The 72,089-nt window shown below is 47.2% G+C and overlaps 1 protein-coding gene and 1 long non-coding RNA gene across 3 annotated transcripts; both read right to left on the bottom strand.

Moving 5' to 3' along the window:
* Positions 1–18,246: 18,246 nt before the first annotated feature.
* Positions 18,247–23,916, bottom strand: LOC121101302. The gene is made up of 2 exons (XR_005833293.1): positions 23,558–23,916; positions 18,247–19,384 (listed from the first exon to the last, which is right to left on the bottom strand). It is a non-coding gene; the product is annotated as an uncharacterized LOC121101302 (long non-coding RNA).
* A 1,307-nt stretch (positions 23,917–25,223) lies between these two features.
* On the bottom strand, positions 25,224–61,301 carry CUNH10orf143 (chromosome unknown C10orf143 homolog). 2 transcript variants are annotated; one of them, XM_040624328.1, is made up of 4 exons: positions 60,958–61,277; positions 39,572–39,679; positions 39,402–39,464; positions 25,224–25,779 (listed from the first exon to the last, which is right to left on the bottom strand). In XM_040624328.1, exons 1-4 carry the CDS (start codon positions 61,057–61,059, stop codon positions 25,750–25,752), a joined length of 303 nt encoding a protein of 100 aa, XP_040480262.1. In that variant the 5' UTR covers positions 61,060–61,277; the 3' UTR covers positions 25,224–25,749. The 2 variants fall into 2 exon arrangements, with proteins under 2 accessions (XP_040480262.1, XP_040480263.1); XM_040624329.1 differs by lacking the exon at positions 25,224–25,779 and adding an exon at positions 25,875–26,724 and having other exon boundaries at positions 60,958–61,301.
* Between the last annotated feature and the right edge of the window lie 10,788 nt (positions 61,302–72,089).

Genomic DNA, 72,089 nt, shown 5'->3' with positions numbered 1-72,089 from the left:
CCCTATCCTAAGGTCAGCAGACTAGCAACCGCAATTCCATCTGTAATCTGAATCTCTCTTTTCACATAACCTAATGTATTCATGGGTTCCGGGACTTAGGACATAGACACCTTGCGATGGTGGGTTTATACATCGTTCTGTCTATCACAGGGGTTTTCCTAGATATCTTCCTGCTCTTGATACCATACTTGCTCTCACTCCACACTTGTCAGTGTACATCTTCTGCATTAATTCAGTTCCCCAAATTTAGTAAGACTTGTTATGTGGCCCAATGTGTGGTCATCCATCTTGCAGAATATGCCACGTATTCTGAAGTTGCAGGTATGGTGGAAATATCAATTAGGTCAAGGGATTGATTGATAATGTTTTCATATCACCTGTGTTTTAACTGAATTTTTCCCCTATTTCTATCAAGTGCTGAGAAATGGTTGTTAAAGTCTCTAAGATTATAGAATACCTACTGCTTATTAGGTACATATACATTTATAATTATTATGTTTTCCTGATGAATTGATCTTTTTATCACTATGAAATGTCCCTCTTTATCTCTTTTAATGCTCTCTGTCTGGAGGTCTATTTTGTCTAATATTAATGTAGCCATTCCAGTGTTCTTATGCTTACTGGTTGCATGATACACCTTTTTCCATGTATTTATGCTCAGCCCATCTGGGTTTTCATATTTAAAGTAACCATTTTAAAGTAATATATTTAAAATAGCTATGACAGCTGGGTCTTGCTATTTTTGATTTTTATTTTTAATTGTGGTAAAATACACATAACATAAACTTTACCATCTTAAATGTACCATTACCATCTTTAAGTGTAATTGACCATTTTTTAAGTGTATAATTCAGTAGTGCTAAATATATCCACGATGTCGTGCAACCAATCTCCAGAACATTTTCATCTTGCAAAAGTGAAATTCTACACTTACCACACAACTCCTATTTCTCCACCCCCAACACCACTTCCAACTCCTTGAAACTACCATTTTACTTTCACCTCTATGACTTGAACCATTCTAGGTACCTCACATAAGTGGAATCATCCAGTATTTGTCTTTTTGTGACTGGCTGGCTTAGTTCACTTGGCATAATATCTTTGAGGTTCATACATACTGTAGCCTGCTTCAGAATTTCCTTCCTTTTAAGGTTAATATTCCACTGAACGGACCTACCACATTTTCTTTTTCTGGTCATCCACGGGGGGACATCTGGGTTGCTGCCATGTTTTGGCTACTGTGAATCGTGCTTTAATGAACAGATGTATGTACAAATGTCTCTTCATGTCCGTGCTTTCTTTTTGCTTGCTTTTTCTTTTGGGTATGTTCTCAGAAATGGAATTGCTGGATCATAGGGTAATTTTATTTTTTAATTTTTGAGGAATTGCCATACTGGCTTACATACCAGCTATACTATTTTACATTCCCACTAATAGTGTAAAAAGGATTCCAATTTCTCCACACCTTTGCCAATGCATGTTATTTACCTTTTTTATTTTTTTATTGTAGCCTCCTAGTGAGTATAAGGTGTGGGTTTTGCTTCTCAAAATCCATTCTGACAATCTGTGCCTTGGAAGTGGCATACTCAGTTCACTAACATTTAATGTAATTTGTGATATGGCTGGATTTGGGTATGCTAATTTATTATTTGTTTTCTGTTCTTTCCCTCTGTTTCATGTTCCTCTGATCCTTATTTTCTGCCTTCTTCTGGATTATTTGAATATTGTTTAAAATTCCATTTTAATTAATCTACTGTGTTTTAGCTGTATCTCTTTACATTACACTATTAGTGGTTGCTTAGGGATTAAAATATCCATAATATACAACTTTAGTTTTTCAGTCTACTTAGAGTTGATACTGTTCCATCATATGTAAAATGTAGAAAACTTATAACTGTACAGGTCCATTTGCTCCCCAGTCCTTTTTGCTATAGTTGTCATGGGTATGATGTCCACATACATAATAAACTTCACAAGACAATGTTGTAATTTTTTGTTTTAAACAGTCTTATGTATTTTAAAGAAATTAAAAATTTTAAAGTCTTTTATGTTTACCCACATATTTTCTAGTTTTTTTTTTTTTTGCACACTACACATGTGCAGTTTATTGTATGTCTGTTAGGCTTCAATAAAGCTTCCAATGGCTCCCATTTTCTAGTTTTGATACTCTTCACCAATTCTTTAAAATATGAATTTCCTACTGTTATCACTTCTCTTCAAGTAACTTCTTTTAGCATTTCTCATGAATAGCAACACATTTTCTATGTGTTCTTAATCTGAAAATATTTTCATTTTTGAAGGATACTGTCCCTGATTATAGAATCCTAGGTGGACAGGTTTTTCTGTAAGCACTTTGGAGATGTTGTTCCACTGCCTTCTGGCCTCCATAGTTTTGGATGAGAAGTCTGCAGTGTTTCCAAATCTCCTTCTCCAGTACAATGTGTATAGTTTTTTTCTGACTACCTTAAAGGTTTTCTCTTTCTTTTGATTCTCAGCAGTTTGATTATGAGGCTTAGATGTGGTTTTATATATATTTATCCTGCTTAGGGTTCGCTGAGCTTTTGAAACTCAAATTTATGTGTTCACCAAATTTAGGACATTTCTTGGCCTATCTTGATACTTTTTCTGCTACATTCTGTTACTTCTCTTGGGACTCAAATTATGTATATATTAGACCTTCTGGTAGTTTTCCCAACACTCTGTTCATTATTTCCAATCTATTTTCTCTCTCTTCTTCAGATTAGACATTGATACTTTTTATATTCAAGTCTGCTGACTCTTTCACCTGTGATCTCCATTCTAGTAATAAGCCAATCCACTGAATTTTTAGTTTAAGCTACTGCATTTTTTCAGTTCTAGAATTTCTATTTGATTTTCTCATAATTTCTATTTCTTAGCTGAGATTTCTTCTTTCTTCTCTCACTGCCATCATATTTTATTTCATCGAATATAATTATAATAGCTTCTTTAAAATCCTTGTCTTCTAATCCCAACATCTTGGGATCATCTGGGATTATTCTCAGTTGACTGACTTTTCTCTTGAGGCTGGACACATTTTCAAGCAAGTTTAGATTGTATCCTGGAATGTCATGTATTGGGAATGTTATGTTGCAGAGCTTCTGGGCTGTTTTAATCCTCCGGAGAATATTGATTTTGTTTTGTTTTGTTTTGTTTATGTTTTAACCAAACTTAAACTGCAAACCGTGTCTCCTTCATATCAGGTCAAATTGTAGTTCAGATCTGCTTTTATTTTAATGGCTCTGAGTTGCCTAAAAGCATGTGTAGTTCAGCAGCTGACCAGAGACTTGGGTAGAGTTGTTTTTTATTCAGTTGTTTGTTTTGGTCCAGAGTTTGTAGTTTTTATTTACAAGGGGGCTAGGTCCATAGGAGTTTACTCGGCCATACCCTTATGCTTGTTTCTAACATACCAGTGTTTTGCCCACCTGTCACAAAGCTAGGAGGCCTCTGAACAAAGGCCAACTCTCTCTGGGCTGAGGGCAGAAGCAACAGTGAGCAAACCTTCTTCATTAGTTTGCTCAGGCTACCATAACAAAATACCATATACTACGTGCTTAAACAACAGAAATCTATTTTCTCATGGTTCTAGAAGATAGAAGTCCAAAATCAAGATGTCAGCACATTTGGTTTCTTCTGAGGCCTCTCTCCTTGGTATGTAGATGGCCATCGTTTTCCTGTGTCTCCACAGTTTTCCCTCTGTGCCTGTATCCTGATCTCCTTATTAGGACAACAGTCATATTGGCTTAGGGCCCACCCTATGACCTCATTTAACCTTAACTACCTTTAAAGGGTCTATCTCCAAATACAGTCACATTCAGAGGCACTGGAGGTCAGGACTCTAACATATGAATTTGAGAGGAAAACAATTAATCCTGTAACACTGCCCTGTAAAGGATGAGGATCATCCTCTCTTAAAAGGCTGTGATTAATTCGGCTGATAAACCCAATGGCACCCATGTCATTACAATATTCTGATGAGAAACCTGAGGCTCAGGAAGATACCATCATGGAGCTAGTGAGTAGCATGTCTGATACCAACCTCTTACTTCAGGCCCGTCTGACCAGGAACCCACTTTGGGTCTTGGGCTCTGGTCTTCCAGGATCAATAGGTCATGGGCACCACCCACAGACCCCGGGACCTCCTGTCACAGGACCATTAGCATCAGTAGGGGCAGTTCCCATACTGGATGGAGGGCACCAGATGGTTTTTGTGGGCCTAGTCTGTGGCTCAGCATCAGCTCCTGGCAGCCCCAAGAGCCTGTCCCTGAGGTAGGCAGTTTCCTCTCCAGGACCCCTGACACCCCGTCTAGCACTTCACCTGAGAGGTGGCCCCTTTCTCATCATCAGCCTCCCCATGGCTGTGTTGCTGTGAATATGCCACATTTCAATGGTCTTTGATTTGACAATCAAAGGGAGAAGCAGACATGGCTCCCTAGTTGGTGTAAATCACTACAGAATGTGTTCTGAGTTCCCAAAGTATGGCATGGCTGCACACAGGTACGCGGCTTACCTCAGTGCGTGCTTCCCTGTGTCGTCCTTCTCCGTGTGGACCAGGGCGGGGTTCCCAGAGCGGCGTGCCTAGCAGAGTCTACAGTCCTGTCCTAGAGCATCCAGCATCCCACACTTGCCTCTCCCCACGGGGGACCACCCCGAAATGAAAACTTCTGCAGAGATGTGTCCCATATGAAAGGGGCGGGCTCTTCTGAGGTGCAGCCAGAGGAATAAAGCAGCACCTGGAGTGAACAGAATAGAAATGTTCTGGAATACTTGGCCTCAATGTCATTTTAAAGTGCAGATGATACTGAAGAGCAGGGCATGGACCTGCCCTGGGGCCACCAGAAAGTCTGGGTGGCAACAGAAGGGGGCAGGGGTGGGGCAATGCCCTCTGTACCATGGGAGAGAATGGATAGCCAGAAAGGCTGCTGGCTGTTACAATTCTCCACAGCTCTGTGGTGGCTCAGTAGCATTTTACATGTCGAAGATTTTTAACCAAGCACCGCTACCGTCCCTCAGCTTCATTCATGCAATTATATTCACGCAGTAGATTCGCGTACTTTGCCTCAATTACACCACTTGGCAACCCATTAATCCCCTGGCAAAGTATTTGAGAGGCAAACAAATCCACAGAAGGGTGGCTGATGGTTCCGAGTTTTACCTGCTCCCCTCCTGCGAAGGTGTCAGAGTGCTCAAGCTCCCGGGGAGAAGCAGGGGGCTGAGGGGGCTCTGTCCTGGCTCAACGAGCTTGCCCTTGCCACTGTCCAGCTGCTGCCAGCTCATCCCCCACCCCAGGCAGATGCCCTATCACGGTGGGCAAACGCCAGAAAAAAGGGAACGATGGGCATGCAATGCGCCACCCAGTGTAGGGTCACAACAGGAAGATGTGCAATTACAGGGACAAAAATACCCTGAGGAAATCAACACGGGACTTATTAATATCAGATCCATAGGTGACAACTGTCAGACAATCGGTCAACAAGGCCTCGTGTCTGTGTGATCCCGGCTAACCCGTTACGATCTTTATGAAGTGTCCTTCTGGGGGGTCCGGATCTTCAGATATGAGGGGAAGCCCTGCCCTTTTATTAGGAGCTAAGCTCTTTATACTCTGACCATATTGCAGCAGGTTAGAAGTCTAAGCTTTATTGTCTTATGTTATTGAAAATCCAGATTCCGGCAGGCTTCTCCCTCAGGTCACGCTTTGTCTGCGAATACATTCTCATTTCTCCATGTACAGAGACCGTCTGGAGAGAGGCAGAAAAAGATTATGACTGTAATATACTTAAATCCAATTTATTTGCCTGGCCAGAAACTTCCACCCTCCACAATAGCTTCCTACCCAAGATGTTGTCTTTAATTCTTTGGTGACAGGGAGAAACATGCGGCCCTGGCTTCCAGCAGGTATGGGCAGAGTGGGAAGGCATGAGTCCCCAGATGTCCGGGCCAGCGGGTGGCGGGAGCGCCCCAGGTGCAGGGCCAGCAAAGACTCGGGTTTCTGGCTCAGAACTTCTCATTTGGTGATTGGGGATAAATCCTCAGTTGCGTGTGGTCACGGGAAGAGAAATGAATTCACCAGAGAATAACAGGTCTAGGAAAGATCCCGGACCCTTGACTTTTGCCACAGGTTCCCCACCTCAGTTCTGAGTAAGCCAGGAGCATCCATCTGCTGGCTGCCAGCTCCTGCCCAGGCTCCTGCCCCAGCAGGAGGGTCCTTACAGTCACAGTCAAGGTCTCCATTAGCCTGTGTTAACATTTCCTCCAGACTTTGCCTCTGGACACAGGCATGTAGCCTGGGAGGAAAATGATTTGGGGGGATTATTTTCTTAATTAGTATTTGTTCAATTTAAATGATGGGATGCAAAGACCAGTCAGGGCTATCGGGAGTATGGGCAGGGTCCACGGCCTGGAGGGTGCCCAGCCGCAGCCCCAGTCCCTCTGTGCCGCCCCGCCCTGGCCTCGGACTGCCCAGTTCAGGAGGTTGGCAGTAGGCTGCCCTCCTGACTGTCATCTGCAGGCCCTGCCCGCTGCCCACTCAGGGCTCCTCGGGACATGACCGCGGAGCATCAACCGAGTGCACTCTTCCGTGACAGGCCCTGACAGGGGCAGGAGGCGGGTGCAGCAACCCGGAAGGAGGCCATGGACCACGGGGTTCTGAGCTCGGAGACAGGGTCCCGGCTGGCAGGGAGGACCCAGGAGAAGCCTGGCAGAGGCTGGGCACAGCGAGCAATTGCTACCAGTTTGCCTGGAATGTCCCCATGTTAGCACTGAAGACCACATGTCTGGGGAGACCCTCGGTCACAGACAGATTGGGAGAGCCAGTCACCTAGCAGCCAGGAATGGAGACAGAAGCCCCACCCGGTGCTGCTCTGTCCTATCCAGCTGGCCCTTCAAGTCAGCTTACAGCCCGGCCCATTTTCTCATTTGTAAACCACAGATGATAAGGATGCCTCTTACCTCCAGGAAACCTCGTGGCTTCTCATGCACTCTTTTGTTTGGGTGCAGGCCCTTTGGATGACCATGAATTGCTGTCACCAGAGAGCTAATGGCATGATTCAGTGACAGACGTGGCAAAGTGCACAGCACCGAGGGAGCAGGGTTTGGGATGAGAAACTGGCCTGCTGGGGGTGCTCGCTCCGAAGCCAGCGGTGGGCTGTCAGGGTGCTCCAGGAAGGAACGCCCGTCCTCTGCCCGCTCCCTTCTCCCGGGATGATGATGAGAGTGGACGCATCCGTGGGGACGCCAGGAGCTGGGCTGGGAGCAGTTTGAGCCCGGGTGCCATCTCTTCATGGGAATGCTGGGAAATCTGGTTGCCAGCAGCACCAGCAAGCCTGGGGTCAGGAGCCCCAGACACCACTCCCTATTGGGCTAGAGATGCTCCCGTGCCAGCCAGCGGCTTGCCAAGCAGCCCACAGAGCTCCCATAGCTGCATCCTAACATCTGCTTGTCTGCTGTGCAAGGCACGTGTGAACATTTGGCTCTCTCCAAGGTGAAGGTCATGTCAAGGCTCCTTTGCCAAAGCAGCTGAGGCCGTGGGTCATTTGGTTCACGGACACTGAGTAGTGGGGTCAAATTCTTACAATTCTTATTCTTCCAATGAGAAGTAGAACAGCAATAAAGCCTGCTCTGCCCCCCCACCCCCGCATGACTATGAGGTCAGCACCTTACTCAAAGGAATAGAATGCAGAGGCCACCATGATGGAGGAGGAAGTCCCGTATTTGGGGTCACCAAGGGGTGGGAGGGTTTTGGGAACCTGTGCAGGTCCCCTTGCTCAGGGGATCACTCCTGGGCAGGAGGCAACATGCAAAGGGGTGTCGGGCCTTGGTGAGGACCGCACTGCCACCTCCAGACCTCTGAGGTGGGTGGGAGGTGCTACATGGTCCCAAATGGCATCACCTCCTTCCGACCCCTGAAGGGCAGTCTGCGACGTGGGTTTCACTTGGCAGGAGACCATGCTCCTACGTAAGGCCTGCATATCAGTGCTCTCGCCCCTGAGCACGCATGGCTCCAAGTGCCGAAACCTCTCAGGGCACCACAGTCTCCCACATACGGAGTCTGAGCTCAGAAGGTCCTTCCAGGAGGTCTGGGGAGCAAGGCTCAAAAGGCGCCTTTGGGCACAAATCTGTGCACAGATGCAATTCCCAGGACAGCCACAAATTAACCAAAGAGGAGGAGCATTTTACATATTAATAGATTTTGCCCAGTTGTCTTCCAAAATGATTGTAACACCGTTTACAGCTACCAAGAGTGACTGTGTGCCTTTCCCACATCTTCACCAGCACTAAGTATTATGCTTTTTAAAAATTCTTGCCAATTTGGTAGTAAACTATCTAGATTAGATTTGCATACTCTAATGTTAAGAGTTTTTGCCGCAGGAAAAATTCGAGAACAACCCAAGTGTCTATCAATAGTATGCTGGCTATGGGAATTGCCATCCGTCTTAAAATGATGGGCCAGATCTGACGCACACTCACTCTCACACACACACACACACACACACACACACACACACATGGCCAGGCAGAGTGCTGTGGGCATCCAGGTGGGGAGGGGGTGAAGACATGAGACAGCCCTGCCTGGGTTTCAGGGCTGGACCAGAGTTTGTGCTAAATCAGACACTGAGCAGTCACCAGGCTGATGGGAAGATCACGCTGCAAGTGTTGGCTACTCAGGACAGTCTGCACGGAACTACATTAACCGACCAAGGAAATACATTAGAAAACAAAAACTCTGCTACTTGGATTGAATCTACATTCTTAGAAGAGTTTATAAATGGATAAGTGCTTTCTTTAGCTCCTTTTTTCAGAAGCAACACTGCAATCCATTTCACTCTCCATTTCCTAGAACGGTCTTGGCCCTGTGTGTCTTGGGGCTGGTGTGTTTCAGGCTGAAGTCTTGGAGCCTCTTGGAGCTTCTCATTGGAGCTGCCCAAGCCGCCAAAACCAGCCCCTCCACACGGAGACTCCTTCAGCGCTGGCCCCTCCGCTCTCCCCTCGGCCGTGCTGCCCCCTCATCCCGAATGCCTGAAATCCACCATGTTCTGTATCTGTTCCTGCCTTCTCAGACCCATAACTACAAGGAGGCACTCTGTCTGCATCACTGCAACCAAAGGTAGAAAGTCTACATCCAGCTGGTGTGACAGGCAGGAAACCAGCCATGGAGGAAGGGGAAGAAGGTCTAGGAGGAAGGCGGGCAGACCTCATCACCTGGAAGAAAAGTGAGTGTGAATGGCTATCAGATGATACGAGGGAGGGAGTCACCCTTTTGTGAGATGTAGGGACAGTGAAAGTGAAGCCAAGATATGCTTACCTGCTAAGGATACATGCTGGAGTCTTTAGGATGACATAAAACAGTGCCTGGTTTGGGTTCATACACCCCAGGACAGAAGTCCTCCCAGAGAGAGAAGCAGCAAGACGGGCCGAGTCAGTACTTGAGGGAGCTGGACGACGCACGGGGAAGCCTGGACTCTGGCTCTACTTGTGAGCACGTTTGAATCTCCCACAACAGTTTTTGAAAGCACCTGCCAATAGTAAAAAATAAAAATAAATAAACAAGGGAGTTGGGGGGCCAATATACTTAAACCAAAATCAGTTATCATTATAAACATGTTGGTATTCCTAGAAAATCCAGGAGAATTAAATTTTTAAAATATAAAAACAAATAAGAAGGTGTACCAGCCGGCCAGATCAAACACATCTATAAAGATCTAAAATTCCTCCCAAATACCAGCCATGGAAAATATCCCTGGAAAACAGACTTTTAAAAAGATGTCATTTATAACAAGTGCTGGGTCCCATGTGCATGTGGAGAAAACTTCCCCGCCACTTTGCTTTCTGGGCCCCTGAGCAGCTAAGACACGGCATTCTCCCCATAGTGCTTATGATCTTCCAGAAGACCCCACACCTCCTTGCCTCTGAACTAGGGGATGCTCGGGCCCTGCCTCTGCATAAGCAGGGCATCGGTCTACCCACTGCTTAAACCAAAAGGAAGGACGGACGCCCCAGGGTGGTGCAGAGCTCGGTCTCCTGAAGGGAGGACCTGCTTGCAGCTTGTAGGTGGTGGGCCATTTTTTAGTTTACACATGATGGATTTGAAACCTTGAGCGTTGGGGCTCACAGGCACCCAGCCCAGCGGGCCCTCATGGTCCATAGTACCCAACGGCACATCAGTCACAGGAGGGGCGAGCTCCCTGGGCCTCCCGTGACCGGCACCTCTCGGCCTGCAGACTCCAGGCACCCAGCTCTTATCGACAGCTCTCTCCCCTCAGGAACTTGAGCTTAGCAGAGATGGTCATGCCTGCTGTGAGGACGGCTCCCACAGAGCCATGGCCAGGGCACGTGGGCCTGCGGAGGTGAACAAGACCCACCCCTGAGGAAAGTTTTGGATCCGACCCAGGGAGCTGCGTTTTCTGGACAGGAGGGACCAGCTTTGTCTTCAGGCCAGGCCTGGCCACTGGACCCTGAAGGTGCTTCCCAGCAGGGCAGGCTCTAGGGGAGGCATCCCGCCATGAACCGGGCACTCCTGGCTTCTTCCCTCCTGCCCAGGGGCTGCGCTATGGCCTGCTTTTCCCATGCTCATCAGGGGACTTCCACCCCACCTGTTAGCTGCCACAACTTTTGAACAGAAAGGGAAATCACCACGTGTCACACGTTGGCAGGCTGTCACCAGCAGGTAATCAGAAAGGTACGGGCCTCACCTAAGTGCACACTGTGCCTCGGACCCTGGATCAGCACTTCTGGGCCTGGCACCCTCACACGTCTGTTTGCCTAGAAACCACGGCACAGCGTCACTGGTCTGTGCTAAGACCTTTAGTCCAGAAACGCTGTTATTCTGTGGCATTTTCATTTGAAGCAGAGGCTGCAAAGAATGAGTGCAGACCAGAAATTGTCCTTAGGGGCCACGGCATGTCCAGTCACACCCCACGCTAATGCACATAAAGTCATGAATCAGAAGGTCACATCCCGTCACACCGGCACGGCACGTGTCCATCAGCCGCGGGGTCGGGGACGCGAATTCGAGGCAGCCACCCTCTACCTTGCAAAGGTGCTTTGCCATGTGACCAGGCCGACTGATAAAATAAGCAGCCTGATAAAATAAGTTACAGATCAGATTCTGAAAAGCACGTTTTCCTAGGAAATCTGTTGCACCGACTTCAGTGACATGACTCGAAATGGGCGTCGGCTGTTTGGGCAGGAGAAGCGGGGGAGATCCTTGGCTGATGTGGGTGGGATGAGGCGGCCTGGGGACGGGCAGGGGCAAGGGCCAGGGTGGGCACCCTGAGGTCCCGTCCTGGCTGGGCAGCCCCACCTGTCCCCCCCACCTGGCGCCTCCCCGACCAGGATCTGCTCCAGAAGCGCCCGCCCGCAGTCCACACATCCGAGGCAGGCATTTGGTGGTTCTCGCTGCAATTCATTTTAATTATGTGTGTCATAAAAAGACCACCTACGGATGAGACAATGCTGCTGTAAGAGTCTCAAGGTTACTGTAGGGAATACTTCATAACCGCAGTGTGTTTTCCCCAAGGAGTTCTACTACCATTTGGTTTAATTTTTAATTTTTACATTTTAATCAAAAATAGATCAAATGGTGGTGGTCTCTCCGGGGAAACATCCTTCAGACAGGAAGCCGGCCACGCTCCTTTTCAATATGTAAAGCTGCCATCTCTGTGTGAGCCACGGGGGGTGCCCGCTGCCAGCCGCCCCTGCCGGGGGCCGGGCGTGTTTCCGGGGGAGCCAGGCCGTGGGCAGCCCCCCTGCTCCAGCCCCTCTCGTGAGCTGGAAACAATGGCCCCGAGGTGCATTTCGTCGGTGCATCTCCGCACTGCGTGGGGCCTAGGATCTCCCTGAGGGCACTTCCATCTCCGGGGGGAGTCCCCTTACCTTTGCAGGGGCGGGAGGAGGTGGGCAATGTGTGCACGACTGCACCCCTTCGTGCTCTGCATTCTGAACAACAGGCACTACAGCTCTTTGATGGCAAGGAAAGGACCGCGCACCCCCATCCCGGTGCCTGCACAGAGGACGGCCAGCTGGCTTGTCGCCCCGTGACTGTGAAGTGGCCCAGACTCCGGCCGAGATCCAGGTGGGCTCCCAAAGCAGCCACTGTGTGCATTCGGCAGCTTCTCCAGCTGGGTGTTCTCATCTGGAAAGTGGGGACAAGACTGGGATGGGCCCGTGGTGTCATCGTGGGGATCAGGAGCCATCGGAGCGATGTGCCAGAGGAGTCCCGCCTGCACAGAAGAGCTCACTGCTGCTATTTTGCTAACGTCATTACGATTGCATATGGAATAAAGGCCGTCTGCTCTCGCTCATCCCCAGTGCCGACTCAGGATGTCTGAGGGTCAAGGCACGAAGGGCCTGGGTGTTTGGTGAGGAAGCAGCCAAGCCTGGGGGGGACCCGGGGCCTCCAGAAGTCCAGACCTTCCAGAGACTGCCTTAATGCCCCAGCAGTGCTCATAGCTCTGCAACCTGCAATCTTTCTCAGGGACCTTGATCGCTGCACAATGAGCCAGGCATCCAGGCACCCCCACTGCAAAGCTGGGGGAAGGGCAAAGGGAATGCAGGGGGATGGAGAGACAGAGACACCCACTTTCCCACTTTCTCTAACTCCTGTCCCTACATCAGCGGAGATCACCGACACCGTGGCCACGTCAGCCTGGCTCCTGGAGGCGTGCCTTCATACATTCATATCACAACACGATGGCCTTGGCCTCTGGCACCCCAAGGCAGGGATGTTCCCCACCCCCCGTCAATGTCATTTACATAAAGATCCACTGAAGTATTTTTTTCTGAGTTAGCTCCAGGGAAATAAGGCACTTTCTCCTAAAGAACAGGTGGGCTTCCTTCCTTCCGGCCATTGAGATATACATCAGACTGTCCTTGGTGCCTTAGGAGCCCAGGGGAGTTTGTTCTCAGGGCTGGAGGCTGGCTTTCTGGTCCCACTGCCTCCTCTTTAGTGCAATGCGTTTCGTCTCAACGCTGTAGGACAGTGGGGCTAGGTAAGGGCTGGAATGGCCGTGCGCCCTCCCTGGCCCCATCAGCCGGTGGCCGGCAGTGGCAGGAGGCCCAGGGGATGGGAGCTCCCTTTCCTCCACGCTGTGTTCTGTCTTTGCTGCTTGCTTCATTCCCATGTGCAGAGCGTACCCTCCAGGCCGGGCAGTGACTCCCTGAGCTTGGTGTGCAGGCAGGCAGGTCTAGATCTCCCCAGTCAGGGCCAGGGGACCGTGCCCGGGGATCTGCTTTCCCCCAGCTCCTGGAAGACACTCAGACACCTTGTAGTCACCGCAGGCAGGTCCGGGCAGGGAATCTGCAGAGGCCCCGGGGCTCACGCTGTGGTCAAAGACAGCTTCTTTTCATTTTTTCTTTTTTTAAAAAATTTATCCATTCATTTGAGAGAGAGAGAGAGAGCAAGCATGAGCAGGGGAGGGGCAGAGGGAGAGGGAGCATGGCAGGCAGACTCCCAGCGGAGCCCGAGGCAGGGCCCAATCCCACAACCCCAAGATCGTGACCTGAACTGAAACCCAGAGTCAGATGCTCCACCGGCTGAGCCGCCCAGGCCCCCACAGACAGTTGTTGACTTAGCAGCCAGCCTTGGTGGTTTGGGTGTTTTGCTACCAGGGTGACAAGTTTTTCTCAGGCCACATGCAGTACGTGCCACTTCAATTCTGGGAGAGAGAGCTTTCCCCCAGGGCTGAGTCTGGGTTTTTAGACTTTGAGGACTTTGCTCAGGACCAAAGCTGAGAAAGAGGCAAACACGGCAACACTGAGACAGGGACTAACGTGGTAAAATTACGGGGAGTTCAAATCTCATGGCAAGTGTTCTGTGCTTTCTCAGTCTGCACACGCGGCTCTCACCAGGAGAGGGTCATCAAGACAGAGGAGACACAGCTCAGGGTGGGGTTCAGAACCAGGCAGCAGGTGGTGGGCTCTGAGCTGGGAAAGACGGACCCCTGGAAGCTGTGGGAGCGGGCCCAGGAGCAGGAAGGGGACCCTCTGTGGCCCCCCGACCCCTCAGGACACTCACACACCTCACAGAGCACGGCTGGCCAAGCACATGCAGGCCTCATGGTGGCCGTAGCTCCTGAAGCCCTCAAAGATCATTAAAATCAGTTCAAACTGATGCTGTGGACTTGGCGCAAACCCGTCTGGGCGTCAGGGAGTTCTGCCCGGCTCCTGGCGCCGTCCCTGCGTCCCACTCAAGCCCAGCGCAAACCTCGCTCAGCTAGCCCAGTCGGTTTTACGATCCACTTCCTCATCTTCAAAATGGATGAGAGCACCTGCCTCAGGGCCATGGGGGGTTCACGGAGCTACCAGCACCCCCGCCCACTGCCGGGCGTCTGGGAGGAGGACCTGCATAGACGGGGTGGGGGCCATCCTAGGCGGATGGCTGAGTCAGTGTGTCTGGATACGGGGGCAATGGCACAGTGACCTTGTTCATCGTTGAAACCTTAAAGTCGCTTCACCCACAAAATAAAGGCAAACTATGGAAGAGAAAAATGCAATCCTATGAAAGCTTTATAACATGTCTTAAAGAAGCTCGAAAATCAACACATGACATTTTCTACCTCAAACAACATAGGGGACATCTGAATTAAGTTCAAATAAGCTACCAAAGAAACGTGAGTTAGCACTCAGATTCCATTTTAAACATTATTCCAAGAGACTGTTCAATAGAGAGCATGTGGCAAGCAAAACTGTGTGAACACAGGCGGGCGCTTCGGAGCCCCTCAGCCAGGGCGCAAGCAAGCCCTTTTCCAGCACGGACCTGCGCCCTGGCCTCAGCCAGGCACCCGGACCCCCTGTCTCCCGAGCAGAGCCCCTGCCCGGCTCAGGCGACTGTGATGCTCCATGCAAAGCATCTAGGACGTGCACGGACAGAGCCAGGCGCAGCTGTCGTTGCAGCCCTTGGGTCGAACTACGAAGCCAATGTGCTCCCTATTCAAAGTTAATTTTTGAAAGAACATCTTAGGAAATACAAAAAGGCAAAAGAAAAATACAGTGCATCACACACACGCATGTTCTCACCAGAATTAAGTGTTAACACTGGGTTATATTTGTATTAGATTTTTAAATTAGTTAATCATGCCAGCAACAGCTGAGGTTCCTTTAATCACGAGCGCTTGTCCCCTGCTGCCCACCCTCTCTTTGCCTGGCCACCAGCATCCTTCCCACCCCACAGAATTTGCTTGGTCCTGACCTCTGGCCAGTCTACTGGGAGGGAGCCCGAGGCAGGGGTGCCTGTGCCAGGGAGCATGGACAGGCCGCTCGGGAGAAACCTGTGGGAGTAGGGGCAGGACAGGAGAAGTGGGGTCAAGGCAGCTGCAGGAGACAGTAGGGCCTGATCCACGCAGAGCTCAGGTACCCACTCTGAGCACCTGAAGGTGAGGGGGCAGGGGTCTGTGGACACCCACAGGTCAGTCGTTGGTTCTGAGCCCCGGTGGGAAGCAGGAATACCAGCCACAGCCCCCCTGACATCCGGGCTTCTCCAGGACAGGCAGTACGAAGGAGACAACACCCTAGAGGAAGCGGCCAGGAGCCCGAGCCCCAGGCCTGGCCGCGGGTCTGCACTGTCTCATCAGGCCCATGTGGTCCCAGCTGCCACTGCCTATTCTCCTACCACGAGTATTGTTACAAGAATACAGGATTGAGGTAGGAGTTTAGACCAGGACACCTGAGGATCAGAGGAGCCCCAACAGCCTCATGGGTAAGTTAAGTATCAGTGGAGCATTTGAAAATTCCTGCACTAACTTTGAGGAAAGAATACATGTTCTAAGAGCATTTTCCAAGCACGTCTGTTAATGCCAGTCAGATACTGGTGGAGACCATTTGTGTAATAAACATTTGCCACCATATCCGAATACCACATCAGGGGGCAAATCGTATGATCTTACAATTTACAAGAATTGTGCCAAAATGTCATTTTTTTGTTAAGACCCACTGGTTCTCGGGCTGGTGCAGAGCAAGACAGCTTGTAAATACTCCTCGGCTGCTGTGGGACTTCCGGAGTCTGAGGGGGCCACAACTGCTATTCTTCGGGTTTTCGGGGACACTGAGTCAGATCTCCCAGGTCTAGCCTCTATGTCCAGGGAGATGTTTTCCAGAATGAGTCCCAGAACACACTGGGGACTCATGGGGGCTTTTGCCCTCAGGTCAGGACTTTGCTGTGGGACATGAGAATCAAGGGGACGCACGGCCAGCTCCGGGAATCTGCAGTCTGGACGGGACAGTTGCCAACGTGGGCGTCTCTGCAGCCTGCACTCTGGGACCACAGGTCTCGAGCGCATCTATCAATTACCCGGGATGCCGGTGAAACCGCGTTGTAAGTGGAACCATCCGGGGAGACAAAGGGTCTTTGTGAAAAGTCTCCCCCTGCTCTGTTGTCGGGGTGCTGCCCTAACCTCAGGGAGAAGTTGCTGGCCGCGGGGAGCAGGAGAAAACCCTCCAGCGGTGACCACGGAACAGAGGACCCTCCCGGGGGAGTGGCAGTATCTGGACCCCAAGGGAAAGACGGAGAGCCAGCACAACCCTCTCTCCGGAGTGCTGCTGTAGCGACAGGCCGGTTTTTTGTTTTTTGGGGTTTTTTAAATTTTATTGTGGTAAGAATAGTGAACGTGAGCTCTAGCGTCTCAGCCGCCCAGGTGTGCAATACGTACTGTCGGCGATAGGTACCGCGTTTGTAGCCGAGCTCTCCGGCGTCTTCGTCTTGCGTTGCTGGAGCTGTACCCACCCAGCAACAACTCCTCACGTCCAACCCCCGCTTTACCGTTTGCTTCCAGAGTCTATTGTTGACGCCTCCCCTAAGCGGAATCATGTGCCATTTGTCCTTCGATGACTGGCTCATTTCACTCAGCACAACATCTTCCAGGTTCTTCCCTGTGGTCGGAAATGCAGGATTTCCTTCTTTTTAAAGGCTGAATAATATCCCACTGTGCATATGGACCACATTTTCTCTACCCATGTTTCTGTTGATAGACATTAGGACTGTTCCCATGTCTTGGTCTTGTGAGTCATACTGCTACGAATGTGGGAGTGCGAGTATCACTTCGAGATCCCGATTTCAACTCTTTTGGGGGAACATCCAGAAGCAGAGCTGCCAGATCAGAGGGCAGTTCTGTTCTCAATGTTTTCAGAAACCTCTGCACCAATTCGCACCCCCCCAGCCGTACAAGAGGGCTCCAATGGCTCCACAGCCTCGCCAACGCTGTCTTTTGGTATTTTACGAACGGCCGTCCCAGCAGGTGTGAGGTGAGCGCTCATTGCGGTCTGGGTTTGCACTTCCCTGATGCTGGGTGAAGTGGAGCATCTTCTCACGTGTCCGCTGAAGGCGTCCCACTTCCCGACTACAAAATATATTACAAAGCCACAGTCACCAAAAAGTACGCCCCGGTGTACAGATAGACACGTAGACCCATGGGGCAGAATACAGAGCCAGAAACATGCACAGACATGGTCAAGAGGCCTTCACCAGGGGCGGGCGCCAAGAACACACAACGGGGAAGTCTCTTCAACAAACAGTGCTGGGGAAACTGGAAACCACGGTCAGAAGAACGAAACTGCAGCCCTATCTTACACCACCCACAAAGATCCACTCCACATGGACTGGAAACCCAAAGCTAAGGCCTGAAACTCCAACTTCCAGAGGAGAATACAGGGAAAGCGCTGTGACACTGACGCTGGCGATGACATCATGTGGCGTGGGCAGGACACCGAGCGCAGAGGCAGCAGGAGCAAACTCAACAGTGGCAGCACGTGCAACAGCTGCGACCCAGCGACGAAGCCTCCCGGCAAAGCACAGAGGCATCCTGCAGGACGGCAGGACAGACGCACACACCGCCTATCTGATGAGAGGCTAATTTCAAAGATAAATAAGGAAGTCCCGTACCTCATTCAACAGCACAAAGCTAAAAAGTCAATTTGCAAATGGGCAGAGGACTTGAACAGACACGTCTCCAAAGCAGACGCAGACGGCCGCGGGTTGTTTTTCATGATCGACAACTTTCAGGGACCGGAAAAGACATTTATGAGCCCTGAGGCGAGATTTCTTTTGCTCATTCAAATTAATTATTAAGAGGCTTGTCAAGAATGTTTTTAAAAATTAAGAGATTTAGATCATCACTCAGCTGGCTTTCCTGAAACGTGAGTAAGTGGGTCTCCCCAGAAGAATGACCGAGAAGATCACTTTAGTTGATATGTACTATTGGTGGTTGATGGTGTCATCTTTTCTTGTAATTTTACTTTTTCTTTTTAGAAAGGTCGTAACTAAATGTGACTTAACTTTGTATTTGTGTCATTATTTTCACATAAGTGAATTTAGACATCACTAGCCAAATCTTATCTATCCTGAATTTCAGCTAAAAAGTCACAGTACATTTGTAAATGTGCAATTAACCCCTACCGACCCGAGCAAGCCATTCCGAGTGCTGCTCCCCACGCCTCCAAAGCCCCCAGACTCTCAGCTCCACCGGGAGGCTGGAAGTGGGAGCACTGTCACCAGTGCGACAGGGAGGGCACCTGGGGAGCCGCGGTGCAGGGTTCAAAAGCGGCAGTTACCCCGCAGGGAGCATTTCCCACGGGCGTTCCACGTGAGATGGCTCGCGGCTGTGACCATGCCTCTGTAAGGAGATGGTAGCCCCTGGGTGGCTCAGGTGGTGAAGCATCTGCCTCCGACTCAGGTCATGATCCCGGGGTCTTGGGATCGAGCCCCGTCCCTCTGCCTGCCGCTCTCTCTGCTTGTGCTCTCGCTCTCTCTGACAAATAAATAAGATCTTAAAAAAAAAAAAAAAAAAGGAGATGCTAGGCCCAAACTACAGTGGAGGAAGAGGATGGTCAGACAGAAGCCTCCGCTGAGTCCGGGGGAGGTGGGAAGCACAAACACACTGCACTCCACCCCCATCGGTCGAGGGACCCAGTCACCTGCCACCTGCAGTTAGGGGACACGCACACGGCCACCACCTGAGCCACCCAGGCTGCTCAGAAACAGCTCAGTAAGTCCAACCCACCTGCCTTCCTGGATCCACTTGACATCAAGCTGTTTGTTCCCGGGGGCGGGGGCGGAGGCGGCTCTGGAAACGGAGGGACTTGGTTTTGGAACAGATGCTCACCAGCCCCGTCCCAGTGCTCAGCAAAAGGGCATTACCACTGAGGTCTTGAGACAGACAGTCACTTCTATTCGACATAAACTGTAGGGTCCAGGGGGGGATCTAAGAGGAAATGACATCAGGTGTCTGAGGAAGACTCCTAGTAGAAATGTACCGTGAGGCTCTGAGCTCCTGACTGGACCCTTCTTTGTCCTCCCGCATTTTGTCAGCTGGGCCGTCCTGCGTGTGATGGACAGAAAGGCCAACAGACCCACGCACGCCGCTGCTGCCTGTGACTTCCCCTGCAACACAATTAATGAAATGCAGTTACCCCGGTCGTCACTGGGTCACTGCCCAGAGCTCTGCCATCCAGCTGTCCCCCCCACCCCCACCCGTAACTCCAGCGGGAGGCCCAGGAGCGCCACCCACCCCTGTAGGACGGCTCAGTATGGCCAGGAGGAGTGGAGCCCGTCTAGACCCCTGTCAGGGCTGTGTGCCCCCACACGTGGGGATCGAAGACTCATCCCCAACTCTCTATGACCGTCTGCCCATTGAACTTGGTGGGGGAGCTTGTCTGAGTCCCCAGATTATCCTGGGGTTTCCAGTGGCCAGAGGAAGGAGGAGAAATGGAGAATGAGAGATTAGTGTCTGGACCACCCACAGCCCATGATCACGGGAGACGAGGGGAAGAAATGCCTCCATTTCTCACGGTGAAGGAAAAGACTGAGTAGTTGTAAGCCTTGATTGGATTTGGTTTTCTTGTGTGTGATAAAATACACATGACCTAAATTGTGCTGTTTTTAAGCCTCCCGGTCCTGGCATGAAGCATGTCCACACTGTTGTGCAACCCTAACTCCACCCGTCCCCAGAGCTGTTTTATCTTCTCCAACTGAAAGCCTGTCCCCGCGGAGCAACTCTGCGCCCGCCCCGTGGAGCCCTGCTAAGTTTGCACCAGGCAGACCTGCCATCCTGCCAGGCTGCAGAAGTACAAGATCATGTGTAATGGCTGGCCGGAAATCCTCACCAAATATGCATACGGATTTGTAAGGAACTGTTGGGCCAGAAGTTTCTAAAGGTGCTTTAAAATGCACACAGAAATCACGAGTACTAGACATGAGCGGAGGCCAGCAGCCCTGGGACGACGTCTGGAATGGTGTCTCCACTCGGCCTGCCCCTGCAGGGGAGGGGGCTTCACAACAGTATCAAGGTCAATGTCGGAGGCAGAGAGGGCCCTGCTTTAAGCCCTGTCACTGACATCCTGGGACCCAGGGCGCTGGGCTCCAAGACCCCGTGCACGGATATGCAGTCACAGTCACTACTGCCAGGCCCTGTTCAAAGCACCTCAAATGCTCCCACCGCTCACTGCTCACAGCGGGTTCTGAGGCGCTTTCCAGAAGAGGAAACTGAGGCACAGGGTCAGTGATGGGAGAAGCACAGGAGTCGCAGGCAGGCACCTACCCCTGCCCTGTGATCCACCAGACACCACTACAGGTAGTGGATTTGAGGGCTGCCTTGTCTGGCAAAGCATACTCTTCAAATTCCTCCAGAAAGTTGTAAATACTTTCCACATACAATCAGGGAGCTGTCTGCCCCTCCACAAAGGTCCCATTTTCTCACAGCCTCAATCAATGACTCAGGGATGCCCAGATTCTCAGAACGTGGTTGGCGGCATCCCCCAGGAGCTTATCGAAAGGCAGAATTCAGGGACCCTCCCAGACCCAGTGTCTGCACGTTAACAAGACCCTCCCACCCCTGGGACCCACGTGCAGTGTGAGGAGTGGGTTTGGAGGGGCAGGTGCTGGGGTCCAAGCCCGGTTTGGACAAGCCTCTGTCCTTATTAGCACAGTGAGGATAATTATTCCCTCAGAGGGTTTTTAGATTGTTAAAAACGATCATTCAGTACACTGACATATAATGTCACTAAGTATGGAGTAGTTTCCTTCTCATTGCACTTGGGGGGAAAATGCACTATTGAGTTTTAAACAGCAGTATTCCAGGAAATGATCTGGTAAAACAGTGATAATCAGAAAATGTAATGGAAAAAAGATACCTAGGGTTGAGCTTCAAGGGCAAGACCTGTACTAACAAAACAAAAACCAAACACAGAAAGGAAGCCCTTAGATACAGAAAAAGTGCTCATCATGGTAAAATACCTCAAGTCTCTGTGCGGCAAGTCTCAAGACTGGTAAAGCTATTCCTTTTCCTGCAATTAATCAGTAAATTCAGCAGAAACCCAATTGATGTCTTACGTGGCTTTTATTTTTGAAATCTGATAAAATGATTCTGAGGTTGATTTGGACGAATAACATGAGAGGAAAGCCAGGAGCATTCTGACAAATAACAGGGGACGATGGGAGTAGACCGTCCACATGAGGACGTGCACTGGGCCTAGACCCTGACTTTTCACTTTCCTGCATGTGTCACGTTTTAACAAAAAAGCCACATACATGCATGTGCCCCCCCCCCCACACAGTGCAACAGCCACCAGAGGAGAAAGATCAAAGAACAGAAGAGAAAGCACAGAAGCAATCCCATATATGGTAGACATGGAATTTCCAATCAGTGGAGAAAAATGTGATTAGAATAACTGGTTAATATCTGGGGAAGAAATCGAGCTAGATATATCACCCTTCGCCGCCCAAATTTTTATGAATGAAATAATCACGCAAAGTTGTAGATGCATAATTACATATCGATTCAAATGCTGTACAGAATTTGGGGGCAAGGAAGGCCTTTCTTGAGTGATTCTCAGGCAAGAAACCAGAGAAAAAAGAGGTGAACAGGACAGGCAATAAAAGTCGTAAAAAACAAAACCAAAACAATCATTGCAGAAATTTAACCAGAGACTACATATGTCATCATAGAAGGAATTACTGTAAATGTTGTTTGAGGATTAACACTCATATCATGGTTATGGCTTTTTAAATGTCTCTAGGGGGGCTGCACGGAAATGATTACAGGTGAACGGACATTATGCCTGGGACCTGCTTCTAGTGCTCTGACAGGTGGGCGGCCAGAGCTGGCCGTGGGCTCGGCACTGCTGGAGATGAATGACGGTTGAAGGAGTCCCTTGTACTGTTTCTTCTGCCAACTTTTGAGCGTGTTCATAATGTTCCAAGTTTAAAGAAAGAACAGAGTAGGCTCTACCTAGTGTTGGTGAAAGAGAAGGGATGTGGGCTCTTGGGACCAACTTTCTAGAGGGCAGAAAACCAGGATGTACCCTGTCCCACCAACCCAACTTATAGAAGGTTCTCTTGTGAAAATAACTGGGAAACTTCATAAAAATGTGTAAGAATGGTTATCTTGCAATTTTTGTAATAACAAGTAGATAAATGAACAGTAAACGCATGAAGGAATGAGAAGAACCCACACATACGTCCCAGAGGGTCTGTACAAAAGCGCTGGGGCACCTCTGTTCAAGGGGATGATGTGCAGTCATTTTAGGAGAGGACCCCATCCACATTCATGGACATGAAAACCCGTGCATGATGTGAACAGCAGAAGTACACATCTAAGGGCGGGTATGCTTATGGAGAAAGATTTACAGGGACACACATGCTACCATCAGTGGCGGGACGGGGAAGACGGGGTTCTGGGGACCTTCATATGTGTATTTCATTTTCATTGAAATATAGTTTTAAATTTTTTTTCTGTACTAAGTATGGATTTGAGGCATAATTTCAAATGTTTCAGAAAGAAATCTGTAAATAAACTGTATTTTAAAAGGAGGCAAAACATTTTGAATGATGTTAATATCTCTTCCTTAACCACTCACCATGCTTTTGGGTTTTCTGAAATGAGTCTTAGAATTTGTTGGTTTCGAAGCCACCATGAACTTACTTTGTGAAATGATAAGAGGGACGTCCTGATGTTTTTGTCCCTGCACCGTCAAACAATGGCGGACTGTGGGTTAAAGGACAAACTGAAGATTTATCTAATGGCACTACACAGACGCAAATGGTAGCTGGCTTCCTCAGGGGCAAGGGCAGGTCTCTCCCTCCTCTTTTGACAAGAAGACACAGATGGGGCGCCTGGGGGGCTCAGTCGGTTAAGCGTCTGCCTTCGGCTCAGGTCATGGTCCCAGGGTCCTGGAATCGAGCCCCACGTCCGGCTCCCTGCTCAGCAGGAAACGTGCTTCTCCCTCTCCCTCAGCCCCTCCCCCACTAGCGTGAGTCCTCTCTCTCTCTCAAATAAATAAAATCTTAAAAAAAAAGGAAACCACAGTGAAGCTCTTTAAAGGGTTGAGCGCATTCTGTGGGCCTCACAGGTGAAGTGTGCAGGCTCTGCCTGTTAGCCCACGCGCTCCAGTTCCCGTGCTGCCGACAGACTCACGGCCGGGAGCGGTGGGAGGGTGTGGCCGGCAGGGACAGTCCTCCAGGGAATCCCTGCACGACATGCGGGCCTCGAGCCTGCCGCGCTGGGCCTCCTGGCCTGGCCTTCACTTCCAAAGATGGAAAAGACATCCCCACACTTACCTACAGACTTTATAAACAACTTTTTCTGGCAAAACGGGCAGAAACGATGGGCCGCGCTCCAGGATGGAGTCCCCACCACCTCTCCAGGCGACGTTTCCCTGCAGCGAGCGGNNNGCGCCCCCCACTGCCACACCGCGGCGTCCACGCGGGCCCAGAACTGCCATCCGCGCCCGTGGCGTCTGCATCCCTGGCTCCGCGTCCACGTTCTTCTACAACGGACAAGCATCACTCGTAACAATCACAACACCGCCAATCCAACAAAAAGTCTCACCTGCACGTTGCTGTCCCTCACAGGCTCCAAGTGCAGGGCCTGAAGGAGGCGGACTGGGGGTAGAGTCGAGGGCAGGCCGAAGGCCAGGTGTCTGCGGCGGCCGGGCAGGGGTGGCCGGGCTGGGATGGGCCCCGTACTGGGGGCCCCACGACGGTCTAGCCTGCGACCCGGCCTGGGTGAACCAGACGCTGAGGCGACATGGAGGCCACTCTTGCAAGCACCCCGCCGACACGCTCCTTCACGGTGAGCGTTCCCTCCCCATCTGAGAACCGGAGGATTTCATGATAAAACTGCTGGGTCCTGCGTCACCCCCACCTTTGTCATTGTCACTGCTGCTCTAACCTTTCATGTCCTTTTGCTTTCCGGAGGAGTGCCTGCTTTGGGGTTTGAGGGGCTGCACAATGGGGCTCGGGGGCGGCCCCTGAGCGGTCACCAAGGCCGTCTGTGCACGCCTGTCTCATGCTCCCTGCAAGCTCTGTGGGGCGTCACCCCCTTTCAGAGGGGGCGGGGGGGACAAGGCTCTAAGACGCTCGTGACTGGCTGATGCAGCAGATGCCATGGGGGACGTGAGCCCGCACTCTGTCTGCCCGGCTCTACACGGGGTGCTTTCCAGCAGGCAGGAAGATGTATGGGGCTTATTCTCTGCAGAACAATCTTTCGATTCACTAAGTGGCCGGGGCAAAGTGTGCTACTTCCCTCACCACGATAACCCAGTCCGTGTGTGGCCACCTCCTCTCCCCGAGAGTCTAGGGAAAGGGATGAGCTCACACCCAGAAAGAAATATTGTGAACCGAAGAACTCCCGAATGCCCACTGTTTCTCTAGGAACGAAGACGCGTCTCCTTTCGAAGAGAGGAGCCCACGAAGGCTCTTTAACAGCACATATTCAAGGCCACGAATCTCAGCCTTGCCGCTCTGGGCCTTGGCTGTTCCAGGACGACTGCCGTCTCGTCTCAGGCAGTCCGTGACCTGACGCGGGGCTGGATGCCTGGTGACCTCCCAGGATGCCGGGGGCAGAAAAGTCTCCTCTCTCCTGCAACACAGCCGTGTGCCCTGCGATTCTGGGTAATCCCCATCCCAGCTGGTATTGTGCGGGCTGCTTCTTCTGCCCTTCTGTGCCACATGAAATCCCTCCACGACCACACACTGTGGCCGTGGCTGGACTGGCTCTTCAGACTGTCGGTGCTGAGGGGTGGCCACTGGCAGAGGACACGGCCCTCGGGATGACACAAGGACAACACAGGGAGCGCAGGGGCTCTGTCCTATAACTCAGAACCTGGGAGCAGTCCCAGGTGAGGACCTTGTCTGTCAAGTACTAGGACATCTCAGGAAGCCCTCAGACCCAGGGAAAACGACGCCAGTCTCCACAGTCAGACGATGCACGGGAAACCCAAGAGAAATGAGACATTTCCATTTTAATATAAAAGAGACCTTGTGCCTGATAACTTCATTTGGGGAATTACACAGAACAGATTGGATACCAGCATTTAGTAAAACTCAGTTTAAGATAATAGAGCATTTTAAATATAAAAATAAGTCTTTTAATTAAAAAAGAATACATAAGCAGCTCTGATCAGTCCACAAAACACCTGGAAATTAGGAAAGCAGGGCTACATCCGGATACGGTTCCAGAGGACGCACGTTCTCAAACCTCACAGGAAATCTGATATGGACCTTTTTTTTAAACTTTTAAATGATTCAAACGATTTCCTTGTCAAGAAAGATACATCTGAAAGGTGTGTGGGGGACAACAGTTTGAAGGCTCCTCTGAGGTGATGGGGTCCTCCTGGCTCTCACGTGGCAGGCGGTGGGATCTCCTGAACCAGGGGACATGGGGCTGCGATTTGAACAGGTGGGCGCCCAGGTCCATCCTGAGGGCGACCCTCGTTGGCACATGGACAGAACCTTCCAGCTGGCACCTCTTACTGGCTCTCGGTGTGGTTAAGATGCCCCTACAATGATACAAAAATACATCATGGGAATGGATTTACCGCGGCTGTCGCTTCACCCACACGCAGCACTGCATTTAAAATGACAGGGCCACCACTTGTAAAGAATGTTTTATTTCTGAGGTAAATACACATTTACAGACTATACATAACATATAATAAAAAAGATACTTAAAGCACTTCCTACAGTGCCTGTTACATAGAATGTTCTCAATAAACATTATTTTTCTTCTCCCCTACAGTGCTATGAGGGAAAAAAAAGAGTGAAAATATAATTTATATATTCATAAGACAGAATTTTTTTAAATGATGTTGTCTAAATATTGAATAGGGATCCAGCACAAAGGCGCTGTAGCGGCTCCTCTCAGGAGGACCAGGCTCTGGAAGTGACGCGGCTTCATAACAGTCCAGGGCCGCTGTCCACCTCACCTCACGCCTCCTCACCTTCACCCGCAGAAGGAGCTGGGAGGACCAGATGGCTAGGGGCAGACAGGTGGCCAGACGCTGAGCCACTGTGAAATGAGAGGTCTTGTCCAGCATCTAGGAACCTTTGTCCCACTTGGCCATGATCCCAGCAGAGAGCAGTGTGGATCCGTGGCCCAATGGCAGGAGCCGGCAGGGGAGCCCTGCTCTCCAAGACCACATCATGAGGCCAGCTGGCTCCCTGGGCTGGCACAGGCCAGGAAGGGTGGGTCGGGCCAGGCTGCAGAAGGGACAAAGTGGTCTGGTCCATGATGGTGTCCATTTCCTAGAAGGCGGTGCTGTCCGGAGCCATGGGGACCCAGCTTGAGAGACCTGAGACAGGCAAACAGCCAGAGAGGTGGCACCCAGGCCTGTGAGCACCCGTGTCACAAAGACGGATCATTCAGGTGGACTGGAATGCGGTGTTCTGGGGGGCGCTGATTCTACCTGAGGAGGGTCTGGAAGGCTTCACATTGGAGAGGTATCCTGAGTGGACCAAGAGGACATAACAGAATCTTACAAGGTAGGAGAGAGCCTCCCAGGCAATGAGAACAGCCAGTCAGAATGTTCCGGAACCAGAGAAGCCATCTGGGATGACGGAAGCCAGGGTCCATGGCACACACAGGCAGGGACAGGAGATCTATTTGGATGGTCAGGCTGCGCCCAGATTGTAAATACAGGTGCCGAATTTATTCAACGGGCCTGTGTTTCCCAAAACAGTCTTAGAAATGCATGTGTAACAGGCATCCCTTTACAAAAGGACATTTTGCAAACAATGGATTGAACAAAATTAAACGAGTGTCTTTACTGTGATTCTTGAGTTCTTTAATCAACTACTATGCATCAAATTTCCAAAAGGTGGGGTAAGAATATAGCACTTCCCAAATGTCTCTGTCGTGAGACCCTTGGCAGCAGGAGCCTGGGTGAGGGAGCACTGCTCCAAGCACGGGAAGTTGCAGAGATGAGGTTAGACAGAGCTTGGGAAGCTCCCTCTGAGGTGCTGGGGGAGAAGGAATGCAGTGGACAGGCTCAGGAGGCCAGACTACAGACAGGACGAGGCCTCGCTCAGAGGAGGGACAGTGAGACTGGCTGGTGGGGAGATTGGGCAATGCTCTTTAACTTTATCATCATCATCATCATCATCATCATCATCATCATCATCATCACTGTTTCTAACAGCACCACCACCATGTGGCTCAAAAACCAAGTTTTCTTTTTAAGAAGGTGTTCACTGAGAGGTCTCCATCTAGCCCCCACCCCCCGCCTCCCCGTGCAATGGGGTTATGTGAAGACATGTGGAGGCAGAATGGCCAGACTTGGAACAATAACACAGAGCCACATCAATATGAAAACCAAGATCCAGGATCTTAAGCACAAAAGAACCTGCAGAAAGTGCTCCTTAAAGCCTGTCACCCAGTATTCTGTCAGGTTCCCACACCGTCCTATTCACTCCTCTCGACACCTTCTATTTTGTCAATGTCCCTCTCACAGTGCAGAGCCACAGTGACACCCAAAGAGGAGCCTGTCTATCCCCGACCGACAGGTGGGGTGTGCAGTCCTTGGGCCCTGCAGTGCCCTGTGGCGCACGCCAGCCCCCAGAGGCGCGTGTGACGGTGGGGTCTGGGCACTGACCACGTCCTCGACTCGACAGCAGCCAAGAGATTAGTTATGCCCATAGGCTCATGCTCGCTGACAAGGCCCTGTTGCCTGGTCAGGCTTGAAAAGTCATCTTGTAAGAAACAGTGGGAACACATCACTTTTGATAAAAGACACTTCCAACGGTTTTCCACCAAAGAAAGACGTGTTTGAAAACAGCTTTAGTTCATCTCTAATATTGGAATCAAAAGGGCCTCAGGCCCAAAGGTGTCCACACCTGGACACAGCAGAGTAAGTGTGAAAGCACAAATCTCAGAGGCAGAGAGAGAGAAGCGTCATGTCACATACAAGGATCCTCCGAAGATTAACAGCAGACTTCCCATCAGAATCAGGAGGCAGTGAGAGAACGCACGCAAAGTGCTGAACGACGGTTCATGGAAAGTTCTAGATCCAACCAAACTAGCCCCCAGAAACAAGGCGCTCCAGAAACAGCCCCAAATACACAGGACAGGCTGTGGCTAGCGGACCTAGCCTGCGACAAATACCGATGGGAATCCTGCAGGCGGAACTGAAAGGATACTGGTCAGGAACTCAAAGCCAGACCTTCACATTTTCCAGCAAGTGCTAACTTGCCTTTAAATGAAGTTCGCCCTCTCCTGGGGGTGGAACAGATTTTACTCTTTGAGAAGCTTTTGTCCTGTTTTTCTAGTCATCTGAAAACTCCTGCTCCTCGCGTCCAGAATAATGTGACTGCGACTTGTTTCCTAATTATCAACACTGAGGAAGAGTTCATCTGTCTCTCCCTCCGTCTGAGCTACCCTACCAGTGCACCTGCCGCCTTGGGCCTCATGCTGCGGAGGGTCCCCCTCTGGCCCATTTTAGCTGTACCTCTCCATGGGGTAAAGAATCTGCAGAGCCAATGGGATGTTCCCACCCAAAAGCCCTGTTCCCCTTCCAGAGCCTACCTCCTGGAGCCAGCCTTTTCTCCAGGTACGTTCTCCACTACTGCCCTACTCCAGGGGGTCGCTGTTTGTTGGAGAGGGCTATGTGAGGTGGGAGTGGGGATGAGGAAGAGCCTGGACGTGTCCTCTGAACATGCTCAAGGCCCCATGTCATGCAGGACAGAGCCTGGGCTCAGAAGCAAGGAGGGGCGTGCCTAGGAGCCAGCTTTCCCTCATCCCACCAGGACCCAGCATGGAACTCTGAGAAATTCAGGAATTCTATATTTGAACCTGGCCTTCCACCTTGTTATGTCAGCAAGCCTCTGAAGTAGTTGAGGAGAGCACAGCCCACATCAAGTCAAAGGACACCTGATTTTGCCTCCCTTCCAGATTTTCCCATAGCGTGAAGGCCCTGTAACTTACCCTAGCCTCGTCCATGTAGGACCTGTCTAGGGGGTGGGAGTGGACAAGAGGAACAAAGCTCAGTACTTAGCAGTACTCAGTAACAGTTTCTAGAGTGCAACTCAGAACAACAATGAGCAAACGTTATAATCTGTTTCCCACTATCTTCGAAGGGACCAAGTTGGAGAAACACTCCATTTAGGGCCGGGGGAAAGGATAAGCAGGTAGGACGTCACGGGGGTGGAGCCGGCCAGGTGGCATCCCATAACCTAGCCTCACGATGCTGCTGAGGCTGAGTCCGGTGCTCACGCTGTGGACGAAGACCTAGGGCTGAATCCAGGCTAAGGTTCGTGTGGAGCACAGCTCCACCTGCCCGAGCGGGACGACTTACAACACGCACATCCCAGATGCACGAGGATCCGACTTACAACACGCACATCTCAGATGCACGAGGATCCGACTTACAACACGCACATCCGAGACGCACGAGGATCCGAGTCTCGAGCGGGACGACTTACAACACGCACATCCCAGACGCACGAGGATCCGAGTCTCGAGCGGGATGACTTACAACACGCACATCCCAGATGCATGAGGATCCGACTTACAACACGCACATCCCAGATGCACGAGGATCCGAGTCTCGAGCGGGACGACTTACAACACGCACATCCCAGATGCACGAGGATCCGACTTACAACACGCACATCTCAGACGCAAGAGGATCCGACTTACAACACGCACATCTCAGATGCACGAGGATCCGACTTACAACACGCACATCTCAGATGCACGAGGATCCGACTTACAACACGCACATCCCAGATGCGTGAGGATCGGAGTCTCACACAGGAATATTGTTGAGCTGGAGACAAACAGGTTGTTTTAAAAATAGGGAATATGGAGAACTGTGCATTCTAGGAAAAGCCTTGAGTTTAAAACCCAAAACCAAACTGCATGCACAGCTTTCGTGGACTTCAGAAGCAGGCACTAAGGCATACTCTCCAAAATCCAATTACCAGGTTGTTTTTACATAAAACTGAGCTCGAACTCCTGGATCCGGGCCCTAGCGGAGGGGCATCTGGCACTCAGAGGGGATGCTCATGTCTCAAGCGGGCTCCCCTGTGAGGAGCCTGAGGGCTTTAAAGAACCCACTTACCCAGGGCTGCTACTGCCTTTTTAAATTTTTGTTGTAATTTTTTCATTTTACACCTTTGACCCCTTTCACCCATTTCTCCAACCCCCTATTTCCTACCTTAGGCATCCACCAATCTGCTCTCAGTATCTGAGCTTTTTCTTTTTCCAAATAAAAGATTCCAAATGTAAGTGGGATCATAGAGTATGAGCCTTTTTCTGACTTATCTCACTCAGCAGAATGCCCTGGAGGGTCATCCATGTTGTTGCAAATGGCAGGATTTCATTCTCTTTTTATGGCTGAATAACATTCCACTGCGTATATATACACAGTTTCTTTACCCACTCATCCGTCCTATGTTGAATGTTCATCTTAGAGCCTACAAGCATGATGAATATTAGTTCTAGCACTTTATCTGTAGCTTTTCTTGGATATTCTGCGTAGGTAATTGTATCATCTGGAAATAACAGTTTATTTTTTTCCTTTCCAATTCTTACACCATTGCTTCCTTTTTCTTGTCTTAACGCACCAAAGGTCAAAGCATTATCCCTCCCTGGACGGTCAGGCACCCCAGCCCATGAGCACACTCAGTGCGCTAAACAGAAGAGGAGCCAGCAAGCGAACTTGTGCCTTCCTCTTCATCGACGGAAATGCTTCCACGAAGTAGGACAAACCCCAAACCTCCCCAGTATAAGCACGTCTATTTCTGGTTTGCTGACTTTTCATCATGAGTGGGATGTGGAGTAACTAAATGCTGTTTCTGCATCGATTTAGATGATCATTTGTTTTCTTTCTCCTTTGATCAATGCGGTAGTTTTTCTAATGTTAACTCATCCGTGTGTTCCTTCACGTAGGATTTTTTTAACCTATAAAGCCATCCGTGATGGTAGCTTCTGGAAAACTTTCCCAACTCATCACACTACTACTGGTCTGTTTACGTTCTTTTCTGGAGTCAATTTTGGTGGCCGCACTTCCTGTGTGCAGGGCAGGAGGGCTCCCACTGCACGGGTCCACTTACATCTGCTGCCTAGCACAGTCAGCCCCCATGTTCACACAGACACTGTCCCCTGACCGCGTCAGAGATGTCATGCCAAGGTCTTCCGGGGTCTGTTTTCAGCAACAAGAGGTCTGTGGTCAAAGTATCACCCCACGCTGGGTAATCTGTCACATCTCCGCAGTGGCTCCACAGAACCTCCCCTTTACTGTCCCTCCACTTTACCATGACGGATGTGCAGAGACCTCGTGCCCAAGACCCACCCGCCATGATGTCAGGGGTACAAAAGAGCTACAGACAAAAACATAATACACCCTCGTGAAGCACCTCATAGCTTGGGAGAGAGCCCATAAGAGATACGACAGAAACACCGCACCTATCCTGAGCCCTCATGCCCTAAGGAGAAATAAGCTCATCGTCCTAACTTGAGGTATCTCATTCTCAGGAACATCTCTTACTCTTTTAGTTAATATCAATGTTCTACATGTTTAAAATTTTATCTAAATGGTATCATTCTATACATGGTCTTCTGTAATTTCCTTAATTCGTCCATTTTTACTGTGTATATTTCATTGAATTAATATACCTAAACTGACTTATCAATTGTCCTAGTGGACAGGTGGGTTGTTTCTGGCTTTTTGCTAAGCAAGCAACACTGTCACTATTTTGCACACACTTCTTTGGGCATCTGTTAGGGTGCCTTCCCAGGAGTTACTCTCTGGGTCACAGGGAACGGCCCACCACCACCCTTAGCAGGTACTGCTCTGTGCGTCACCGAGCCACAATGCATGGCCTCCAACGAGGCGGGCAGATCCTTTCACTCCACATTCTTGCCCACACTTCCATCATCAGCTTCTGTTCATACGTCAGCACACTGTTCATACTCAGTCTCCTACTGATCATCTTTAAAGGGCTCGGGTTTGGCAAACAATTCCTTTTAGATCAGGGGAAGGGATATGTGGGTAGGACTGAAATGGGGGGAGGCAGACTGGGGCTAGAGGATAGAGGATGTCCCATATCCTTCTCCACACTTTGGAGCTTTGTTATTTTATTTTTCTGCTAATTTGATGCTTTAAGTTGACACCCTTAATTAGTAGCAAGGCTTAACGTCCATTTACGTTTACTGGCTAATTTGGTTTCCTCTTCTCTAAATTGCCAATTCATAGACTTTGTCCACGTATCTGCTACACTCCATTTGGTATGTCACAAATGTCTTCCCTGCTTTATGGGATCTTCTTAAACAGTGATGAGGAATTTTGGTATGCAATGTGTCTTATGTACATAATCAACTAGATCAATCTTTTCCTTGTGGCTTTATTAGCTTTTGTAATTCCCTATTTATTTACTTTGCACATTTAGGGTCTTTAACCTTCTCCCCGCCTCCCAGGATTGATTTGTGTGAGGTAGAGATCGAATCTTATTTTTCCTCATATAGATGGCCGCACATCTTAGCACAGTTAGAGGACCCTGTCATTCCCAAGCGACTTGCTATACCATCTCTGCAATGCATTGAGCTGCCATATACCCAAGTTTAAAGCCCTCAAATTTATTGCATTGGTCTACTTCCCTATCCCTGGGCCAATAGCACATTGTCGGAATTCTTACAACTTTGTAATGTATCTTGACATCTGACAGGTGATCTCTTGTCACCTTCTTCTTCTGCCTCAAAATTGTCTGGCTACACGTGTCTTTCTTCAATTCTGGGAAATTCTTAGCCACTATCTTCTCAAAGGCCATAAGTCTTTTCAAGTCAGGTGTTTTCATTATCCTTTCCTCTCCTGTTCTCTAAATTCGCTCCTTCTGGATTTGCTGATAGACCTTCCACTCTTTCCTCTGATTCCTAATCACACTTTCATACTTTCCATCTTGTGCTGTTTTGGATGACTTCCCCAGATAAATCTAGTTCACTAATTCTGTCTTTAACTATGTCTCACTTCAGTGATTGTATCATTTACTTTTAGAAGGGTTTTATCTTTTGGGGTTTTTTTGTTTTTTTTTTGACCAATTCTTTTTTCACACTTAATTATGGCTGTATTTCTTCTACCTTAAATCTTATTACTTTTTTTTTTAGGAGAGAAAGAGAGAGAGTCCATGAGCAGGGGAAGGGCAGAGGGAGAGGGAGAGAGAGAGATGATCTCAAGCCGACTCCCCGTTGAGTGCAGAGCCCAACACGGGGCTCGATCTCACGACCCTGAGATCATGACCGGAGCCGAAACCGAGAGTCAGTCGCTTAACCCACTGCATCACCCAGGTGTCCCTGGCTCTATTTCTTCTTAATCGTTTGCTTTTGAAATTTAAAAAAAATTATCTTTACAGTGTACTTCATATAGGGAATGCAGTTCAGAACCTGGAGGCTTGTATTGTCCTGTTTGTTATAATTCCTGATGTACCCGCACCCCCCCAGAGGCAGATCTGTTTACGTCGGTTATATTGTTCTGACGTGACATCCTCTGTGCAGACAGTCTCAGCTCTGAATCCCATGTGCTGTGGACGGTGCAGGTGTGCCCGTAGGATGACTCTGCATTTGCCACTGTCCAAGGCCTTAAAGGACTTCAAGAGTCTGTATCTATTTTTATGTTCATGCTTTCCTTTTGGTTCTTGTACCACTGGACAGAAGAAACTTGGAGCCCACACCTGTGTATGGCCTGGTATTTTAATTTCTAATCCCCTTAAGGTATAGCCAGATCTCCCCGGCTCAGAACTTTCTGCAAGGGTCCAGATTCTGGCCGCCACGCCTCCACTGCTCAAAGTCACATCTGCTTCTGGGCATTAGAATTACAGCCCTCTAGCCCCCCGGCCCATTCCAGGACCAAACCCAACAGAGGACCTCGTCACGGCCATCAGGGGTGTGTCTGTATGCTCCGCTCCATATCCTGTCTGCACTCAAGACAGACTGATCATGTATCTGACATGTCCACCCACAGCAGAGGGCGACATGGCCAAGCGGGCTCCGAGCAAGGCTAAATGCTGTTCACCTTAAAGTGCTTTTAATCCACGTCACCATCTCCTCAGAGTTTCACTCACTCTATTTATAGAGAACGAAGCATTCGTTTCGTTTTTCTAGTCATCTGTGTTCTTCAGAGCCTGGAAATGATCTCAATAACATAGTTTAAAAAAAAAAAAGAAAATACAAAACTATTTTCCTGATTCCCATACTCTAGAGAAAGCATTTATGGCCAGAAGCTAAATCTGAAGATTTTGTAAGCAAGTCTATTCAAACGCCTCTATTTTGGGATTCACACTCGGCTGTACTGACATAGCCAACTGCTCTCTTGGCCAGTGGTCTTCCAGTCTGAGTAACTCGGCCTGCGCCTTCGCCTGGGAGCTCTGCTTGGGTCCAGGCGGGACGTCCGCGAAGACCCACAGCCTCGCTGCAGCGCCTCGCGGGGGGTGAGCTGCTCGCCAGGCCCAGTGTGGGGCAGCCCCCAGTGGGAGGCTGGCGGTCTGACACTGAGCACACGGACCAGCCAAGAGGAGCAGAGAGGGCCGGGAGCCCGTCCACCAACCACAGTGGACCCGACACTCCTTATCTGTAAATGGATGGGGTTCAATGAACTCTAGGATCCTTGACAAACCTAGGGAAAATGGACAAGCATAATTTGATTCTCACAGAAGAATCAATGAAATTTCCCTTGATCCCACCTGATTGTGTTTTCTCCTCTCAGGACGTAAGAACAGAGGACTGACAAGAACTAGCGATTGCTGAAACAGGACACAAAGAGCAGACCCCTGCACATCGATCTTCCTTCATCTGTGTCAAAACGTTACATTTTCATCTCCGCCTCGTCCACGGCTTAACACCTGGGCCACTAAGCTTGAGCACCGCAGCCACCCCCCTGCCGTGACGCAGGCTCCAGGGAACGACAGACTCGTGAACACCAGCTTCGGGACGTTCCTGCTTCAGGGCTTTGTTTACAGATGCCACAGAGGCAGGAAGCAATCACCAATAAGACAGACACGTATACAAAATACAACAAATATTTTAAAGGTCGCCCATTTGGAGACAAAAAGTGTGAAGAAAACAATGTATCTGTTTAGAATCAGAATAAGCACACTTGGGCTGCCCCCGCTGTCCCTACGGGGACGCCAGCCAGCACGGGGACACCAGTCAGGAGGCATGGACCAAGCCCCGGATGCCCCGCCCTCGATTTCTGCGCCCAGCCCTCCTCACCGCGGTCAGGCAGTGCGTTTCACTGTCAAAAAGTGAGTAGCACAGAGGCTTCCTGAGACTACTCCCTGAGTATCGGCCTCAACACTAATGGACGGCCACTATCCAAAATCAACTTGTTGGTGTGTGTTGTGGTGGGGCAGGGACCATAAAACCAACACATCATGCTGTGCACATTGGCCTTTATATGGCAATTCACTATCAGTCTGGGCAATAAAACCCAGTTAACCCCAGATAACAGAACAAACACACCGGGGGGTGAGCAATACGAAAGGGCCTGACTCCTTCAGTCTAGCGCCCAGGCTCGCCACACTGCCCACGCGACTCCGAGCTGGGGCAGGCTCTGCCCACACTCCCGAACGCTGAGCTTGTTGGACGAGACCCCGAGAGCTGAGGGTGGGCAACAAAGACCCCCAGAGGCCCATGTTTAAAACAGCAATCTTTTTCTTTTTTCCCCCAGGAGGACTTGTCTACTCATTAGGCAATTAACCCCGAAAGGGTCTAGTCAGAGAGGAATCCAGGTACCTCACACAGGGAATTTAAGGTGGCTTCAAGCAACAAATGATGGAAGAACAGAAAAGCCACGTGGGTGAGGGCAAGGCAACCAGATATCCCCCCCGCAGACAGCCGCAGCCTCCCCCCGGTGGGGAAGACCAAGGGAGGCAGCTGCATGGCCCAGAACCCAGGAGTCCGTGCCACCCTGCAGGAGCTGGGACCACAGGGGGACAACCTTGCAGGAGCTGGGACCATGGGGGACAACCCTGCCAGAGCTGGCATCATGGAGGGAGGGGACAGAGGGAGAGATGCTCTGGCTCCCAGCCCACCCTCCCCCATACTCCAACGTCCAGGGTCAGAAACCAGAAGCCAGGGGCGCCTGAGTAGCGCAGCGGTTAAGCGTCTGCCTTCGGCTCAGGGCGTGATCCCAGCGTTCTGGGTTCGAGCCCCACATCAGGCTCCTCCACTAAGAGCCTGCTTCTTCCTCTCCCACTCCCCCTGCTTGTGTTCCCTCTCTCGCTGGCTGTCTCTATCTCTGTCAAATAAATAAATAAATAAAAATCTTAAAAAAAAAAAAAGAATCTGCGAAGGACGGCGTGGTCTCCACCCTCCCCTCAGCTGCCATGGACCCCAGGCCAGGCAGGCTGAGGTGACCTGAGGAAGGAAGCGTGCTGTCGAGGCCGGGCCCAGCTAAGCAACCTCCTGTGAGGGAAAGGGGGTCCCTGGACGGCGACCGTCGGCCATCAGCGCTGCTTCTGGGCTCGCAGCCCCAAACGGGGCAGCAGAGAGGGGCAGGGCGAACACCCTGGAGGACAGAGCACCATGTCCCACTACAAGGATGGGGACGGTCTCCCTGCAGTTGTCAGTACCTCTATGGAGCAGCGCACGCCATGGCAGGGACCTCATGGCAGGCCGAAGCAGTGGTCACTGCAAAGGCCACCAGCACGGACCACACGGGGAAGGGACCACATGCCAACCTGGAAAACGAGGCGAAGGTCAACTGAAAAAGTCCCTGCGTACTTGAGAAGCCAAGACCCGGTATTCATGAGAAATGATTCATGTTAAATAGGAGGAAAAGCTCAGAAGGAGTAAGACAGCAGGCGCTCAGGCACTGAGCTGACAGCCGTGTGAGGATTCAGAGCAGGACCCGCCAGTCCGCTGAGGTCCTACTGAGTTAGAAGCACAAAGAAAACTAGGTGCAAGGGAGGTGATGGGGGGAGCACCAAGGGAGGTGATGGGGGGAGCACCAAAGGAGGTTATGGGGGGGGACACCAAGGGAAGTTATGGGGGGAAGCACCAAATAAAACTGAGACTCACAGGCAAGTGTCCCCTTAGGGCTCCACAGACCCCTCGATGCAACCTTTGCTTCTCTTTGACCCCAGATCACCACCCTGGGTCCACTCTAGGAACAATGGTACAGGACGGGGCACACTCATGCACATGGGTGCACATTTGTGAATGGAGCTGTGTGTCTAATAAAGTCTTCTGAAATTTGGAATTGCTGCCCATCGGTGATTTACTGTTAAGCACTTCTCCCTGGGATCTCGCATTTCTAAAAATACTATTTGCTTTTTATTTAACACTGAACCTTCTGATGTTCCAGAATACAAAAATAGTGTCTTATTATTTTAAAAGCTTAGGAGAGAAACTAGCCATATTATTAGAAAAAGAAGATATACGCAGCTATAGTCTGTTCAAATATCAAGAGGTGTGACTTTTCAAATTCACATTTCAATCTTTATTTACCTAAGACTTTTAGAAACAGTGGGTGTAAATATTAAATCACCCAAGCCTGGGTGAAATTTTATTGAGAATAACCACAGATAAAGGGAAACTGATTTTTTAAAGTCAGTTTCTGAAATTTAGATGAAAAGAATATCGAGCACTAAGGAAAAAAATGATGTATTTACATATCAATATAGGTTCTCCGCTCACAGATTCATTTCCTATGAAACAGAACAGAGGCAAGCTTGGGGAGTTACAAAGGAAGGAAAAATCCTAATCAAACAGAAACTGTTGTTCAAACAGAATATTAGCTAAAATGATCCAATCAGTTGCTTGAGCCGTACTTTTTTTTCTTTAAGCCATTCATGCCAGAACACAACGTCTCAGAGCATTAAGAATCCATATTACGTTCCAAGTGTTTGCCCAACAGATGGGGGGATTTGAAAAAAACATTCCATGGAAATGGGATGAGAACAAGGAAGGTTACCAGTTAGTCACTAGCATTAACACAATTTACTCATAATGGGGCCATATTTCTCAAGGTAAACATTATGTATTTATATTCCTGGGCATGTGTGGCTGTTACCAGAATTAACCTAAAATACAGGAAGTTCCAATTGCTAGATCTTTGACTTCACCTTTGTTCAGGATTACACCAGAGAATGCAGCATAACACTCAGAAATTCTCCTGAAGAGTACGAAAAGCACGCCTTCGTCGAACAAGTCAGACACTAAGCTTTGCTTTCGTATTTCTCCAGTGCTTCAGATGATCAGAGGTTCACGTGGACAGTAACTGACAGAGCGTTAGGTCTTCATTAAAACAAAATCATTGACTCTGATTGTAAAACACAGTAGCCTGCGATATGCCCATTCAAAATCTTACAATGGATCAACTCAATCTTTTGCTTATCAGAAGCACAGCAATACGTTTCTCTAAACTCTTTAGAGGGCAATCTAAGAAATACGTATACAGAGATAGATACACACACACACACACACACACACACACACTCACTCACTCTACTGATTTCTATGCAGCAGTTAAACATTAATTCTATTTAATTGCAATATTAAGATTCTAAATTTAAAATTTAAAAAAAACAAGAATTACAGAGGTTATCAAAGACATTAACCTGTTCTTAGAATAAGTACAAAATTAATAACAAAGGTATCATTACGCTGGTGTATACTTAATGATATTCTGCCCAATACAGGAAACTGAGAATCTGACACTGGCCATCTTAGACCTCCTTTACTTTGAATTAATGGTGTGAACACTGCATTTCTCCTTCCGAAATCTGTGGTTTCTGTGAAGTTTATGGGAACACCAAAGAAAGCTTAACCGGGGAAAGGAAAAAACAATGTCCATTCCCATTTGGATAATTAACTGAGGTCAGGGCTTCTCTCCAAAATGTCCTCAAATGATCTCTATTAACCATATCCGGTGGCCTGTTCCCTTCCCTGAACATTGTATTAAGAAAAAATTTTAAGTGTATTTTCATTTCTATTTCCAATCTGAAGCTGGAAACAAATCAGTTTGCACCCCAGCAGAATGCCAAGAAAAGCTTAAATCAATCTGCACCTTTTTATTTACATCCCTCATTCCTTAGAAATGTAATTGCCGTTTTTATTAACTTTGTTTTATGGATCTAATATTTAAGAACAAGTCTGTCTTTTATGTCACAGCAAGAAGGTTAATGCACTTACAGACTCCCCCGCAATACATCTCGGGCAAGGCTGGGCCGAGCTCCTTCCACCGTTCTGAGGGATCTATTTAACAAATCACAGCCACACATGCATCAGAACAGTGATTATTTACACTTTTTATTAAAATACTTTAATGGGCCACAGCTGGTTTTGTGGGAACGGGAACCTACCCCCACACGTGGCAGCCCCTCGCCGCTCCAGGACACCAGGGTGCTGAGCTTTGCGGGGGCACAGCCCCACTCTGTGCTGGCTGCTTCTACTCTTCTGCATGCCCGTTTCTGAAAGACACGAAACGTCACTTGAGATGGCTCTGGAGCGCACGACACTAATTGGATTTGCTTTCTGCGAACTTCAGCTGCAAACATAGACCCTGTAGAGCTGCACGGGTTTATAGGACGTCTGAGGGGTGACTTTAAACATCGTCTTTCGGGAACACGGTCCATCAATTACATTTAACCTCATTATTTCCAGCACCGTTTGGTGTTTATTTGGCTTCACAGATTTAAAACAGGCATTTTAAACAATTTTGGTCAAAACTCTTATAATAAACTATTGTAACTGGTTTACTGATATTGAAAATATACAAAATCTATCAATTTTCTTCAGGACACTAGTTACATGCTTTAACACATTTTGCCTAGTTTCAAGTTCCGTACTTTCTTAATACAATATGAGTAATTCACATGTGGATAACTCTTTGTTTTACTGACACTGAAGAGCAAATTAATTTTACTTATTTTCAGGTTGCACACATGCTTCATAACTGATAAACTTTGGGAAAGTTAACATTTGGTTTTTGCTTCCCCATGAACTAAAGAAGATAAATTACAAAAGTAATCCTCTAACGCTGAAGGAAAAAAAATTATTCACTCCCAAAATCGCAAGACTTTGTGCAGTTTGAAGGGTAACAATGTTTTCAGTGACACAAAGTTGAGAAGCAGGAAGACCTTTGCAAAGGATGGTGAAGTCCATCCCTGGCCCCCTAGGCCAGCCCGCAGGCCCTGCTGCTGGACAGCTCCCACCGGGTCAGAAAACACAGCCCCTCCACCGCGGCTCCCTCCACTTCTCTGGTCTCTTGCAAACGATCATCATGGTTTCTACCAAATTTGTTTCTTATCTGTCCTGTTACTTATTTGTATTTTCTAAATTGATTTTTTTCTATTTAATGGATTTATTCAATATAGAAGCCTTATATCATGGGTTTAGAGTGCTAGTTTTACTGTTCTCTAACATGCCTTAAAGATTACATGGAAATTTTGAGATTAAACTGGAAAATCCTGAACTCCGAGCCCCTCAGCCCACTGAGAAGAATTTCTTGGGTGAGTGCTTGACCTCTGGATGGCTGAAGACAAGGCTGGCTACGCAATCACTGACTTCCTTATGGTTCCCCAAATGAAACTACAAATTCTACATCAAACCATGCCCCGGGCATCACATGAAGCCAGAGAATGTGAAACACGGAGAAAAGGGTAAGAGAAAAGCCACCAGGTCCTGGTGTGGGCCCCTCGTGGCCCCAGCTAACACCTGCTGTCATGAACTCCAGTGAGCCAGGGCAGAAGGAAAGATCACAGGACAGAGAGAAGCATAGCAGAAAGGTGAGGAAGTCCATATGAACATGAAGAAGCTATGATGTGCCTAAACGCCTGCATCAGGGAAGGGACTTCAGGGCCCACACATGCAGCATAAGGGGACAGACACCATTTACAGAGGCATTCCAGGGAAGAAAACAGGCAAAAGGGGAAGGGAGAAGCACCCTTCGACAACTGAGTGGTGAAGCTGAAAGAGAAAGAGAAGTGTGGGGTCCTAGGGATAAAGAGGAAACATCATGAGCTTCACCCTGGCCCATCCTCACCAAAGCCGAGCAGCCAGTCAAGAGCTGCCACAGCACCTGCACTTGGCCAAACCAACTGAAGAGGCTGCCGCGAGACTCGCAATCTTTTAAACACTCAACACCATAAAAATGTCCTCCTGAAACCACAAATCAAAAGAAAATTGGCATGTACACTCCCAAAACATAATTAAACATATTCAAACATTTAAGGATACAAAAAACTACCCTGAATTAGAAATGTAGAATTAAAAACAGAAAAGGACAAAAACAGAGAAACCAAGGGAGAGGTGAGCAGACTCAGGAAAGTAATGGAAGGAAAACAAACTTACCTCAGAAATGAGGAATCAATTACAGAACACCCAAGGAGAATCAATTCAAACGAAAACTAACAAAGGGCACTGAGGAAAGGCAGGACCAAACCAAGAGGAGGACAGCGACAGTGAGACAGATGGGAAAAAAGGGAGGAAAGCAAAACAATACAGCAAAGCTAACATTTAACACTGTAAGGAAATTTCCAGAACAGAAAAAGGCCCAAATCTTCAAAGGAACAGGCTCACAGGGTACCTGGTAAAAATAAACCAGAAGAGTCAACTCAGACACATCCTAATGAAACTAGGAGATTTCAAAGGTAAGGACAAAGCCCTCAAGGCCTTGGGCACCAGTCAATGAATATGCAAAGGAAGCAGACTAGCAGCGGACTTTTCAAAACCAACACACAAGCAAGGCAACAATGGGGCAACATTTTTTTTAATTCAATGAAAGTATGAACCAAGAATTTTAAATCCAATTTTAAATTACCAAGACTACAGAAAAGCACTTTTAACCTCCATGAATTTGGAGAATACCACACCTAGTCAGCCCTTCTTGAGGATTCTGTGTGAGGTTAAGCTTTACCTGCCTAGCCATGACTGGGAGAATTCCAGCAAAAGGATTTATGAGACACATTTAAAAATATTTAGATGTACATCTTGGACCAGATTAAAGGTGCAATTAAACTGAAGACAGATGTGCAAATATTACTACAGTGACAAAACTGAAATAATTCAACTAAAAAATGTGAGATGAAGGAAGAAGAGCAAAAACTCTGATTAATGTAAAGGTCATTACTATGTGAGCAACAGGTGTGCATTAAAATATACGAGAAAAAAACAAAACAGACAATAAAGAGTTTAACAAAACAGGTAACAAAGGACATAAAAATAGGTTTAAATACAAAGCTAATGACTAGAAAATACAAATCTAACTAAATCCAAAATCAAAAATATAAAAGCAAAGAATACAGATCTCGTAAAGGAATTGCAAATACAACAAAATATGCGTATTATAAAATATTATGATAGAGTTGCAAGCAAATAAATCAGTCATGTCAATAAATACCAATGGACTTAATTTACCTATTTAAAGAAAAAGGGTTTTAATTGGGCTCACAGAACAAGACCCAACTGTATCCTGTATACAAGAGACAGACCTAAAATAAAGTCATTCAGAAAGGCCAAAAACAAAAAGGCTGGACAAAGGTAAATGAAACAAAAAGAGAGAAGCAGACCAAGTAGAATTCAGGTCCCAAAGGGTTAAACACAAGAGGATATATTTAATGTTAAAAGCCACAGTCCTCAATGAAGACATAATGCTCATGAACATCTATGCACCAAGTAACACAACCACCACCTTGGGGCGCCTGGGGGGCTCAGTCGGTGAAGCGTCTGCCTCTGGCTCAGGTCGTGATCTCAGGATCCTGGGACAGAGTGCCGCATCAGGCTCTCTGCTCAACGGGAAGTCTGCTTCTCCCTCTCACTCTCCCTCTGTGCTTTCCCTCTCTCTCTCTCCCAAATAAATAAAATCTTAAAACAAAAACAAAAACCCACCACCTTTAGAAGCAAGGGTGACAGGATATGCAAGGAGATGCACATAGGCATGTACGAAAAATGGGAGATTTAATACACCATCTCCATACAAGGCAGAGCAAGTGCACAAGAAGTCCGGAGACACCATCTACCACAGTACAGCTTACAGATATACAGTCCATACCCTGAGAGCAGAGAATACACATTACTCTCAAGAATCTATAGCACATTCCCTACAAATGGTCATATATTAGGTCACAAAGAAAACATCAACCATTTTCATAATGCAGAAACACTGCAAACAATACTTTCCGATCACAATGCAATAAAAGTATACATTATTAACAACAACAAAAAACAAAGTCATTTCCACTTGGATATTTTTAAAAACCTACTATTGACTTGTAATGAAAGAGTAAATACAAACTAAAAGTACAGAATTTTTAAAAAATAATTACAAAGAAAGCACTATATATTAGAATCTATGGAATCCATTTAAAGCAGTAATCAGAGAAAAATTCATTATACTAACGTTTTTATCAATAAAAATAAAAAAAATAAAATTAATCAATCAACAAGCCTTAGCTTGTTAGTAACCCAAAAGAAAATTCAAGGAAGAAACAATGGAGGAAAAAGCTAACTAATGAGGGGAGGTTTTCCATTAAGAACAGCAGACCTACCTAGTAATTCTAAGTCTTGTGGGTTTTTGTGGGGGTGGGGGTGGAAATTAACAAAGTAGACAATCTACCAGCTACTTGATCAAGAAAAAAGGGGAGAAAGCACAAGCTCAGAAAATAAGAAATGACACAGGGGAAGTGACCAGTGAAACAAGAAATTAAAAAAATCCTAAGAGACTCTTCTCTAGACCTCCACGCAAACAGACTTGAACATGTTGCTGGCATGGAGAACTCCCAGAGGAAGCTCAGATGGCCATGACCAAGAATGAATCCACTGCACTTAGAGAGCTGAACCAGATGACAGCCAGAGAAGACAAAGATTCCTAAGCAGGCACCTCCCCAAGAAAGACAGCTTCACAGGGCGCTGTACCAAACACTCAAGGCCAGAGAGTTCCAATGCTCTACATAAACTGCTCCAGAACACTGACGAGGATGGAAAAGCCCCCAAGTCCTTTTATGAAGCAAGTTATGTAATACTGATACACCAGATAAAGAAGAAAGAAAGAAAACCACGGACCAGTATCCCTCACAAATATCAATGCACCAATATTAAATAAAACATTAACAAACAGGGGCGCCTGGGTGGCACAGCGGTTAAGCGTCTGCCTTCGGCTCAGGGCGTGATCCCGGCGATCTGGGATCGAGCCCCACATCAGGCTCTTCTGCTATGAGCCTGCTTCTTCCTCTCCCACTCCCCCTGCTTGTGTTCCCTCTCTCGCTGGCTGTCTCTATCTCTGTCGAATAAATAAATAAAATCTTTAAAAAAAAAAAAAAAACATTAACAAACAGAATCTAACACCACAGAAAGAAGCCACATACCATGACCAAGTACGATTTTTTCCAAAAATGAAAGTTGGGTTCAATATTAGGAAATTCAGTATCATTCCTCATATTAATCAACCTAAGGAAAAGATGTACGATTATCTACCCAGATATTGAAAAACCCTTTGACAAAATTTAAAACCCATTTATAAAAACTACAGAAAACACAAACTGAGAGTTATATTCTTAACATGATAAAATCTACATACTTTATTCCTAATGCGAGTATCTTATTTAATGGGAAAAGACTACTGGCATTTCCACTAAAATCGAGGGAAAGGCTCCATTTCTGCTTACCGCGGCCCTACTCTAGAGCTATTACGTTACCCTATATAATTACAAAAGATAAATCAAGCAGAGGCATAAGAATGGGTAAGGAAGTAAAACTATCACTATTTGCAGATATCATAATATATATCTGGAAACCCCCCGAGAATCAATGATAAAACTAACCCAAACAATGAAAGAATCAATTGAATAGTAGGACACAAAGTTAAAATACAAAAATTGCCTGGAAATATAAAATAATAAGTTGTTAGACAAAACCCCATTTTAGATCATTGCAACAAGGAAGATTAAATGTTTAGGAATAAGTTTAACAGGAATTGCATTCAACCTATACAAGGAGAACGTAAAACGTTCTTGCAAGACACGAAAGCAGAAATGAACAAATGAAAAAGCATCTCCTATTGTTAGTTAGGATGACTTAACATTAGAAAGATGACAGTTGCCCCTAAGTTAATTTATAAAGTCAATGTAATGCCAATAAAAATACCAATGGCCTACAGTGCAGACTTACACAAGTTGATACTAAAGGTCACGTGGAAAAACAAACATGCAAGAATAGCCAAGAAAACCCTGGGGAAAAATCGGAATCTATGAGACGCCTTTAAAGCAGTAATCAGAGAAAAACTCATTAGACGAATATTTTTATCAAAAATGAAAAAATAAAATTAAAACTACTGGACATAAAATCATACTATAAAGACTCTATATTTAAAAAGGGTGGTGCTGGGGACAAATAGACAAATGGGACTGAATAAGAAGTCCAGAAATAAACCTGAACGTATATGGAAATTTGCCATCACGAGTCGCCAGGATGAAGATGGACCTTTCAATACATGGTGCTGGGACAACTGCGTAGCCATTTGGAAAAAGATGAAATTCAGATGTGTATTTTGTATCGTATATAAGAATAAACCTCAAATGGATTAAGGATCTAAAAATGTAAGAAAATTAAACTATAGAATTCCTAGAAGAAAACATGAGTGAGTCTTTGGTATAGGGAGACTTTCTCACTATGTCTCCACATCCAGAGGCAATGAAACAGAAATTGATGGATTTGACTACATAAAAATAAAACGTCTGCAGGACAAAATGAAAAACACAAACAGTGCCCTAGACAAAACAGAAGATAACTGACAAACTGGAGGAAAATATCTGCAGCCTATCCCCAGGAAAAGGGCCACTACCCTTAATATATGAAACTCTCCTAGAAAATGAGGGACAAAGGACCAAACACACAAAAGAAAAATAGGAAAAAGCCATGAACAGACAATTAACAAAAAAGTTTACAAGTTCAAGCTCACTCACACTTAGAGAAGAGCAAACGAGAAGACCCTACTTGTCACTTGTCATCTGTCAGACTGCCAAATGCTGAGGTGTGACTCGGACTCTGATGGTGAGGCTATAGGGAAACAGGCATCACCTGGGCTGCAAATTCTGCAGGAAACGTGGTGATACCTAACAAAAGCTACAAACACAGACTTTTTAACCCAGAAATGACACCTGTAGGAACCTACCCGACAGGCATACCCAAAACAATGTGGGAAAAAAGGCTGCACGTGGTCACTCACTGTAGCACTGGTTAAGCTGGAAGATCCTGAAAACCACCTAAATGGGCACAGGCAGGACAGCAGCTGGAGAAGCGTGGTGCATCTCAGCAACGCGGCTCCAGGCAGCTGTAAAAACTAGGGCAAGACCTGCGTGGACGGGCTCGCAGCCATTCCCAGGACATACCGTGAAAAGACAAAGTGCAACAGATGAAGTGCGATGCAAGAAGGGGTATGAACACACCTGCACCTGCCTGCTCATCCGTACACAGGAAATACAGGGAGGAGACACCAGGAGCTAAAGACACTGGTTTCCTACGGAGAGTGGGCGGGAAAAGGTATGAAGGAAGGGGGATGACAGGTACAAGCGGGAGCAGACACTTGGCACAAATTTTTCAGAAGCTCTAGTCTTAGAACTGCAGTAACACTTCACATACCCAAAAATAAGTACTAAGTTTAAATCAACCAGGATGTCAGAGAGAAGACCCAAATGGAACACAAATAATAACGAATGAAACTATTTTACAAATAACATAGCCACACTGAAACACAGACCTATCCTCAGTAATTCTGGAAAATACTATTTTCATTAGAAACTGTTAAGTCTAAGGACCAAAGAGTGCTGTATGCAAATACTGACTCTAGTTAGCAAATCTGTTTCTCACAGATTAGCAAATTTGAAACTATTTTATTGGTACACTGGGACTGAATAATTAAGTAAACATACTGTAAATAATGAAAGCCAGGTTTCTCTCTATTGAAGAAATAAGGTACAAATAAGGGAAGGGAGAAGGCTACCAAAGAACCCAGTGGGGGGGGGCCTGGCTGGCTCAGTGGGCTGAGCATCCGACTCCTGATTTTGGCTCAGGTCGTGATCTCAGGGTCGTGAGATTGAGCCCCTCATCGGACTCCATGCTGGGTGTGGAGTTGGCTTGAGATTCTCTCTCTGCCTCTCCTCCTCCCCACCTCAAATAAATAAATAAAAACAAACAAACAACAACAACAACAAAAAAGCCAGGGGTGTTGGATCAGAACTGGAAGTAATTAGCATGAATGCAATTTTCAAAACATATCCAGCAGCAGCAGAGAAACATACAGCTGGGTGGATGGGCACATAATCTGAAGCATAAATACAAATACTTACATACTAGTATGTATCCATACACAAATATGTACACTTCCTAGCTGTGTCCGCTGAGACAGCAATACCACAGTGGTAGCAAGACTAAACCTAGCACGTAGATACTGTTTCTAACCACCGTTCTCTCCTGTTGAAGGAATCTAGGCTATGCCATGGGGAGGGGTCGGTTCAGGCATGGAACAGGGAAAGCATAAGATGAGCCTGAGACATTTTACATCACCCAAAGTAAGTTTTTTTAAAAAGTATGAGGACACGTCATAAAGACAAAGGTACAGGATCCTGAAGGAGTTCCCAATGGCCACAGCCAGGGAACAACTTGGGCAATAAAATAAGGAACAACAGCACTGGACTGTAATCCGAGAATAAAGTAAATACCCGTGATTCTCACCATGACATCAACAATGAGCACATCACTGGGGGAGAAGAGACCGTGTTCTCCTTTTCAGTCGAGTTCTAATTAACACATGTAAAAGGAACGGGGAAAATATAAAACCACCATTAAGTAAAGGCCACAGTGAAAGTTATTTCAAACAAGATTTACCAGTAGATGCAAAAACAACTGGGCAAAAGTTTAAGGAGAAACAGGATATTGGCACAGCCTCAAAGCATCTCTTCCAAGGTTTTTATTAATTACAAGGAGAAAGATAGTGGCTTTACAGTGGATGAAATCACCTTCAAGGAGGGACAAGGTCAACACTAGCAGTAGTGACTGGCTCGTGAAGCCCTGATCTGATGCGCTGAGAAGGTGTAACCTCACCTCTGTGGTCTTTGTGCCAAACGCGTGGCCTTCATCTAATCATAGAAAACATAACACAGGGGCGCCTGGGTGGCACAGCGGTTAAGCGTCTGCCTTCGGCTCAGGGCGTGATCCTGGCGTTGTGGGATCGAGCCTCACATCAGGCTTCTTCGCTATGAGCCTGCTTCTTCCTCTCCCACTCCCCCTGCTTGTGTTCCCTCTCTCGCTGGCTGTCTCTCTCTCTGTTGAATGAATAAATAAAATCTTTAAAAAAAAAAAAAAGAAAGAAAATATGACACAACCCAGAATGAGTGACACTCTACAAAATAACTGACCAAGATTCATTAAAACTGTCAAGGTCAAGAGCACTGGTTGGTGTCAGATTGGAAGAGACCTAGAAGCACAAGAACTATGTGCAGGGTGGACCCTGGTTTCCATCTGGGTCAGAGAAAGTCTGTTAGTGGGAAAACAGGTGAGACAGGAGAAGGTCTAGTGTAGTTAAGAGCACTTCACCAGGACTAATTTCACGGCACACTCGCTGTACTATCACTATTTAAGTTGTCTAGCTGAAGGTATACCTGAATTCTCTATATTATTTTCTTGGGGGAAACTTTCTGTAAATCTATAACTATTCTGAAATAAAGTTTTTAAAAATGAAGGAAAAAAAATATCTCATACCCCTGGTAGTATGTGTACCACACTTCTAGAAATACTGATTTAAGCCAAATTGCTTTCCCATAATCTCAACCCACTGATTCTAATTTTTCCCTTCTGAGCAACATAAAATAAATAGTCCCTCAAGCAGGAGATAAACATCCTTCCAGATGTCTGCATATCGAGCTCAGGTACCTGTGCGGTTTCCTCTCTCTAACCAACCATTCCTACCGCCTTTCACTCTCCCACACCTGAGATGTTTTCCAGACTCTTCCTACCCTAGACACCCTGCTCCAGAGTTTCTAAAACCTGTCAACAGCCCTCTTAAAATAAACCATAAAAAATACTTGCAAAGCCATGTGGCCCCCACAGTGGAGAGCAGAATGACCACCCTCTGTAGCTCAGCCAGTATGTCTGCACAGAAGACACCCACACTAGCAGAACGGGCGCAGCGGCCACACAGCATGGCAGGTCCAAGAGAAGCGGGCATCCTCCACTGCCCCGGCGTCTCCACGTGAAGCAGCTGCCCCAGCCCTGGTGCTTTTTGAGTGTCCTTCTTTACATGGAAGGGCTCTCCTCGGCACCCTCGTTAACCTTAATTTGACATCTGTGTGGTTTTCTGGTCTATGGGAGTACATCCAATCCTTCTCCAGAATACTACAGTAATCCCACTAATCATCTTCAAGACATTTGCAAAGAACGCGGCCTTCTGTGCCTTTGCCCAAGTCAGATGAAAATACCCAGGAAGACCAAGGACCTAGATCTCCGGTTACTCAGGATGTACTCAATCTTTATGCTGTCAGCACAAGCACAATGTGTAAAACTGGTTTATTGCCAACTTCCCACAATCTGGGCTAAAGGGAAAAGTGGACACATTAACTACGACCCACGTCATTTTATACACAGGCTTCAAGCTCCCCCATCAGTAACACCACAGGGCTGACAGCAATATTCCTTCCCTGCTCCCTTCTGAACAACATCAGACTTGCCAGAAAGGAAAGCAAAGGGGCGCAGACGGGTGACTCTGAGCTAGAACCCGTACTTTCTGGATGAACCCTAAAGCGTTCTAAAGCATTTCTGTGTGGGGTCAAATAACATTCGGCACATTAAGGTCAGCAGACTTGTGATCATCCACGGAGACGAGCCGACATTCTTTAAGTGGCTCAGGCGGTTGGGGAATTGGATCCCCACACCCGGTGGCAGGCTAAAGGGGGAGTCATGCTGGTACCTAGGTGGGCGGTTAGAGCTGGGCTCCTCTCGGGGACATGGGGGTTACCTGCTTGGGGGCTCCCGACCAGCTGAGTGGATTAAATTATTCATGTCTTCTGCTATTTACGGTGGATTACTGAGAGCTGACTACATACGCTATTGACCTGTACACTTACTTGGCAAATTGTCCAGTTATTATGGATTGGCCTGGACCAAAGGAAAATGAAGGCTGCAGAGGCATTTAACTCTAGGATTGTGTTACATGGTTCACTCTTACTCCCTCCTGGAGAGGATATGTCAGCCTTCATAAAGGCAGATGAAGATTTACCACCCAACTAAGATGACACTTGCACTGTATAAACAAAATTAAAACCCCAAGTATACACAAAGACCCCATTACTTAACAATAATTGAATATCAATTGAATAGCAACCTCACCAGAGGACAGTTGAAACAGAAACACGGTCGGCTAAGAGAAGACACCTGATAAGACGCATTAATTAAAATATAAACTATGTATTGTGTTGCCTCAATGACAGAACGAAAACCCCTGGCAGGTCTCAGCGAAGGTGAGGTGAGGAGGTGCGAGCCCCCCTTTGTTGCCGTGGGCTTTCTCCTTTATTAGAAGCGATGGGGCCCAGCGGGATGAGTGGGGCACAGGGGAGGGAGGAGTGTCACAGGCTTCACGATTCGGCGGAATCACAGAAAGCAGACTGTGCGCGTCTTCACGACGCACCTGGAACACACTGGTGAGCCAGAAGAGGGGGCACAAACCCACAGAGCACAGGCCTGGGCCACCTCTGGAAACCTGTTCCCCCGCTCTACACCCCAGAGGAGTGTGGAGAAGAAAAAGATGCCAACTTCCTGAACACTTCAACAGAAAAGCACCCTGTATTCTCTCCAATCTGCACAGCAAAAAAATGGCTTAATTCCTAAAAAATTAAACACCTTGAATTATAAGCATCTTTAATACATACACTAGTACACCAGTTAAGCATACATACTCTGGACAGAATACTGATGTAAATCACTAGAATTCAGAATGCAGTTAATGGTGAGTCTCTCTCTACACACACACACACACACACACACACACACACACTAACCCAATCTTTCATTCTGAAGGTATTGTGGGGATTTTTATTGACTAATGGCCTTTTGTCTAAAGATCATTTGTATTAGCAATGTGTAATCCTGGTTAGTTGAGTCCTAGTTACCAGAAACAGTTTGCTGAGTGAGGCTGTTTAGTAAAGTTTAGTAAAGACAGTTTACTTTTGCTGGAGGCGCGGATGCAGATGTCCACCAGCCCGGAATACAGAACCATTAATGCTGGAACAGCAAGACGAATAAGGCCCTACAGACAGACATGTGGAGAGAAAACACAGTTTCCATCAAGCACAGATTCTTGTTCAATAACACTGTCATCTGGAAAACGACCTTGCCCTCTGGGAGGTTCACCTTCTTGGAAGACTCAGGACAGCAAAACCTGACACAGTGTCCAGCACAGGGACCAGAAGTTAGGATCCCTCCTCTCCACTCCACGCTCTCAGGGCACACTAAACCTTTAGCCACATGGATCTGACATCTTGATGCTGTGCTTCACTCAGCTGGGACCACTTTTTGGAAGACGTGTCATCCTACCGTACATGGGCTTCCCAGCCCACACCCCTCAGCCCGTCTGGCAGGAACACAGGGAGGTTTAGGGAAGAGGACCAGTCTAAGACCGTAGTCAAAAGCAAGAGTGACAACTTAATTCCCGTCGGGCTAGTGACCTAGAGGAAGACAACAAAGGAAAATAAAACAAAAACAACACAAAACAACAAAAAAAAAGCCACAGTCCTACTTGGAATTAAAGTAAAAAACATGAATGAACACACTAGACTTACTGAGTATCAAGTACAGGCTTGCGAGATTTAGGAAGTCCCCAAAAACCGAAGTTGCACCTGATTAAATGAAGGATCTAGGAAAACAGGTGTACAAATTTACTCACCACAGGTAGGGCTAATAAAGGTCGTTCACAATTATAAAAACTACAGTTTAAGAACGTTTCCACATTTGTTACTTCATTTGATCCTTTTAATTTTAACGACCTCATGACATAGGAAGGGTAAGAAATTTTATTTCTATTTTGTAGATGAGAAAAATGAAATCCAAAAACCCGAACTAACTTGGGTGGAGTCTGGTGATCTGAAATGACAGTGCTGGGTCTTCAGTGGGCTTTCAGTAACTGGGGAGACAAGACTGAAAAATACAACCAGAGAAGCACTAAAAACCAAACAGTGTATGAAAAAGATTTCAAAACTTACTGTAAACTTAAAAAAATCTGCAAATACCAAGACGGTGTGTTACTGGCATAGGGATAAACGTACAGATCAATGGAACAGCACTGAGAATCCAGAAATAAACCTGTACGTTTACGGTGAACTGACTTTTGACAAAGGTGCCGAGACAATTCAACGGAGCAAGCACAGTCTTCATCAGAAATGGTACAGGCATGATTCAAGGTTCATGCGCAAAAGGAGGAACTCAGGGCGCTACCCACACACCATACACAAACATTAACACAAAAAGGATCAGAGAGCTAAATGTTAAGTGCTAAAAGCAAAAAAATTTTTAGAGGGGAACATTGGACAAGACCTCTGTAATCTTAGGCAAAGAATTCTAATCTTAGGCAAAAGCATGATCTATAAAGAAACAAACTGATAAACTGGACTTCATCAATATCCAAAACTTTGGGGCACTGAAAGGCACCATTAAGAAAGTAAAAAGACAAGCCACATTCTTGGAGCAAACGTTTACACATCATCTATATGTTAAAAGACATGTATCCAGAATACATAAAGAAGTCTTTCAATTCAAGAAGATGACATAGTTTTTTTTTAAGTGGGCAAAGGATTTGAATAGTGATTTCCCCAACAAAGATATACAAAAGGCCAGTAAATACGTGAAAAGACATTTAACATCATTTGTCATTAGAAAAATGCAAATCAAAAACACAATGGGATACCAGTTCCTAACCACTAGAATGGCTATAATCAGAAAGACAATAACAAGTGTTGGCAAAGGTGTGGAGAAACTAAAACCCTCAATCCGTGTTGGTGAGAATGTAAATGGTGCAGCTGCTTTGGAAAACATTCTGACCATTCCTCAAAATGTTAAGCATCTGGTTACCTTATGGCCCAGCAATTCCACAACTGAAAAACTACCCATGAGAAATGAAAACATATGTCCACGCAAACACTTGCATATGAATGCTCACAGCAGCATTACTTATAAAATCTCAGAAGTACAAACAACCCAAATGTCCATCAACTGAATAACAGATAAACAAAATGTGGTATAGACACGCAATGTAATATTATTTACCAACAGAAAGGAGTAAGATACTGATACATGTTTCAACGTGGGTGAACCTCAGAAACATTATCAGGCCAAGTGAAAGAAGCCAGTCACAAAAGGCCAAATATTGTGATTCTGTGTACATGAATTGTCTAGAACAGACAAACTGATAGAGATAGAAGGTCAACCGGTAGCTGCTAAGGGCTAGGGGAGGGTGAAAGAGAGTGACTGCCCAAGGGAACCAGGTTTCTTTTTGGTCATGAAAACGTTCTTTATTTAGATTATGGAGATATTTACACAGCTCTGTAAATATGTTAAAGCCACTGACCTGTGTACTTTAAAAGAGTGAACTTTATCGTATGTAAATTATAAACAAAGCTGTTTTTAAATATGACCAAAAGTTTTGAATAATTCACCAAAAAACTTATGACTGATAAAAAAAGCCCATGAAAAGATGTCCAACAGCAAATCCCTACGGAAGTGCAGATTAGAATCACAGTGAGACCCCTAACTGCATACCTACTAGAAGGACTGTAATCAGACACCAGAGACTGCGGACTCACTGGAGCCCTCTAGAGGCTGCCAGTGGGGATGCAGAACGTGCCACTATGGAAAAAGCATGGCAGCCCCTCCAGCAACACGCACCAGCAATTCCAGTCCTCCATGCCTATCTAAGAGAGGGAAACCAACATCTGCACGTGACTTTTCCGAATTTTCAGCATTATTCATAATAGCCAAGAAGGATAAACAACACAATGTCTATCAAATGAAAAATGGATAAACAAAATGTGGTATATTGGTACAATGGAGTATTATTTAGCAATAAAAAGGAACAAGCTACAGATACATGGTTCACTGTGGACGAACCTGAAAAACACCACGCTAAGTGAAAGAAGCCAGCTGCAAGAAAAAGCACACAAAAAGTCCAGAAAATGGAAATCTAGAAAAATAAAAAGACTAGCAGTTGCCGGGAGCTGGGGGAGGGATGGGGTTACTGCAAACTGGGCACAAACGAGGCAACAGAAGTGCTCTAAAACTGGGGGTGATGGCTGCACACCTGCAAATTCACCAAAAAAATCACCTCCTTGTACACTTGAAAGAAAAAAGCAGCTAAACAACGTTGTTTTGATAATAAACACAAGAGAGAAACTGAAAAGACACGAGCTGCAGTCATGACCATGAGGGTGAGGATGGGGCACACTGCTGGGGCTTTACCAGCCAAATTATACTTTTCCCTAAATAAATGATACTCTGAAAGTACCAATGATTTTATGCATTAATGTGATCCTCCCTTCGTTTCTTTCCAGTTAGAGACACACACACCCTCGACATGTTAATCAGCTAAAAAGTATTTGCTAAACACCTACTACATGCCTTGCTTGACTCTGGGCATCTGATAACTGAAGAAGCAGAAGACACATACATCATAGTCCAGCCATGGCTGCTGAGCCTGACAGACACCTGAAAGAGCCCCCCCAAAGCGTGGTCAAGTACCCCCAACGGACCATTACCTCATTTTGACTTTTCTGCATCATATATAAGGAAATCTGCCAAAAGCTAGAAATGATCGAGGCTCTGTGCAGGTGGCAGTGTGAACATGTGTATCAGAGATATAAGCAAAGATGAATTATTGGTAAACTTCTCTTCATTTAGATAGGAAGAAGCCTGAATACAGTTAAACTGAGTAGAACAGACAGTAAAAGCAGCTCGACAGAGTAACCTTAAAACTACAAATGAGTGAGAGAATTAACTTGTTTCTTGAGGCATGGGTTGCAATTATCTTGAATGAAAAGAGTGACCACAGAAAGGCAGAGTGAAGGGTTTTGCTGGGGTCGGCACCACTGCCGATACTCATTAGGTTCTCACAGCTGGGATCCTGCTTAGCAGATGAGCTATAAAATCTACATCCTACAGGGTGAAACAAGCAAATTTAACTCCAAATTTTCTCTCTGTACAAGTTAGACCCCGTAGGGTTACTTGAATGGAGTTAAAGCCATCAACATGTCTAAGTGGTTTTGCTGACAAGGACTACTAGCTTAATTAACTGGATAATTTTTCAAGTACTAGCAAAGGCAGGTCTAAAAGTTATAAACAGAGCAAAGTGGATATAGGATATCCTCAGCCCTTGATTTTAGAGGCAACTATTCATAATACCAAGAATTGGTGAAAATGGTAGATTGGAACTTTTTAATTTATTCACATCAAAATTTCCACAGTTGCATCAAAAACGTTCAGTAGTCTCAGGATACAAAATTAATACACAGAAATCCGTTGCACTTCTATACACTAATAATGAAGTAGCAGAAAGAGAAAGTAAGAAAACAATCCCATTTATAATTGCACCAAAAGTAATAAAACACCTAGGAATAAACTGAACCAAAGAGATGAAAGACCTGTACTCTGAAAACTATAAAACTGATGAAAAGAAATTAAAGACACAAACAAATAGAAAGATATCCCATGCTCATGAACTGGAAGAACCAATGATGTTAAAATGTCCATACTACCCAAAGCAATCTACAAATTTAAAGCAATCCTTACCAAATGCTAAGAACATTCTTTACAGAACTAAAAAAAATAATATTAAAATTTGTAGGAAACCAGAAAAGACCCCTAATAGCCAAAACAATCTTGAGAAAGAAGAACAAAGCTGGAGCTATCACAACCCCAGATTTCAAGATACTCTACAAAGCTGTAGTAATCAAAACAGCATGGTACTGGGACAAAAACAGACACAGAGATCAACGGAACAGACTAGAGAACCCAAAAATAAAACCACAATTATATGGTCAATTAATCTATGACAAAGGAGGCAAGAATATGCAACGGGGAAAAGACAGCCTCTTCGACAAATGGTGTTAGGAAAACTGGACAGCTACATGCAAAACAATGAAACTGGACCACTTTCTGGCATCGTACACAAAAATAAATTCAAAATGGATTAAAGACCTAAATGTGAGGGGCACCTGGGTGGCGCAGTCGCTAAGCGTCTGCCTTCGGCTCAGGGCGTGATCCCAGCGTTCTGGGATTGAGCCTCACATCAGGCTTCTCCGCTAGGAGCCTGCTTCTTCCTCTCCCACTCCCCCTGCTTGTGTTCCCTATCTCGCTGGCTGTCTCTCTCTGTCAAATAAATAAATAAAATCTTACAAAAAAAAAAAAAAGACCTAAATGTGAGACCTGAAACTATAAAAATCCTAGAAGAAAACACAGGCAGCAACCTCTTTGACATTGGCCACAGCAACTCCTTTCTAGATATGTCTCCTGAGGCAAGGGACACAAAAGCAAAAATAATCTATCGGGTCTACTTCAAAATAAAAAGCTTTTGCACAGCAAAGGAAACAACCAATAAAACAAAAAGGCAACCTACTGAATGGGAGAAGATATTTGCAAATGATATATACAATAAAGAGTTAATATCCAAAATATATGAAGAACTCCTACAACTCAACACCAAAAAACTCAATCCAATAAAAGGGCATGACATGAATAGACATTCTTCCAAAGAAGACACACAAATGGCCAATAGACACATGAAAACAAGCTCAACATCAATCACCACAGAAATGCAAAGCAATGAGCTATCACCTTACACCTGTCAGAACGGTTAAAATCAAAACTATAAGAAATAACAAGTGTTGGTGTGGATATGGAGGAAAAGGAACCCTCGTGCACCACTGGTGGGAATGCAAACTGTGCAACCACTGTAGAAAACAGTATGGAGGTTCTCAAAAAATTAAAAATAGAATTAGTATATGATCCAATAATTCCATGACTGGGTATTTACCCAACGAAAATGAAAACACTAATGCAAAAAGATACATGCGCCCCTATGTTCAGAGCAGCATCATCTACAAAAGCCAAGATGTGAAAGCAGCGCAAGTGTCCATCCACAGATATATGGATAAAAAAGATGCCGTATATATACACAACAGAATATTACCTAGCCACAAAAAGGACTGATTCTTGCCATTTGCAACAGGGACTGACCTAGAAGATATAATGCTAAGTGAAATAAATCAGTCAGAAAAAGACAAACACCATATGGTTTTGCATATACAGAATTTAAGAAACAGAACAAAGGAACAAACAAAAGGAGACCAAAATACCCTCTTATATAAAGAGAACAGACTGGTGGTTGCCACAGGGGAGGTGGGTGGGAGGACGGATGACATAAAGGGGATTCAGAGTACACTTACTGTGACGAGCACGGAGTAATGTATGAAATTGTTGAATAATTATATTGTACACCTGAAAGTAATGTAATACTGTATGTACCTTATACTTCAACTTAAAAAAGTACCTACCAAAAAAGAAATACTAAGGTAAAAATGTTTTTAAAAAAAACAAGCGATAAACAATAAAAAAAAAGTCAATAGCCAATTAATTAATGCATCCTGATATGTTACTTCTACAGGATACCGACAAAGAATCAAAGGAAATTACAATAGAGGAAATGGCCACTTATCCCTAGGAATCAAAAGCTGGAAAAAGGGATCTTGGATCAATCCAGAGGAAACCAGAAAAGAGACCAATTCGATTGTGAGCCCAGACATTGAGAACCTGCTTTTTACAGAGGTCGTCTGGAAGGAGTGTCTTCACGAACAGGACAGACTATGCATGACTCTCAGTGTTCTGGGCATGCGCTTTCCTCCTGGAATATGTAGTGTGGTGACTCTGCCGTGGGCAGGAGGCCTGAAAGAGCGAAGCACTGGATGCCCCCAAGTCTCAGGGTCAATCCAACCAAGGATTTCACTTTTCTTTTTGCAGAGCCTAGAATACTGCTTGCTATACAACAGGTGCTCAAAACACGTTTACCTAACAGAAATGATAAACCCTAAATGATACGTAACTGCTCCACGTGTCACCACATGAGGTACCCTTCCCACAGTCAGGATACTCGGGGGATTACAGCAGATGGCTGCCTCTGGCTCTGCCTGAGAATCACTTGTGAAGCTATTACAGAGATGGGTCCTGGCTGCTGCAGTTTCCAAAACTCCACTGGTGGTTATAACGCACAGGCTGTAGAGCCACTAATCTGTGAACAGAGGTAGGAAATGGGTTGCACTTTCCACGTAACCAAATTCTAGAAGGGGGTGCGTGACAGAGAGAAAGAGGAGAGAGAACAGAAAACTCAGGACAAGGACTTGGATACTTCATTGAACTCAATCTGGATTATTAGATCAAAGACCAAGGCACAACACAATATAAACAAGGACTTTATCAGATTAAGAGGCCATACACACCTAGGCAATTAGACACGGAACTCACTACACCTGGGTAACAGCCGGGAAGTACTGCAGCCTCAAGCTGGGCACTTAGTTTCAGCACTGCAATCTGAAAGATCATCCAAGGTTTCTCCTCTAAGCCTTTCTTCTTCTCCGATCAATAATGACCTCTGGTGGGGCGCCTGGGTGGCTCAGTCGTTAAGCATCTGCCTTCAGCTCAGGTCATGATCCCAGGGTCTTGGGATTGAGCCCTGCGCCGGCTCCCTGCTCAGCAGGAAGCCTGCTTCTCCCTCTCCCACTCCCCCTTGCTCGTGTTCCCTCTCTTGCTGTGTCTGTCAAATAAATAAAATCTTAAAAAAAAAAAAAATTACCTCTGGTGCGTGGTCCCTGATACCCTGTGGCATCACACTTTTCATCATTTTATGGCCAATTTACAACTTTGTTGTGAAGCCTCACACGAGAGGCAACAGGGCCCCATAGCTAAGAGGTCGGGAAGATACAGGGCCCCCTCGCTAAGAGGACAGGAGGCAGACAGTGGGGGTCTAAGCCTTATTTCCCTACTAGCTGTGTAACCTCAAGCCACCTGATTAACCTCTCTGTACCTCAGCTTCCTCACTTGTAATCTGGGAACAGTAACAGGTTATTGTGAAATTCAGATAATCTGCCTGGTAACCACTCAGTGACTAGCAGTATCTGTAACCTCTGTTAAATGTCCCAAAGATGGAAAATGCGGTGTGTCCCAAGTGGAGCTCCTTTTCTCCACACCAATTTTCTCTCAGTAACAGCACCACAGCCCACCCAGGTGCTCCAGTCACGGCCCGGGGAGCCAGCCCAGATTCCTCCCCTTCCATGACCTTCCATGTCCACTCTATCAGCAAGACCTGTGCATTGTTCCTTAAGTATATAGACCCTTCAGAGACATTCACTGTCTCACTGTCCTCTCTGTCCAAGCCTGTCACCTCTCGTAATCCACACACTCCTTGCCTTCCTGCCTTCACTCTGACCGCCCTCCCCTTCATTCTCCCCAGAGTTCCCAGAATAAGCTCTTAAGATGTCAGTATGATTATGTCACTTTACTATTTACTTCCCAGAGTATGGAATGTGAGCAATGTAGTGATGACCCAGCGCTGACCTCGTGTAAGAGGACAGCACTGGGGAGTGCAGGAGCCAGGAGGAATCTAGGTCCTGGATGTCTCTAATCTGGGTAGCACGGGCCCCACGCCTGTATTTAGGGCCCCCTTTCCATTGCCCTGGATTGCTCCCCTCCACACACTATGAGCTGCAGAATCAAGCTTCCACCTGTTGGAGCCAATGTGGTCTGAAGCCTCTGTTACAGAAGCTTAACCTGTGCCCTGGTAACATGGCCCCTGGAAGTGGGGTGCTTCTGTGACAGGGCGCAAGTGACACTGGCTTCGTGGTCAGGCAGTGGGGGTGAGGAAGCTCATGCAGGGAAGGAGACTAGCCACTCTTGTTACGTCGTGAAAAACATCTGAGAAAACAGTGCCTGCATTAACTCGGGGGCGGGGTCAGATTCCGAGCTTATCAAGCCTGTAGGTGCAGAAAAAACAGATCTCAGATGCTGGGTACGTTGGCGGCTCCTTGGTGCTCTTAACAAGGAACCACGAAATAAAGGAGGTGGGGTGAGAACCAGCCAATTCGCAAGCGGAGGTGGAAGTCACAGAGCGCTGCTCCAACCCGACGGGACTTCCTCCAGGTCCCTAAAAGGCTAGGCAATTCCCTGTCTCCCATCCTGCTTCCCTTCCAGTCTCACGCAGGCCTGATTACGCTCCCGCCGGACCTTGATCGGGGCCCCCACCACCAGTTATCTCACCTCACCCTCATCTCTCCCCTCAAAGCACTCCACCCGGGCGTGTCTGCTAACCCCGCAGCCCTACCCCGCCCAGCCCGGCGCCAGCACGTGGGGGGCATGACTCGGGAGCAGCAGCGCGCACACCCCGAGGCCGCGCACGGGTCAGGGACACTGGGTCCGGTCCTTCTGGCAGCGCGGCACAGGCAGCTCCCGGCTCCCGCGTCTCCGCGCAGGCGCGGCCGGAGGGAGACAGAGCGGGACAGCGTCGCGGCCCCGCCCCCTGTCCCTGGCCCCACCCACCCCCTAGGAGGGCGCGGGCGCGACCCCGGCCGTGCCTCGTCCCGGGAAGGCCCCCGTGGAGACGCGAGGCCCAGTGGGGCATGCCCCGAGGGCTCCGCCGTCCCATTCCACACGCCCAGGCCCGGGGGGGGCTCACCGCGTCCCCCGGAACCTGAAGCTCCTCCGCCCTCCGCCGTCGCCACCGGCCCGGCAGCACCGTGTCCATGCGGCCCCAGGCCCGAATCCGCGGGCCTCTCATCCTCGTCGGACGGCGGTCGCCGGCCCAAGCCACTATGTCCACGCCTCCTTCCCCCCACACGTGTCCCGGGGGAGCCAATGAGAGACGGGGGCGGGGCGAGGACCGCCTGGGCTTGGCCTCGCCGGGACTGCAACCGGCGTGGCGGGGACCAGAGTCTTCTGGGCAAAACGGACCCTCTGTTCCAGGTCATCATTTCGCGGAGGGCCGGCCTGTCACCTCTCCGACCTCTCCGAAGACCCTACTCCTCTGGCGTCCCGCCACGCCTCACCTACGGCGGTGGATCGGCTGGGGGAGCTCCCGCTCCTTGCTGTCGTGATTGGCCGTTGAGCGCCGTCAGCAGCCGTCTTCCTGTGGCTGGGTGGCTGATGGATGGCGCAGCTAGCCAATCCGCGTGGGCGAGCCTGTTGGGGTGCGGGTCTCTGGGAACTGTAGTCCCGGAGGCGGCCTCACTTCCGGGCGGCCCCGGCCGTGGGGCTGCCCCGGGGTCTCCCGCTGGGTGTTGCCTTGGGCGGGGCTTTCTCAACAAGCTGGAGGGCGGTGCAGAGGGAAGACCGAGGCTTCGCCGCCTGCCCCTCCGCTGCCCTCGCGTCCTAAGGGAGCCGGGCCCGGAGAAGGCAGTCCCTGTCCAGGCCGGGCCACGCGAAACTCCTATTAATAAACACCTGTCTGAGCCGAGCCTTTGGCAGTGGCTGGGCAGCGGCGGCAGGTCACCAAACCGTGGCCAGCGGGGAGTAAAGATGACCTGCGGAGGGCAGGGCGCCCGGGACAGAGTGGTGGTCAGGGACAGGGTGCGTGGGCGCTGCGTTCTTTCCTGCTCACGCGTCAGCTTCCCGGAGCTGCTGCAGCCTTCCTCACACAATGAGGACGGCTGGTGGCAAACATGCTGGAAAGGAGGAAAGCACCGAGCCCCGAACACTTCCGAGCTTCTGAACCAACCCACACCTAAGTGCCTACCAGTCTGCAGACTTCTGGCTGTGTTTCTGTTGAGTCACTGAGTGTACCATTCCGCTGCACATGAAGGCTTCCTTTGTTGCTCGGCCGTGTTCTGAACCATCCTGGCAGAAGGAGGGAGCCCCCCTCCCTTGGGCTACTTGCTGCATGATCTTCAGCGAGTTAGGGAGCCGATCTGCCTGCGCTTGCTCACTTATGAAAGGTGATGGTGACTCAGGGTGTTAGGAGGATGAGGTGAGGTACAACACATAGAGTACTTAGAACAATGACTGACACAAACGAAATTCTCAGTTAATGGTGTGTCGCTACTTCTGGTCCTACAGCAGTACTGCCGCCACTAGCTGACGCCCCTATCAAAACCCTGGGGCTCTCCCGTTATGAAGGAAGTCCTGGGGATGTCAACGTACAGCATGGCGACTAAAGTTAACCGTACTGTGCGTTTGAAAGTTGCTAAGAGAGTCGATTTTGAAAGTTCTCACCATAAAAAAAATTATGTGAGGTGACAGATGTGTTAACTGACCCTATTATGGTAATCATTTTGCAATATAAATGTGTCAAATCATTACAGTTCTACAATGTTCTATGCCAGTTATAACTCAATAAACTTGGTGGGAGGGAGACCTGGGGGCCAGATGTGGTTTTGGAATTCAGAATCTCTCAGAATTTATTTATTTATTTGTTTATTTATTTTTTTGAAGGGCAGTATATATATCATGTGAAACACCTTCGGCAGGGCCTGGAATAACACCTATAATCAAACACAATATTTCTGTACCAAAATGTGTGAATGTTCACAAATATTCACCCTAAATTCAATATATAATGGCTTTAAATAATCTCACATCCGTTTACGTGAGTTTGCTCAGAACTTAGGAAGAACTAATTATTAGAACTGTTTGCATTTCAGATTGAAAATAAGGTGCTATCATGAGCCTGTATGACTTCCTATACCTTAAAAACTTTTTTTTTTTTTTTGTCTTGCAGTTTAGATTAAATGATGGGCTGTGTCGTCCAGTTTCAGTATCACTGGTCTTTGTACTTGGGGCTGCTCTTCCGGATGCTGGAGTCAAACGTTGGGTCATGAGGGAAAGCTTAGCCTACGAGCTGGTGATAGATATTCTCCCTGACCAAACTGAGTTCAGGCTCCCCTGCTCTCTTCTCAAGTAGTCCCTGACTTTTGGGTCCATGTTAGTCTCTACATTGTCCAATTTAAGAAGAATCCTGCTAGGTCAGTTTGCCAGAATCCCCCATCCTTGATTCCTGATCAGCCTCAATATCCGCTGCGGGCATTCCCCCACGTGATGTCTGATCACCCTGGCCTGCCTTCAGCAAGAATCCCATTAGGTTGATTTAGAAAGAAGTGCCCCTGACCCCAGATGTTTCCTCCTAGTAATTTTTCACCCACCGACCTTCCCCTGCCACTGTCACACTCCTTGGCTATAAATTCCCACACTTCTTTGTATTGGGAATTGATCCTATGCTTCCTCCCCTACTACAAAACCCCAATATAGCAGTTCCTATTACTGGCACAATACATTAACTATTAGAAAAAAAAAAAAAACTGTCACAATGATCCCCCTGAATAGAGTCTGCCTTACCTTCATGTCAAGTGTCATGAATAATTTTTTCTTTAACACTGTGTACATAAATAGGTATATTTAATAGATTGCAATTTAGTGTAATACACTATTTACCAAACACCAATCATTTGGGTACCAATTACAAGATGTATACAAAACTCTGCTATACCTTACTTAGTATATTTTTTTTAATTAATATCCTAAATTTTTTAAACTAAAAATACTATAAAACATCTGCTAAATGTCACTATTTTAATATATTAAAGCAAATCCATTAACTATTAGGAAAAAAACTGGAAAATCCTCATGACATCGGATTCTTGCATATGACTCAGAAAGCAGAGTCAACAACAACAAAAATAGATAATTTGGACTATATCAAAATTAAACACTTCTGTGCATCAAAGGACACTATTAACAGTGATAAGGCAACCCAAAAATGGATTAAATATTTGCAAATCATGTCTCTGATAAGGAGTTAATATCTAGAATACATAAAGAACACCTACAATTCGACATCAGAGAAACAAACCACCTGATGAAAAAGTGGACAAAGGACTTGCATAGATATCTCTCCAAAAATGATATACAATGGCCAGTAACCACTTGAAGGGACATACAACGTCAACTAATCAGGGAAATGCAAATCAAAACCACAATACGATACCACCTCACACCCCTTAGGAGGGCTCTCATAAAAACACAAGTGTTGGCTAGAATGTGGAGAAATTAGAAACCTTGAGCGTTGGTAGTGAGACTGTAAAATGGTGCGGCACTATTAAAGACAGTTTGGTGAGGTAAGTCCATCAGAGAAAGGCAAATTCCATATGATTTCACTCTCATGTGGAATTTGAGAAACAAGAGAGACGAACACAGGGGAAGGGGGAAAAACAGGGAAACAAACTATAAGAGACTCTTAGCGCTACAGAACATACTGAGGGTTGATGGAGGGAGGTGAGTGGGGGATGGGCTAGATAGGGGCTGGGCATTAAGGAGGGCACTTGTTATGATGAGGACTTGGTGTTATATGTAAGTGATGAATCACTGAATTCTACCCTTGAAACCAATATTGCACTGTATGTTAACTAACTAGAATTTAAATAAAAACTTAAAACATAAAAAAACCCTGTCATTTCCTCAAAAAAATTAAGAATAAAATTATGGTCCTGCAATTCCACTTCTGGGTATATAACACCAAAGAACTGAAAGCCCGAGCTCAAACACCCATGTTCATAGCAGCACTAGACACAGTAGCCAACAGGTGGAAAGAACCCAAGTGTCCATAGACGGATGGATGGATAAATAAAATGAGGTCCATCCATACAACAGAATATTATTTAGCTTTAAGGAAGGACATTCTGACACCTGCTACAACGTGGAACCTTGAGGGCATTATGCTCAATGAAATGAGCCAGTCACAAAAGACAAGGTCTAATTCTACTTATATGAAGTACTGGAATAATCATACTCGTAGAGACGGGCAGATGGTGGTTTCCAGGGGCTGGGGGAGGGGACTGGGGAGTTAGTGGTTCATGGGTGCAGACTTTCGGTTTAAGAAGATGTGGGGCGCCTGGGTGATGCAGTCGTTAAGCGTCTGCCTTCGGCTCAGGGCGTGATCCTGGCGTTATGGGATCGAGCCCCACATCAGGCTCCTCCACTATGAGCCTGCTTCTTCCTCTCCCACTCCCCCTGCTTATGTTCCCTCTCTCGCTGGCTGTCTCTATCTCTGTCAAATAAATAAATAAGATCGTAAAAAAAAAAAAAAAAAAAAGATGTGAAGAGTTCCAGACATGGATGGTGGTGATGGTCGCTTAATGCCACTGAACTGTACACTTAAAAATGTTTAAAATGGTGAATTTTATGTTATGTATATCTTAACACAACAAAAAAGTAAATATATTAAATAATAAAAGTGTTTTTCTGTGCACCATTTACCATCCCTTGCACACCGCCATCCAGGGAAATGGCTCTCAGGAGGATGGTGACCTAAGTTCCAGTCCCACTCTGCTCATCTCCCCCTCCCAGACAGGCTGCTTTAACCTCGCATTCCCCGTCCCTTTCAGTGTATAAAATTGGGTTGCTAAGAGAGGTGCCTACCTCAGTGGGCTGCTGTGAGTTTTCGGTGAGACACTGTCCGTAGAGGGGCAAGCATGATGCAGGATGTGCAGTACATGGCCAGCTCACAGCCCGTCGTAGCTGCCCGATCACCTCTGGTCTGTCCCCATCTGAGCACTGAACGTTTCTGCAAGTTTGGTTTGCTTATGGCTGCAGAACGTAACTGGTGATGTGCACTGGGGCAACTGTTCATTTCTGAGCCTCAGTTTCCCCATGTGTACGGTAGGGATAAAATAGCTTGCTCCTGTCACCTGCCTTCCAGGAAAGAGGGAGCTTCAAGGAGTGGCTGCAGATTGTTTGAAAAACATGTTCGGGGCACCCGGGTGGCTCAGTCAGTTAGATGTCCGACTCTGGATTTCAGCTCAGGTCATCATCTGAGGGTCCTGAGATCCAGCCCTGCATCGGGCTCTGAGCTGGACATGGAGCCTGCTTGGGATTCTCTCTCTCCCTCTCTCTCTGCCCCTCCCCCCACTCATGCACACTCTCTTCCTCTGAAAGTGAATACCTAAAATCTTTATTTAAAAAAAAGAAAAGAAAAACATGCTCAGCTTAACCTTGCCAAGGGAGATCTGTGTGTGTATTGTAGGGAAGGGGTTGAGTGACTGTTGCCAGGCTATGCCTGTTTTTCCATTGACTTAAACATCCCCCCTTTCAAGGTCTCTCCAAAGACCTCTTTTAAAAATTACTACCTCTGCTTATCTTGCTGGGATGTAAAGAAGCGATACACATTAAGCCTCTAGCACAGAGACTGGCACATGGTGGGGGTTTAATAAACACCCCTTCTTTTTCTTCTTCCCCTTTTATTAAAAGAAATTCCCAGCACTTTCTTGGGCACTAGTATTGGGTAATATTTTTTCTTTGAAATCCGCAGGTTTTAGATATTATTATAACAATAACGGTCATCATCTCTGCTTGGAAACACTTCCCTCTAATCTTCAACGGCTTGTTTCTTGTTCAGATGTCGACTGAACTGTCCCTCCTCAGAGGGGCCACGACAGGTTAGTTTTCTTTTTCACGATTGGGGTCCTGTACCCCCCACCCCGGAGTGCTTGTTCTCCAGTGGCCAGGGACAGGCCTGCAGCTGGACACAGGCGCTGGAGGCTAGAGCAGTCCGTTTGGCATCCCTGATGTCAGTGAATCCCCACAGCAACGCTGCAGGGCCGTCTTCGTGTTCAGATAAAGAACCAGGCTCAGACGCGTCACTCAGGGTGCCCAGGGCGCAGGAGGACCCGGTGGCAGCCCTGAATTCTGACACGGCTCTGTCTGCATCGCCTACCCTTTTGCTGCCCTGTAGTCTTTCCTTCCCGCGGAAAGCCTCCTTGTTGAGGTGCAGGTCTTCCCGAAAACCAGGTGAGCTGGATCAAACAAACAAGCAAACACCCACATGGGCTCTAGTCTGCCAATTGCCCCAATGGCTTTGGTTTCACAGCCCAGCTCCCAGGACCCCTGCTGTAAAGGGCAGGCCCCCGGAGGCGGCCTTTGCAAGGGGCAACTCTATTGTACATCTTTATCTGTACTCCCACCTCAGAGCCGTAAGTGGCTCGTGAGTGGGAGTGTGTGGTCAGGGGCCTTCTCCTCCCCCCCCCCGCCCCCAGCCGCCTGGGTCTGCCCGGTCCCTTCACTGACCAGGGGCCCTGTGCATGTCTGGCCTCTCTCTTTCCACCTTTCTCTTTCTCTTTGTTGGAGGTACAGCTGCTGTCCGTCTGTCCCGTGGGCCCTCCTCCCCACTGTGGGGACTGGCCACCCTCTTTCTCTCATGCTGTCCATATCTTCCCATCTGCATCCGTCTGGACTTGGATGTTTTCTGCATAGAGCTGGCATAGGACAATTGTTCTTTCTTGGTGAGTTAACATGGAAAATGTGCTTCATACGGAAGACTTGGTGATGCTTTCCTCTCAGTCCGTGACAAGAAGCCATCCTACAAGTGAGACCATCTTCGGACACATCGCAAAGTTGGAACTAGAAGGGCAACGGCTCAGGACTGAGGGGGACTGAGGCTCGTTTGCTCGTGCACCTGTTCACTCATTCAGAAACATTCCGTTGTCTACAAAGTGGAAGATTCTCTGAGTAGGTGTAGCTCTGCCGTCCGAGAACTCAGCTGCTGAGACTCCGTCTACTGGAAGCTTTAGGAAGGTGTTTATCTCTGTGTCCCCAGCACCCAGCTCGGGCAGGGCCTGGGGTGGGGCTGCAGAGCAGAGCCAGTGAATGAGGGAGTGCAGTGGCCAGGGAGGCCTTCAAGAGAGGTGCCCTGGCCTCTTGCCTCTTCGGGGCTGCTATCAGCTAACGACAGTGATTGTTGCTAGGATGTTAAGGCGAATGACAAGCTTTCTTATCTCTTGGCCCCGTTGTTAGCCTTGGTCTTCAGCTCTACAGTGAGCAGGCAACGTCTGAGGACCTCTCACTGTGGACAGGCTGTTTTATTCCTAGAGGATTCAGATCTGAGCGACGCACCTCTCTCCAGATCAGCACGTGTTTGTTTTCCTGGGGTCACGCCATTTTAGCTCGGGCTCTGTTTTCTTTTATGGCACGACTTAGTGTGAGATTTCTCTAAATGCAGTCTTTAAAATGATCCAGGAATACTTCACTGAGGCAAAAAATAAATAAATAACCCACCATATTTCAACTTTCAAAATTATGTCTCTACGTGGAGACCTTTGTGATCTAAGCCAGTTCCCTAAATTATTTCCTGGCATTGTAAATGTGCTGTTCAGGGATGAGCAACAATAGGTAATTATTTAATATTGAAAGGCTTTATGACCAGTGCAAATTAGAGACATGTATGATGCTATATAATGTATGTGCCCCCATCCATCCCATAATGTAAGTGTAAACACTTGCTACGTTTAGAAGGCAAGCATTTCATGGTCTGTCGTTTTGCATTTTCTTCACAGGTGCTGTAAATAAATAAAAATATTAATAACCCAGAACTGTGCCTTCTAAAATCAATAATAGCTTTCTGTTTGAATGGAAATATTAATTGTATCTCATCTTATCTCTGCTCCTAATCACTTGCTAATGTTTGTCAAGTGCCAGACACCGGCATACTTTTCGCGCTACACTTTGCCTCAACAATAGATTGAAATTTGAGCATGATGTTTTATATTTCATCCTAAATTTCTTTTATTTGCAAGTGTACGAAGTCACATTGGTTATGTTTGATAATCCATTTTTGGCATGTATTTTCATATAAATTATAGGGTGTTTTGGCCTCTCGGCTCTCACGACATAGCGAGGAGAACCCCTGCATGTGGAAATATGACTGTGTGTGGGTTGAAGTAATAAGGGTTATAAATGACTCACTAGGTATAGAAAATAAAGGAGAAGACTTATCGGGGAGAAGTACAGAAGCTTGCTCTCTTTATGCGCGCGAAAGAAGCCACCACGAGAGATGGATTACTGTCCCCTTCTTGTTATTTCTAAGGGGGTTTTTATTAACCCCTTTTTATCAATCAAAATAAATTGATTGCCAGTGAATGCAATATTTCCTGACTATATACAACTTGAAATTACAACACAAAAGCAAAGGCATGGAAGCTCTATGCTGCATCTTTTGGTAAATAAGAGACAGACCCCCTCCGAAGAGATAGCGAAATAGTGTTAAAGGTTTGTACAGCCATCCCTTAGAACATTCTCTTTAAGGACATGATTAGGCCTTGGGATTCTTTTGGAATTCGGCTTCATCCTGCTGTGTTAGTGACCAGGTAGTCTAGAACATTGTCATTTCATATTCATATCCCATCATAAAAGGACATATTTCTGTAGGGTAAATACAGTTATGGCCAATAATAACTCGGTCCCGTGTAGGAATGATGATTCAAGGGGAGAGAAAACTGGGTGAAGAGAAACCCCACTGTGCATCCTGAAAAGGGGTCCAGTCACTGCTCATTGTGATTCAGGAACAAAAAAATGGCATGGAAAACTAGAAAATTGGGATTTCATCTAAATGGCAGAAAGCATCCTTCCTGGTCTGCACCAGTCCCGAGAGAAGGCCGGAGAGTCGGGGACAATAGGAATAAAACGGAGCAGGAGAGCAGGTGGGGTTGGCAGGGCTCCCCTCATGGAGGGGCCTAGGATGCCAGATAGCTCTGTCCTCTTCCATCTCAGCCCCTAGGGCGGCTGCGGCCGGACCTCTGCCAGGCTCGGTACCTGGTAGTGCTGTCCTTAGGGTCTGCAGAACCGGCCAGGTGTGGTTTACTTAGCACCACCGTCTCACTCAGACCTGGGGTATCAAGGGCTACTCTTTCCAGGGTCCCACACCTCTTCCTCTTATCATAGGAGGAGACTTTCCCCTCTATCTCCTGTTATTCATTTTGTAGTTCGATACAATTGAACTGAGAAAAGAATGTATGTCTTGGTTGGAAAGTCTACAGGGGGTGTTGGCATTGAAACTTTTAAGTGAGAGATTTCTTCTGATTAAATAATAAATTAAATATTAAATAAGTAATAAATAAATAACAAATTAAATAAATATGAAATGAAGTGTAGTCCATATGAATGAATGAGTAATAGATATAACATAAGGTAGGCGAATGATGGAGTTACCACCAAGTTTTGCTTTCCTCTGACGGAAGGAGACTTCCATGGAGGGTAAACTTAGCTACTTCATCACGAGACATAAATACTGACCCATTTATCTTATGTACATACTACAGGGCAACAGGGCCCATGCATCGTGTAAATACCAGTGGTTTGCTTTTTTCCTTCTTTTTTGCTTGTTTGCTTCTGGAGGAAGGAACTTAAGGTTAGCAGTGATTTCACAGGAAAACCGTCCCAGCCATCAAAATCTGACATGGGCAAGCCAGTTTGGAGACCATCCGAACCAGGAATCCTTTCTGGATTTGAAGCAAATCCAGATTCGTTCCCAGCACCCAGAGTTACGTCATCTTTCGCCACCCCCTGCAGCCACCCCCGAACTTCCTGACAGCAGCTGCCGACAGCAGGTGCAGAAGCGTCGGGTTGGCTGATACAGGTGCCTTCAAAGTCATACATTTTTGCCCCGACCGGCCCCCTGGACTCCAGCAGGGGGCCGCTGTGCCGGGCCAACATTCACACCGCAACTCTGGAAAAGGTCCAGGAATACACATTTGGATGACTAAAAACAGAATCCTGGTGTCCCTTTGTCTTGCACCTGGGGGAAAATGTCATTGTCCTCTTTCACAGAATAGAAAGTTCAGGAAGCGTGTGTGGCCAACTTTCGAGGAATTTAGGCAAGGGCAAGACTATTGTGGTCATTGATTTAACTAAAGTCAAACTGTCAGCTTCCCGTGTTGGGATGGCATCTGCCGTTGAGAACCAATAATTGACTGTGAGTTGCGTGTCACAGGGCTGTGTCTTGAAGGAACGTGTGTGTGTGTTCCCCGTGTCTTGAAGGAACATGTTTGTGTGCTCCCCGTGTTTCCCAGACCTCTGTACCCTGAATTCCTTCCACAGGTAGGAAGGGCCAGCTCCACTCACAGTGCCCGTTGGACACTCCAGACGGTCCCTCCGTGTGCTAACATCTCTGTGCCAGAGCAGACTGTGAGAGAATGCCAAGGTCGGCGGGACAGAGGCCCGTGTGTTCACAGGGGATCACACAGGTGAGGAGCCAGTGTCCGGAAGGGTGCCTGTTGAGATGTCAGCTGTTGGAGCCACGGAGACTGAAGGAGCTTGCCTGGCTCAAACTTCTTGGCTCTCTTAAGAATGACTTCTGATTGACAAGCGATCTCGTTTGTGACACCAAATCAAGTTCATCTGTGTCCTTAGTTTCTCAAAATTGAAGCAAGAATTATAACTAGGATCAGAGAATTAACACCAAACGGAGGGAGAGAATACATACACAGACACACATGGGTGCACACACAATACTGTTTCCATGTAGAACAGGCAGCTGCATGTAGACATACGCAGTAATCAGGAACACTCACGATCAAGTGTCCTGGACCCTGCACCTGCGGTCATCACACCTGCAAACAAACACGCAGGTGCGTGTGCAAGTGACAATGGCATCCCCACCACCACACACCCTTTCCCCGCAGCTCTCTACTGGCATGCCTTCCCGGTACAATACAGACTTAGTAACTGTTACAGAATGTCAAGTACAGAACCGGTGGAACTGAGGAAGGGAGGGGGGAGGTGCTCAAAGTTGGCAGGTCAGGGAAAAGCCGTGTTTGGCGGGTCAGCAGAGTGTCTACAGACACAGAATCAGTTTGTGTAAATTCTGAATTGTGGCGTCTCTAGGCTGCTTAAAGAAACCACCCAACAAAGGACGCTCCTTGCCCAGCCTGAGGAAGCAGCTGTTGCCACCTACAGCCTGCAGACTGGCTCTGCAGCTGATCCCGCCACCCTGTCCGGTCCTCCGCGGAAGAGAGATCAAATTTATGCTGGGGATGGAAAATGGGCAGTCCG

The sequence above is a fragment of the Ursus maritimus genome, unplaced genomic scaffold (assembly GCF_017311325.1).
Source record: "Ursus maritimus isolate PB19 unplaced genomic scaffold, ASM1731132v1 scaffold_7, whole genome shotgun sequence".
Taxonomy (NCBI): Eukaryota; Metazoa; Chordata; class Mammalia; order Carnivora; family Ursidae; genus Ursus; species Ursus maritimus.
The sequence above is the reverse complement of the archived record's forward strand: the minus strand, read 5'-3'. Positions and strand labels throughout refer to the sequence as shown.

Bases quoted from the DNA above. Each gene is read 5' to 3' on its own strand.
- CUNH10orf143 (XM_040624328.1), bottom strand. From the start codon at position 61,059: ATGAGAGGCCCGCGGATTCGGGCCTGGGGCCGCATGGACACGGTGCTG. The intron at 39,680-60,957 runs GTGAGCCCCCCC...CGTGTCTTTCAG, and splicing joins TTCAGGTTCCGGGGGACGCG to AAACGGGCATGCAGAAGAGT. The intron at 39,465-39,571 runs GTAGGTTCCCGT...TTTGTTAAATAG, and splicing joins AGGGGCTGCCACGTGTGGGG to ATCCCTCAGAACGGTGGAAG.